Raw genomic sequence first — 72,089 nt, forward strand, 5'->3', positions numbered from 1 at the left:
CTCGTAGCAGTTTTCATCTTGAATCATTTGTAGTGATCAGGGTACAAGAGGCAGATGAGGTTTAATGGTCTCTGGCATTCTTAGAAGTTAAGAGTATTTAACTAGAAAGCAGAGAACTTCAAAATGGACTTGAAATTGCTTTGACATGCTAAAAGCATTGGATAAAAGTAAGGTGTAATTATTATCAGACCAAGCCTAAATAGGTGAGCAATGAGGCAAAGAACAGTGGCTTTTTAAAATTTTGTGGTGATCTCTGCTAAACCATTCCAGAATTTCAATTGCATTGTTCCAATGTCCCATCCTAAGTGCATGACTTTAGAAGAGAAATTAGGTGGCAGGCTAATTAGAGGCAGGAAACTGTTCTCAACAAAATAAAAACTGCCCCTCAACAAAGATCCCAATACAGAGCCTTTTGGGGAGGAGTGTTTGGAAAGCCTTCTTCTGATGGGGTGCTTAGGTGCTTGTGCTTGTACTTGGACCCCAATTCCTTCCAAGTCCCAGAAACACCGTCTCTGACAACCACTCCCCAGCCCAAGGACACTGTGCCTAGCAGTTATTCATGCATGGGCCTCAGCACAACCCTTATCTGGGCTGCTCAGGCCCCAGCCCTCAGATCATGTATCTGGAAGCCTCCCAATTCTCTAGTTGTGAGAAAGCTTTCCTTTGTTGCAGAGCATTCTCTCATCAAGACAGAGGGAGAGGGGTGTCCTTGACCTGCCCAAGGACTCTTCCTCTTGCCAGACTCCAAAGAACCATCCCCCTCCCTGTCCGGTATACTCCCTGTACTTTCCCATCCATAGCCCCCAAAGACACCTGCACCTCTGGATTACCTCATCAGTGTTCCTGGCATTTCTTTCCCAGGCTCTTTTCCATATAAACCATAGCTGCATTCTCAGTCTCTTGCAGGATCCTTTAAGAATCCTTGCCTGCTGAAAAACGTAACAATAAATCTTTGCCTCCTTGAATTAAAGAATGCTTGAGTCTGTGAATTCATTCCGGACTACCCGTCTTGTACTTCAGTCTTTGAGGGTCACAACCTCTCAACCTCTCAGACTGCAACACTTCCACCTATCATTTTCATTTCTTCAGTAACTCAGAACTTTAAGAAAGGTTGGGACAGACACAGAAACCTAAGCTCTAGTCCTGGCTTTGCACTAAATAGCCATGTGACTTAGGGCAAGTTATTTCACCTTTGATCTTCATTTTCCTCAACTGCTCTGATTTTCTTTGCTGTACGAACACCCCATTTAGTGCAGCAAGGGAAGCCAGGGCTGTTGAGCCATGAAGACAGCTAGGCAGTGGCTATAATCAATCGCCGTTTGTTATACATCAGCCTCTCTCCCATGCTCTTTTTACACATATCTAATACATAAAGCCAGGGAGAAACAAGATTTTTCCTGGATTATATGAGACCAGCCCTGATATTATTGCTGAAGCAAAACCACAGTGTTGGAAGGGGAAGAAAGAAGACAGACAGGAGCTTGTTACAGCAGAATAGCACGTCTGCTAAGTTCAGCTGTTCCTGGGAATTTTTCTCTTCATGTCTGTGTGTATGTGAGCCCCAGTGCTGTATATTTTCTCCAAGGGAGGCTTGCATATGGGCTGTGTTGCCAAATGGCCCTAGATCTGAGGCACAGGGAACACCATGGGGATTTTATGGTGAATGAATCTGGCAAGGTCAGTGAGAGCAGCATTTCTGACAGTACTTTTTCCCTAAGGCAGTTCAGTGTCAGGGGTTTGGAGGACCATGATGGTCAGAGGTCACAGAGAGAGGCTGGACCACCCTCTGGATGACCTGTCCTCTAGATTTAGAATTCTATAAAATTCAATGATGGCTAAAAGTTGCTGTCAGAGAGCTAATTATTCCTTTACCGAGGTCTCTCTCCAGACAATAGTCAGTCGACAAGTATTTATTAAGAAATTACAGTGTTGTGCCAGGTATTGTTCTGGGCATTGGGGATACAAAGAGTAGCAAAAACAGTCCTTGCCCTCAAGGAGTTTTTGTTCTAATGGGGGAGACAATATATAAATATTTAGGTAGATATAGGATCTATACAGAGCCAGTGTAAAGTAATCTCAGAGGGAAAGACACTAGGATCTGTAAGACTGAGAAAGGCCTCTTGCAGAGGGTAATATTTGAGCTGAGTCTTGAAGGAATTCTGCCAGGGAAATGGAGAAGTGTAGGTGAGGGGAGCAGTGAATTCTGATTCATCTTCATTCTTGCTGATGATTCCTTTGTTAGTGGTCCTTGATGTTAATCTTCCTTGCTGCTTTCTTGGCAAGCAGTGTGGACCACAGGCTTCGTGTTAACTAAGATTGTGTTAACTTTAGAAAAGCCAGGTGCTACCATATTGCTTATGTATGCCGGGTTCATGTTCTTCATGAGCAAACATAGCCAGAAGAAGGAATAAGGAAAAAGACAAATCTATTTTAATGAAGCTTCCAGGTTAGATTTGCAAGCCCACTAAATTCGCAAAACTACCCAGAGCTCAGAGAACTTCATATCATTAAAAATATTAATACTGTACTGAGTTTTAGGCATAAGCCTACTAGAAACAATTTTTATTAATGTTAATGGCTAGCATTTATGGAGTGCTTTAAGATTTGCAAAGTATTTGACAAATATTATCTTCTCCTGACAGTAGTCCTGGGAAGTAGGTGCTATTATTAGCTGGTGGCACAGTGGATAGAATGTTGGACATGGAGTTAGGAAGACCTGAGTTCAGAATCAGTTGCAGACACTTAGCAGCTGTGTGATGTGGATTAACTCACTTAACTTTGCCTGTATCAGTTTCCTCATCTGTAAAATGGGGATAACAATAGCAACTACCTCACAGGGTTATTGTTGTGAAGATCAAACGAGATGATATTTGTAAAAGTGCTTAGTAGGCTCTACATAAATGCATATTCCCTTCCTTTTATTATCTTTATTTAACAGATGAAGAGATAGAAAAAGGTTAAGTGATTTGTCCACACGGCTAATAAATTACTGAGTCCAGATTTGAACTGAGATCTTCCTTACTCCAAGGCCAGTGAGCGATAGCATTAATATAAATTCAAGCAATGTCCTGCTTGAGTGAGACATGTATATCCTCAGACATGTTCCTAATATAAGACATTTTGAAAAGCAATATTTGTAGGAATCTTGAACAAAGAAAATTTCAAAATATGATGAAACCTAGATACACAGTTTAGGACTGATATTCTATTTCAGCTAATAGAACAATGGTCATTCAATCTTTCCATCTTATGGGAACTCCCTTAGAATTCAATCCCTCTTTGACCACTCCCCACCAAGATTCTATCCCTCAGTTGGTCACTGGGTGATTGGTTGGTGTCCAGAAGTAACCTAGAGACAGCCTCCTTTTGACCCATACCTTACCCTTCAGGGGATGGGGAAATAAGATTTTGCTTTTAAGTAGATCTATCAAGAGTCACTAGCTTTTGTCCTTGGCCCAGTTACTTCAAGGAAGGAATCCTTCCTGATTTGGAAAGAGGGGAGCAGGAAACTGTTTTGGAATTAATAAAGAAAAATTGATAAGATTTCTCTTTTTAAGTGTTCCAAAGACTAGAATAATTTTAAAATTCTTTCCTAATATTTCCAAAAAGGGGAGCAAAGGGCTTTCTCTACTTCTATCGTATCAAAGCCTTTAACATTTCTTTTTATCCATTGCAGTGATCCCAGGAAATGTTCCTTCGCACCTTACATCATCTGAGGTTTGCAGCCTTTACTTCAAATGGAAAAGCTTCAACTTCTGAAAAAGTGACGAATTCAACTTTTCCAGGGACTGTCTAGGGATTGTAATCCAGCTCAGTTTTGAGTAATTTCCAACAGGGCGAGACAATAGAGGGGAAACAGGGAAAATGTAAATTTTTTAAAATTACACAGTCTTGTCCATAAACCTGCCAAATGCTTGGTTTGTTTCTTCCTAGTCATGGAGCCTATTGAATGAAAAGAAATAATGAAGTGGCAGAAAAAATGCTGGATTTAGAATTAAGAAACTTAGATTTAAATCTGGACTCTATTTGCTACTTGTGTGACCTTAGACAATTCACTTAGGTTCTGTTTTCTTACTCACAGCTTACTATTGTATACAGAGTTAATGTGAAGAATGCCCTCTACAAACTCTAAAAATTCCACATAAAAGTAAGTAGTTGTTATGTATGCCTCAGTTTGGTTTCCCCTTTGGGTTGGGGGGTCCTATCCCAACTTAAAAAGTTACAGTTTTGTTATTTATTTATTTTAATGATATATATATTATTAATATATTTATTATTATTATGTAAATCTAAATATATTTAGATTGAACCCTAGCCCCCAAACACAACTTTCACTATCTCAGCTCCTACTCCCATTGGCAGGCTGAGTACCCAGAAGATGGCTGACTATTGTTCATCTTAGGGTTCTAGGAGTAATCCTGATGGGTTGTGTTCTAGAAGGACATAGCACAAGCCCCTATCTGGTGTGGTCCCCATACCAATCACCCAGATGATACCAATTAGCTTTTCCAAAGAGTCATTTACTCTGAATGTATAGTAAAGAGAGAAGTTAGAAAAACATCCTCTAACCCAGAAGCGGTCCTCTGCACACACAATCTCACAGAAGATGGGACTCACACTTGAAGTACAAAGGCATTAGGCACATATAGGGAACATGTGGGGCTAAGGGACACCTCTTGGACTTGGGAGCCTTTAATGGCTCTACTGGATCTTCTAAATCCACTGACCCTCTTTCTTAGAATATTCATTCACCTAAGATCAAGTAAAAAGAAATAAAAGAAACAGAGGCACCGTATGCTTAGGAATAGATGATGGCAGAGTGGAGGATGGGACTACTGATGCCCTTCTGGCACCAACCAGCTTACTGTAGTTCTTGCTTCAGTCATTGTCAGTAGGGACAACACAAAAAGCTGAGAGATAAATGTGTCAGTCTTTTGCATGCAAACTCAATTCCAGCTGTGTGCCTCCTGAGTCATCGGTCCATCTGGCTCTGAAGACAAATAGAAAATTGAGGGTTTTTTTCTTCACCACGCTGACTTCCAGTTTCACATGGCGCATTGGCAATAGCCACAGAACACCTGTGATGCCAAAGTAGTCTGTGCTACCCCATTACAATAAGGCTATCTGTACTCTCAAATGGATATGTACTCTCATTTATGTGAGTATCCCCTCCCATTTGATTGGGGGTAATCAATAGAGCCCGCAATCTCTTAGACTAGGAGTCAGGCATGCACACTTTAACTCTGTGGAGAGAGATATGTGCTCTTACTTAGTTCTGAAGAACTTGTACCATCTCAAGGACCACGTTCCCAAAGGTACCTTTCTTCTGGCCCCTTGCTAAAGAGCATGGGAAACCAGAGGCTCCTGGTTGTTCCATTGGTCCCCAGGAAAAGGGCACAGAAAGAGACTGTAACATAGAAGACTGATGACTGAGCCCACTCTGTAGGCTTAAATGAAGAGGGCAAAGTCTCTGTCCCTCTCTTCCTCTTCTCTGAATATGTGACTTTGGGATTCTAAGAACTCTCCATTGGACTTCCTGTGGCAGTGAGGGATAGCTGTCCTCTCCTACCCCAAAATAGCTAGGGCGGTTACACAAACATGGCAGTTAATATGCGTGCTGACTCAACTGAGCCTAAGGTTAACCCTCAAGTCCCTTAGCTGGCTCTTCTGCTTTGGTTTTTTTTTTCCACCTGAACACAGATGACTAAATAGCAACATTGAAATAGCTTGACTACCTCATGAGCTCAAGAGTTCCAGAGTCCAGATGCTGACTGGCTGTTGAAGGTACACCACTTTTAGGGAAGGAGATAAACCGATAGGATCATTCTGGAATTCCAAAGTCCAAGCCATGACCTGACTGGCCAGAAAACCTGGACTTTCAGTTATTCAGAAGTCCTTGATGGTAGGAAAATATAATGAAAGTGATGGGTTATTAATACTTTTGTATGTGTTTGTCAGCTATTATAAGTCCTCTGAAATGGATTATTGTGTCAAGTTCTAAGTATTTGTCAACTTGTCCTTCTGAGTCTTTTGAATTTTAAATATTCCTTTTGTGGCGGAGAAAATAAATATCTACTGGTATCTACTATTTTGTACATGGAGTAACTTTTCTAAAAGAGACATCTATTAATCTCTTTGGAGAAGACTATAGATATGAATCAAACCTAAACTTTATTTAAGAGATTTCTCCCAGGAATGAAGTGGCATAATGAACCAGAGAATGTGAGAAAAAGCCTGAAATCCCTCTCTTGGGGCCAGGTTCCTCACCGGACTGAAACCAGATCTACTTGAGACCAGGGCCAGGGCCCCTGGGAGAGGGTCCCCACCACTTCCCAGACCACGTGATGCCATAGCTGCCCAACCTATGTAACCTTGTCCATGTCCTCCCATAAGTTCACCAAAGGGATATACCAGGGAAGTGCTAGTAAATGTTTAACAACTAGCTTTCACACACACATACATATGATATACATGATACACACTTTTAAATTTAATCTGTATTACGAGCATTTTCTTCATCACTTTCTTAAGTCTAAACAATCAATAAAACAATAAATAAGCCCTGATGTGCAGCATTCCCTAATTTCCCAGGTGTAAATGCTCACACTGAAAATTCAACAATCAGCTCTTGGGAACTAGTTTGAGCGGGATCCACTCAACATGCTAAAGGCCTATCTCATTTTCTCTTGAAATCACCAGGACATTCTTGGAATACATATTTATCATCCCTCGCTGTTGCCATGTGACCAGCCCATCTTCTTTTCTGCTCATATACCTTTGATGACATTCTTTATGCCCCTGCATGGCCACTCTGAGTGATAACTCATTTTCAACTCTTCAGAGACTGTTGTGTTCCATGACTCAGAACAACATAAAAGAATTTTTTATTTGGATCAGAAGACTTTACTTTTAGGGGTCTCCCTATGAAGAAACTTCTTTTTCTCCTTGCAGATCTGTAACCGCTGTGATTTACATCCTTAGAGAGTTGCCTGAGGTACTGAGAGGTTAAGTAATTTGTTAAGGTCATATAGCTAGCATTGTAAGGGTTGGGTGTTAAGTACGGTCTTTCTGACTCAGAGGCCAGCTTTCTGTTCACTAAATAATGATAAGAATAATAACATCTGTATAGCTCTTACTATGTACTGTGTACCACTGTGCTAAGTGCTTTACAATTATCTCATTTGATCCTTATAACAACCCTGGGAGGGTAGGTATTATTATTACCCCCATTTTACAGATGAGGAAACTGAAGTAAACAGAGATTAAATGACTTACCCAGGGCCACACAGCTAGTAAGTGTCTGAGGCTGGATTTGAATTCAGATCTTCCTAACTCTAGGCCTAGCGCTCTATCCATTGTGTCACCTAGCTGCCCATACTGCCTCTCACCTCTAAAATGCTTCCATTCAAAGGATGGGTCTTTGTTTCAAGGAGAATGGGAATTGTTGTTGTTCAGTTGTTTTTCAGTTGTGTCTGATTCTTAATGACTCTGTATGGGATTTTCTTGGCAAAGATACTGGAGTAGCTTGGCATTTCCTTCTCCAGCTCATTTTACAAAAGAGGAGTTAAGTGACTCGTCCAGGGTCACACAGCTAGTGAGTGTTCGCAGCCAGAGTTGAACTCAGAAGAGGAGTCTTCCTGACTCCAGGCCCAGCACTCTATCCACTGCACCATTTAGTTGCCCCCAGAATGGGAGTGGGGGACATTAAAGAACTTTGAAAATTCCCCAAAGCAATCTATTCTCTTCCTCTTATTTCATTCTGGGCCCAACTCATTGTCCATTTGCTGTATCTCTCTCTCTCATACACACACAGACACACACAAATATATTCACATATATTTATGCTGATGTATATCAGTGTATCATTATACTGATACACGTCAGTATATCCAACTCTATAGTTTCACTGCCCAACTTCACATCAGAGTACAGACAACAGATATTCTTCATTCACTTGACTTTTCCTCTATGGAACAATCGTATCAGTCTGAATTTAGATTACACGGTTTCACCAAATCTAGACTGACACGAAGCCAGAGTGTAGCTTGTAATCCTGCACAGCCAAGGCTTAAGCCCTCATTGGCTTCCCCAGCAGTGACAGCTTTCCAACCAGTCCACACATGGGGTAAAGGGCCCTGTGCCAGATGTCCCCATTGCTGGTGCTGCGAGGTAAGGGAGGCGGATGCCCCCTGCATGTTCAGTGACTGCAAGCTTCCCTGCCTGAACCCCTAAGAGGCAGGGATCTTCCTGCAAAGTCCATCAAATCTTCCTTCCTCCCTCTCAATCTCTAGATTGTGGAGAATATTACAGTGCAAAGTAGATAATGAAGATAATGAGAGGGAGCCCCCTCCCTCCCACGGCTCAAGCTCTGCTTCCCACCTGTCCATGGTTCAAGGATCGTCACCTTTCACCTACATTATTGCAACGGTCTCCTAAATAGTCTCCATGCCTAAAGTCTCTCAGCAGTCCAGTCCATCCTACACACTGTTACCAGAGTTATTTTCCTTAAGCACAAATGTGACCATGTGATTCCCATACTCTACCAACTTCAGTGGCTTCCTCTTGCAGCTAGGATAAAATAGAAGCTCCTCTGTTTAGCTTGTAAAGCCCTTTACAACCTGGCCCCAACCTATCTTTCCAGCCTCCTTGAACATTGCTTCCCTTCTTGCATTCTCCAATCTAGCCAGACTGGCTCCTTGATTCCTCACTCGGGAAACTCCACCTCCTATATCTGTGCCTTTGCAGTGGCAGCCCCCCAACCCTGGGATACAATCTGTCCTCACCTCCACCACCATCTTCTACATGAAACCTTTCATTAGCCCCCCCCAACTACTAATGTCCTCCCTCCTAAACTACCTTGTATTCAACACACATGCATGTGAGTGTATGCATAGACACAATGCATGTTTTATGTGTTTTATGATACATATAACATACACAGCATGCACTTGCACACACATGTGTATACATGCATGTATCGCAACATATAAAGTAATATATGTATGTACAAACGTTGTAGGCAATATGTTGTATTGTATATATAACCGAAGTTACATGTTTGTAGACATACACATATGTACACACATGCGTGTATATATACATACACATGCCAGACACACATAAATAACACAAATGAACATACTAAAATGAAATATATATATGGTATCCCCAAGTCATGTGATATACTCACACATATAATGACATACACACTAGTATATATATTTATAAGGTATAGCAAAAGTCTTTTAAGCTTTAGTAGTTAAAAATGCGCTAAGACTTTTGGAATATCATATATGTATGTGTGTGAGTATGTACATACACAAATTAACTTTATATTTATGCCTGATATATTTTACATATACTTGTGTAGCTCATTAATAATAATAATGATAATAATTATCATAGCCAGCATTTATATAGCACTTTAAGGTTTGCAAAGTGTTTTATAGATGTTAACTCATCTGATTCTCACAACAACCCTGGAAGCTAGGTGCTATTATTATCCCTATTTTGCAGAAGAGGGAATTGAGGCACAGAAAAGTTAAATGACTTGCCCAGGATTCTACAGCTAGTAAGTGTCTCAGGCAAGATTTGAACTTAGGTCTTCCTGACTCCAAGTCCTACACTCTATCCAAATTGACTCTCCTTATTGTCAGCAGGGATTGTTTCATTCTTTGTGTTTTCCCCTGCACCTGACTCATAATAGGCTTTGAAAAAATACTTGTTCCAGTTTTAGTAGATATAAAACCGGGGAGCGTGGGAGTGGGCAGAGGGAGATAGGCATGGCTCTGTGCTGCTGCTCACAACTGAAAATGTGATTCTGTGGAATTTGAGTTGCACAGTGTCACAGAGCAGTTGAAAGAGAGGGGGCAGGAGTATTGATTTATATGGAATAGTGGGATTTCCAAGTGTAAAGTCTGTGGGTGAATGTTGCCCACATGCATTACGAGTCCATAAAGGCTCTTTCTAGATGTGATTCCCAGGAAAACAGGAATCAATAGTCTAGAATCTCCTTAGTACAGAGACTTTGACTCCTGCCAGAAAGGTAAGCAGGTGACTGGAGTCATGAGGTTGGCAATCTGTTCTCCTTAGACATAGGTTACCAGGCTAGAATTAAATCTATTCAGCAAATATTGCTAGTCAAGGGGGAATCATTTTTAGGTTCAAGCTATGCTCCTGGTCACTCTTCCTTTAATGGGGAAGGAGTACTCCAGGCTATATATCTAAAGACTTGACTCCCTTCCCATCAGTTACATAAAGACCACTGCATGTAGTAAGGTACAAATAAACCAGTCTATCCAAGCTGATAGCAAACAGAAATCAAAGAAGACATATAGATTAGAATATACTGAACAATATACAGAGTGAATAAACTTTCTCCCTGGGAACCAGTTGCCTCAGCTTAACTCAGAAGAGAGTCCCTGAATTCCTCAAAGTCTCTAGTGTGGTAACAAGGACTTGCTGGAGATGCTGCCTCCTATACATGTCGCTTCTGTCCAGAGCTTCTCTCTCCCTCCAGGGGCCTCTCCCTGAGTGGTATCTGGAAACTTGTGTGTCTTTTCTTGATACCAGAGGCCAATGCCAGAACATCAAGGATCTCTCCTTGCCCAAGCTCTCATCAGCTCTACCCCTCAAGCAGGCACAGAGCATTGAGAGAAGTAGGAAAGAGGAGGATGGGAAGGAAGTCAAATGAGAATGATGCATCAGTAGTAGGCTCCTCAGCTTTGAAGAGCTGGTTAAAATTCTGGGATTCAAGTACTCTGCTTCAAAAATATAATAGTGGTGGTAACAATGGGGTGTCTGCTAAGACTGTGATGAAAATGGTGGGGTGATTTGGCTAAGACAGATGGAATAATCCTGTGAGACCTTAGAAGGGAGGAGAGGAAAGGGAGGAAGGAGCTATAATAACAATAACAATGATAACAACTAACCCCAATATAGCACTTTACATAACTCATTTGATCCTCATAACAACCCAGTGCCTTTGCAGTGGCAGCCCCCCAACCCTGGGATACAATCTCTCCTCACCTCCACCACCATCTTCTACATGAAACCTTTACATATAGCACTTTACATAACTCATTTGATCCTCATAACAACCTAGTGAGGTAAGAACTATTATTATCCTACCTCAGAGTTAAGCTAACTGAGGGTGAGGAAGTTAAAGTGACTTGCTCAGAGCCACATATATAATAAGGACCTGAGGATTAGAACTCAGGTCATTTAGACCTCAAGTCCAGCACTCAATTCACACTACTGCTGGTGGAAGAAATATTTATTTCACCACTTTATGGGGGGTGGGAGGTGTGGGAGTGGGGTGGAGACTTCTGGGGGAAGGACAGGAGAGTGAATAAAGGAGTGAGAGGAGCTAACAAAGACAGCTGGGAAAATACTTTCTTTCCCAAAGGTTATCTCCTTAGCATACCCAACTCTTGATTTAACAGTTTCTATATTTAATCTAAATGAGCTCGTCCTGGGTAAAGTGTCAGGAGATGTGCTCTATAAGGACAGAATATGCATTGTAGAGTAATGGCCAATAAGCTCCATAAACCTGAAATATTTACTTTTGGAAAAAATGGCAGATTTCTCCCAAACAGGTCAGTATCTTTTAATATGGTAATTTTGTATAATTATTTTCTTATCTTCTATTTCTTTCAAAATGATTTCATTACAGAAATGCAGCCTACATTGGAACTGGCCTACATTTTTGCCATTACAATAAAAGCCTGGTACAATACAGTTGCTCAGAAATAGGGTGATTAGTCCACAGCAGCATTGTGAAGAGGTGGTACTGTATTTCCTATGATGTTCTAAGCTTCTAGCAAAAGCTAGAAAACTTTTCACCTGGGCAAAAAAAAAAAAAGCTAGGGGGAGGCAGACGTGCAAAGGAGTCCCACCAAGGTAGATGCTATGCAATAGATAGTGAAGACCGTCTGTCTGGCCCACCTTCTTCTGCTGAGGTGCGGGTAGAAGCTGGACTGGGAAAGGGGAACTATGGTGATGGTACCCTGAGGGTAGCAGCTCACTCATACTACAAAGGACTGAGCCAAAGCCAAGGGATAGCTATCCCCACAGGGAGAAAGTATTTCTCCCCTGCCAGTACCCAGGGATAAAGCCCTGTTCACTTCATGCTAGTAACTATTCAGGTTACCTATTTATAACAAGCATTTCTGATTTCACTGATGTGAAATTCCCACATATTCTCTTCCCAAACTCACCCAACACTTCTATGACTCAAGAGGAGAATTGCTAAAGTCAGCAAAATTAATCATCCTAGTCATGAGGCTCTTCATATTTATTTTGGCTGGTCCTCAAAGACTAGAAGTATTGGATCATACTTAAGTCTTCTGGCTCCGTAGAACTTTCCCAGAGTTTCCATTTCACTGACAAAGACTTTAGAAATCCAGGATTTGCCCATAATGAAAAAAAAATCAGAATAGGGTTTTAGAGAAGGATCATACTCATACTTTTGTTTCAAACCAAGTCAACAAGTATTTAATTAAGCTTCTACTATGTGCCAGGGACAATGCTAGATGCTAGCGATAAAAAGAAAGGCAAAAACATTCCTTGTTCTCAAGGAGCTCACGACAATATGCAACCAACTATGTGTTATTGTTGTTCAGTCATTTTTCAGTTGTGTCCTACTCTTTGTGACCCCATTTGGGGTTTTCTTGACAAAGATACTGGGGAAGGTTTGCCATTTCGTTCTCCAAAACAACTATGTTCAAACAAGATAAATTGGAGATAATCTTACAAGGAAGACACTAAATTAAGGAGGACCAAGAAATGCTTCTTGTAGAAGTAGGATTTTAGCTGAGTCCCTATGGAATCCAGAGAAGCTATGAGTTTAGAGATGAAGAAGAAGGGATAATACAAAGAAGGAAGAGCAAACTGTGGAATAGGGAGATGGGGTATCTTGTTTAAGGAACAAGTGGATTTGCAAAGTACGCGGAGGATAGTAAAATCTAAGACTGGAAAAGTAGGAGGAGGCTCAGTTATGAAGGGCTTTAAAAGCTCAACAGAGGATTTTATATGGAAGCAATAGGGAGCCATTGGAGTTTATTAATAAGAGAATGATATAGCCAGATCTGTACTTTAGGAAGATCATTTTGATAGGTGAGTAGAAGACAGAGAACCTTGGGTTGGGAAGGCTAATCAGCACATTATTGCAACAGGTCAGTGATGGGGTGATGAAGGCCTGCAGCAGGAGTGGCAGCAGTGTCAAAGAAGAGAGGGCAATATCGGAGAGAAGCTGTAAAAGAACATGGCAAATGATTGAATGGGGGCAAGGGAGAATTAGGAGTCAAGGATAAGGCCTATTTTGTGAGCCTGGTTAACTGGAAAGATGGTGGTACCCTTAACAGGAATGGGGAAATTAGGGAAAGGCTAAGGTTTGGGGAGAAAGACACATTGCAGTGAATTAAGTTTTGAAAGAGTTGACTGTGGGACATCCAGGTAGGGATGTCCAAAAGGTAATTGGATATGTGTAATTGGATTGCCAACAGGCAACTAGATAGAGGTTAGGGCTGGATAAATAGATCTGAGAATCATCATAAAGATGACAATTGAATCCATAGGAGCTGATGAGATCACTAAGTTAAATAGTGTTGAGGGAGAAGAGGACCTAGAACAGGACTTTGGGGGACACCAGTAGTCACAGAGTGTGGCCTGGATGAAACTCCAACAAAGGAGATATTCTTAGGTCTTCAAAGAATAAGCTGAAATAAGCAAAATAAAGCAAAAAATGAAAGCCCAAGTCAGCTCTATGTAAAATGATTTCCTTTGTGGAGGAATATTAGTAGTATTAATAGCTGACATCTAAGTCAGTCTATCAATAAATATTTATTGAGCACCTACTATGTGCCAGGCACTGTTGAGATTACAAAGAAAGGCAAATGACAGTTCCTGTTGTCAAGAAGCTTAGGTCCAGTGGAGGAGATAATGTGCAAACAGCCATGTACAAACATGACATACACAGAATAAATTGGAGATAATCAACTGAGGTAAGGCACTAGAATTAAGGGAGGTTGGGAATGGCTTCTCACAATACCCCTGAGTTCTGTACTATTATTATCTCCATTTTATTTTTGTTGTTTAGTCATTTCACTTGTGTCTGACTTTTTGTGACCTCATTTGGAGTTTTCTTGGCAAAGATACCAGAGTGGTTCACCATTTCCTTCTCCAGCTTATTTTACAGATGAGGAACTGAGGCAAACAGGGTTAAGTGACTGGCCCAGGGTCACACAGCTAATAAGTGTTTGAGGCCAGATTTGAACTCAGGAAGATGAGTCTTTCTGACTCCAGGCGCATCACTCTATCCACTATGCGACCCAGCTGCCCAACAACTCCATTTTATATACTAAGTTAAGTGATTTGCTTAGGATCAGACAATTAATACACGTTTGAGGTGAGACTTGAAATGATGTCCATTCCTCTATCATTCTTCAAATTCTAATTGCTCCCAGACCAAGAAAGAAAATCCTGTTCCTTTTCGCTCATCTTCCAACCCATAAGCATTCCATGATATCTGGGGTTTTGCTGTATTCTTCTCTCTGTTTTCTCTATGTGTCTTCTATAGCTAAGATTAAAGTGATTAGACTGGTTGTCTGTAGGGATCTAAGAAAAGAGAGATGAAAATACCCAGGCTGCGAAAGGGGAGCTCTGTAGAAGCTAGGGATACCATGCCTAACTGGTTCCACAAAGCCAATAATGTTACTGAGGATAGTGAGTGCCATGAGCACAAGGTTATAAATGGGATACACTTTTTCTGGGGAAGGAGTGCTAGGAGATGAATATAGTAGGCTCGAGGAGGGAGAGGCACACAGGAAACACATTAGACCTGCCCTGGGCACAGGTGACAGCATAGGGTTGAATACTTTAGAACCTGGGTGAGGAAAGCTAGAATATAGTGCAGCCTGTCAAGAGTGCCGGGACAGGGTTAGGGTGGAGGGATGGGATCTGGAGAGGGACAGGAAGGGTCAGTGGTATGGGAGGCGATAACGCTGAGAGCAACATTGGGGGTGAGGATGAGGATGAGAGTTTAGCATGGACAGAGTGAGTGAAAGAGTAATTAGATGGGGATCAAGCTGGAGGCTATTGTAGGAACTATCAACCTTGACAACAGGGTTTTGCAACATGAATTAAGCTGGGATTTTGTCACGACATATTAACAGACATCAGGAGACCAATGCCTAAGGACAGGAACTATGGACAGCTCCTTGCACCTGATGAGTGATAAGAGATTTCTTGGTGTAGTGATGATAGCCGACTAGAACTACTTTCTCATGATTTTAGCAGTTTTGGGAAAATGTTGGCATGGACCTAGGATGAAAGGAAAACAAAACAACAATTACAGTGCCAATTTTGTTTTTGGCTATTCATGGACAAAATGGCTTTAGAGGGTGCTGCTGTTGGGTAACATAATGCTGAAGAGGGATTTGGGAGTAAGGGTCATAGTTTTCCTTCTTAAGTCCCGAAGGAAAGAGCTATCATTCTTTGGATGATGTCAATAGACATAGAGATCATAGATTTAGAACCAGAAGGGAACCTTAGAGGTCATCAAGTCCATCAAGTCCACTCTCCTCCACCATGAAACTCAGTAAGGTAAGGAAACTCATTCCTAGAGTCAGTGATTTGCCCAAGGTCCCTCAGAGAGTCAAAGCTGAGATGGCATTTGAATTTGAGCCCTCACACTTATATCCAGTTCTCTTTGTACTCCACCATGATTCCTGGAGATAGGAGTTATTTTTACTGTAGTGAAATACTGTGGCTAAGCTGCCATCCTCAGGTACCAATTTTGAGTTCTCTTGCTTGAGGTACTCTGAACCTGACATCTCAAATTCTGGCCTTATGTAGAAGAACACAGGCATTTTTAAAAAGAATTCTAGGAAAGAATTCTATAATAGCTAGGTATACAGAGGATACAGTGCTGGATCTGGAACCAGGAAGACTTGAATTGAGACTTCAGGCACTTACTAGCATGGTGATCATTGGCAAATCATATAATCTCTCTCAGCCTCAGTTTCCTTATCTATAAAATAGGGATAATATTATCTTCCTCTCAGAGTTGTTGTGAGGAGCAAATATATGCGTAACACAAAACCTTTTACAGAGAAACATTTACTTCCAAACGTATAATCACAAACAAACAACTTACTCCTTCCGACATGTGGGTGGCATAATCCTCTTTTCTTCTTGAATCACTTCAATCTCTGGGGATGGAAAGGAGATTAAGATGTAGTCTAGTTTGGTTCTCATAGAGCTCAGTCCCAGTTCCAAGTTCAAAATCCTCCTTGGGCTCGTGTCCCAGGTTCCCTGGCTTCTCAGGGCTTCCATACTGAGCTGGCTGGCTGCACAAGTCAGCCTGAAATCCTGGCTCTAAGGTCACCATAGCTCCAATTCCCAGTCCCATCAGGATCATTTTTAGGACCTGAAACCAGGAAGGACAAACGATCAAGCCCATTTCTCTGCATCTTTCCCCTCTCACCAATCAGTTCATCATGTCCACAATGGGCGAAGAAGAACACGGTAGAGTGTGGCGGAAAATAGCACCACCAAAAAATATGGTGGAAAAGAGAGTAAATAGCTCAGTCTCACTGGTGTTAAAGACTTAGGGAGCCAATCAAAGGAAGTTACCCCTACCCACATGGTAGAAGATGTAGCAGGCTCCATGTTAGAAGTAGTCATGCCCCCAAAAGTCCAGGTTACATATGGAAATACAATCTGCAAACCTTAAAGCATCATTCATATAGTTCCTATTATTTCTAGTTTCCTAGGTGTTATGGACAAGAACTTAACACTTGGTGCACTAGTTATAGTAATAAGCTGAAATCAATGTTGTATAAATTCTTTGTTGAAGCTGGTTTACAAAACTGTTATGAACTTATAATAATGGAACAAGAAAGTAGTTGAAATCTTGATTTAAAGAACCGAATGAATGTTTGTTGGTGTATATGAAAGTTATCCTCTACAAAATTCTACTCCAATGCCTTATTGTGGTATGGAGGTGACCCTGAGTCCTCAACAACTCTGCCAGGTATACAAGCTCTGGAAAATCCTACTCTACCACTCTATCTCAACTCACTCTCCCAACTCCCAACATTGGAAGTCCCCAGAGGGCAGCTGAGCATTACTCTCCTCAGGATTTTAGGGATAACCTGAATGGTTAGGAATTTTTAGTGCCTTTGCCCACAGGTTCCTATCGACTATTCTCCTCATTATCAATCAGCAAGAGTTGAATTAGTTTTTTAAAAGAGTACTTACTAAGATTTAGTAAAGATACTTGTCACAGAAACATCACCTCAAACCAGGAGTCAAGCTAAATATCCCTAGTTTCTTATTAATCCTCATATGACACAGACTCAAGGCTCCTCACCATCCTGATTTCCCTCCTTTGGATGCTTTTCAGATTATGGATAGCTTTCTTAAACTTTGGTGCCCAGAACAAAATGCAAAACTCCATATGAGGTTTGATAAGGGGAGAGGATGATGGGACAATCAACTGCTAGTTTCTCAAATAGTCACTTGAATGAATAAAAAAGGGAGGAACAAGACATGATGAAGAATGGTGAACCATATCTTGGGGTAACTCTTAAAAGTCAGAGCAAAAGAGTCCAGAAGAGAGATTTAAATAGGAACATGGTTACTGATAGTATGTGGGAAGCTATATGGAACTGGAAGAAAAGCTGTGAAAAGCTACATGGATTTCAGAGATTAGAAGTGTTTTCAGAGGCGACCAACACAACAAGAGGGTCAAGTCTGTCAGAGTGAGGTTGCTTGGGCTTATTAGGCATAAGGCATGTTGGGATAGAAGGTATGTTGCCTAAATCCCTGGACTATAGACCCCAAATAATCCTTTATTTCCTTTGGAGCTTGAAATCTTTTCTTCTGGATATTGGAAGATGATTATTTACCCTCTGTTGTTTTAAAATTTGCTTTGTCTTTAAAACCGAGGGTAAACACTGGTAATTGCTAGTCAGGGTTTTACTTGTTAGAAATGCAGTTGGGAAAAAGCAACTGAGAAGGAAACAGCCCCAGTGAAAATATATCAACAGAGCAAACAATGAAATGTTTTGTCATAAGTACCAAGTCTGGGTATTGGCTTGGAGCTGACAAAAAGATAAACAGAAGTATATATCTTTTGATACCACATTCCAGAATGGAGAAGGAACATTTATACTGAGAAAATCCATCTGGGTTACAAGCCAGTAGTGAGGGATACTATCTCCTTCAACATTGCTATACAGGTAAACCATAGCCACACCATTCACCTCTTCTAGCAATTTTGTCCAAAAAAAGAAAATAAGGTTAGTCTAGCATGACCTATTCTTTGATGAAGCCTTGCTGGCTTTCCATAAACTATGCTTTCCTAGATAGATACTCACCAACCATCTCTTCAACGGTCCATTCTAGAATTTTCCCAAGAATCAAAGGCAAGCTCACTGACCTATAGTTTTCAGAATCTGTTCTCTTCCTTTTTAAAAAATTGGGACCACGTTTGCCCTTCTTTAATCTCCCTTGTCCATAGTCTTTCAAATATCACTAATAGTGGCTCAGCAGCCACACCTGCCAGTATCTTCAAGACCTGCAGATGGGCCAGGTAACTCAAATTCATTGAAGTTAGCTAGGTGCCCTATTACTATCTCCTTACTTATCTTGGTTATCAATGTCCTGTTCATCACTTTCATCCTTTCATTTGCAATGTAAAGAGCATTCTTCTTTTCAGAGAAAAAAGAAACAAAATGAGAATTGAGCAGATCGGCTTTCCCTCTGTTGTCAATTATCTGTGCTCTATCAATAGCAAAGGACTTATTCCTTCTTGTGATCCTCATTTTTCTCCCAATATAGCTAAAAAAAAGAAAAACCAACTTTTTAAAATTGTTCTTAGCTTCTTCTGACAGCTTCAAAAGCTCATTTAGCTTTCCTGACAGTATTTTTTATATGACCATGCCATACTCGTATTCATTCTCTGTTACTTGGCCTTGCTTACGTCTTCTGTACATTTATTTTAAAAAATCTAAGTTGATTGATGAGTTCCCTGTGTATCCATAATGGTCTCTTCACACTAATCCCATTCAGTTTTGGGGCATCTTCAGTATTTTGTTCTTCAGTAGTCCCCATCTGTCTTCCACTGACTCCCCTGAAGCATTTTACTCCATGGCCTATTACCTATCTTTCCTCTGAAGCCTTTAAAATCTGCTTTCCCCAAATCTAGGGCTCATGTTTGACTAGGCTTAAATGACCTCTTCTCTATAACATACTCTAGCTGGAGTGGTTACTTCCCCCACAGGGTTCCCATCATTTTCATCCCCAGGAACTAGTGTTTCTCAGTTAGTGAGAATAAGATTAATAAGAATAAGACAGAATTCCCCCTTATTGGTTCTTCCACCTTTTGAAGGATGAAATCATGGCTCCACTTATGGCAGGAAGAGAAATCCAAAAGATTTCTGGATACTTGAAGTCCGCCATCATTATTATATGATACCTCTGTGTCAGGCTCGTGGTCTGTTTCCCAAATTCCTTATCAATTTTCTCTTTCTCTCTCTTGATGTAAAGGAAACTAGAACTACAAAGGAAGTCACAGCTAAATAGAAGGTGTCATCACAAGTTGTCCTTTGAGAATGAAGGAATTGATGGAGTTGGTTTTATTGCATGCCCAAATCCAACAAGCAATATAATTTCATGGGACATTGGGTCATCTCACATTGTAGTGCTCATATTTAGTATTTTCAAAAAAGATTAATTGTGACTTAGGTACCAATATCTGTTGTAGAGATTGAAGAAGTAGAGAAGTTTTATGAAAACAATAATAACATCAAAATATACTTTCATATTCAGCGACTCCAATGAAAAGGTAGGAAGAGGTGGGGCTGGTGGCAAAGATATTGGAAAACATGAATTAGGAAAGTGGAATGAAAGAGGCCAAAGATTTTTCTAAACTTATCCATTTCCGTTAAGGTAATAATACCAAGGGTGTCCTGGAGCCAGCTCTATAGGCAGGAGAGCCAATTGTTGAATTTTCAGCATGAGCATTTACACCTCAGAAATCAGCAAACATTACACATCATAACTTGGTTTGTTTTGTTGATTGTCTAAGCAGTTAAGTGGTGCAGTGGATGGAGCTCATGCCCTGGAGTCAGGAGGACCTGCGTTCTAATCTGACCTCAGATGCTTACTAGCTGTGTGACCCTGGGCAAGTCACTTAACACTGTTTGCCTCAGTTCTTCATCTGTAAAATGAGCTGCAGAAGAAAATGGCAAAACTACTCCAGTGTCTTTGCCAAGAAAACTCCAAATGGGGTCATGACTGAACCTCAACAACAACTAAGCTTAAGAAACTGATGGAGAAAATTTTAATAATGCAGATTAAATTTAGAAGTGTGTAATGCCTATATATTTTTTTCCAGAGAGCAAGTTGTTAAATATTTACTAGCATGCTCCTGGATACTATCATCCTTCCAGGCGCCGAAGTTCACAAGGCATCCCTACCTTATCATACTCCCTTACTTCACCTATCCAATCAGTTGCCAGATCTTATTTCCACAAAAGCCCTTGCATCTGTCACCTTTTCTCCACTCACACTATACTAGTTAATTCCTCGTAACCTCTCACCTAGACTACGGCAATAACCTCCTAATTGGTTTCCTTGCCTCAATTCTCTCCCCTCTCCAATCAATCCTCACCACAGTTGCCAAAGTGACATTCCTGAGGCACACGTCTATTTCTCCAATGCTCTTCCTATTATTGCCTCTGGGATCAAATACTAACATATTTGGCTCCAATCTACACTTCCAGTCTTACTCCCCTTCACACACTACAATTCAGCCAAACAGGCCAACTCTTCCTATTCCTCATGTACAACATTCTATTTTCCATCTTACTGCCTTTGAACATGCTGTATAATCTATTTTCTCCTCACTTCACACCTTAGAACTCCTAGCTTCAAAGCTCAGCTCAAATGCTGTCTCCTACATCAGGCCTTTTTTGATCCTCTCAGCTGCTAGCACCTCTCTCCTCAGCCCACTGGGGTATATGAACAGTTCAGGAGATGTGGTTTCTGGGTAATTAATCATTTTATTAATCATTGCTAGTGGATAATTAATAAAAGGAGTCAGTGGCACTCTTGACTGCCAAAGACCCCTCATGGAGCCCATTCATTGCTTATATGCCCTTGGAAGAGTTGAGTGTTCCTGAAAGTGGCAATCAACTCTGATTGGTTAACAAGTAATGAGAAAAATAAATATTTTAACGAGGGGCTAAGGATGTGACTCTCATCACTCTTGCTCCCAGACCACTGCCAGCCTGAAGCAATCTAGACAAAGGATGTACCCCCCACTCAAGCCTGAGTAGAACACAATTGGCCAGAATTCACCTCGGATTAAATTTTTTGTAAGGTTCTCTACTTGGGTGGTGTCTCCCACCTAGGTTCAAACGTATGTACCCTGGGGATTTGGGCGATCTCATCCTTCAGTAACGTCCTTCAGAGACTGAAGAACCTAGGGGTTTCTGCAAAAAATCCTGGTCCTAATTCAATAATTGATTATTAATATAAGAGAAATAATCATTTCTGTCACCACAAATTACCTTGGATTCACATGGTAGATACTTTGCATCCATTTGTATTTGTTTCCCCAATAGAATCTGAATTCCTTAAGGAATTTTTGTCATTTTCATCTTAGTATATTCCCAGTGTCTATCAAAATACCTGATACATAGCAGGTACTTAGTGAATGCTTGTTGGTTGGTTAAAATGAAGCCTCATGCTCCTGAATCCTGAATTATTTCTTTGAGGGGATAATTTGTAGGTGCTGGATATGATGAGTATCTAACCAAATCACAAAAAAATTTTTTTGAATTTGATTATATTTTTAACAGACAGGAAATGATTCATTGCCAATGTGGGAGTCATTCCTGAATCAGTTGCCTGTGTGCAATCAGACCTCAAAGTTGTTAGAGTATATATTGAAATTTTATACAAAGCTAAAAGAATAAAAAAATGAAAAAAAAAAGAAATGGCAATATTAATTGAATGTAATTAAAATAGCTCAGTCTTGACCTGTTTAGACAAATTATTGATGAGGAAAAATGGATAAGGATAAGAATAATTGTGATAACAAGGAGACTAAAAGAGCCTAAAAATTATATTAGGCAGCAAACACAACTAACTTGCCAAGCAGAGAGATATTGTAGCCAAAGGCAACACTGCTTTGAAACATAAACACATTTGTAAAATCTTACAGAAAAGGATGATGGAAGACTCTGGACAGTATTACCTCATAAAACAGAGAGAATCATTGGAGGGTAAACCTAGTTTAGAAAGAAAGCTTAGTGACAGACCCAACTAAACAAAGTCATCCTGATGTCATTTAATGGTAAAATCTGGAGGGAGAAAAACAGAAGAAAAATGAAAAATTTCTGCAAAGATTGTTAAACAATTTCCCCCCCCCCACAATCAATACAGTAAAGCAAACATATTTACCATACTTGGACTCACAGTTCCAGATGTGCTTATTATGAAGATAGAAAAAGTACTTATAAAAAGCCCCTTCTCTTCCACTCCATGAAGTCACTCTACCTTGTTCCAAAACATCAAAGGAAATCTGGGAAGAGGAAGGGGGCAAGTAGCCTTTTTCCATCCTCTTATGACTCATTGTTGAGGGCTTTGCACTGTGTGGTGATGAGTTCTCTCACTGGCTGCTGAGCTGGAAAAGCCGATGTTGGAGGTGGTTCCCAAATTGACTGCTGAGCTGAAATTCAGTAGAAGTGCAGAAGGGGTAATCTGCCTCTGTGCTTTTCCAGCTTCAAAGTGCAAAGATGATCCAGAGCATTCAGGAAAGTATGTTGAGGAAAGAGCATCTGCATTATCTCCTGCATGGCTCCATTCAGCCATGAGTACATGTCCTGTCTAGATAGGCCTTTGCTTCTCTTTTGTGTTTTCTTTCTTAAAGAAGGGGACCTGTGAGTTTCAAAAGGTCCTGATAGCTTGCACTTTCAATCATGGTATCATTATCTAGCTTTGTGGTGGTATCAGTATCTATCAGCACAGACAGTAGTTTAACAACAGCAGGTGAAGCTTCTGCATTGGAGAGAAAAGATTCGCTCAGTTTGGCTGCTTGGCTAGAAGGCTTTCACCAGTATTTGCACAGTACAAAAATGAGGTGAAATGTCAAAAGAGCTCATTAGAAGTCCTGAAAACTTTCCTTTCCTAAGGAGACTTGAATAGTAGTCTCCCAGCCAATTGTATTCATTGTTACATGAAGTTATCAAATTCTTTTCCTAATCATTCTGTTGACATGCAATGAGATTCTTTTTATGGTGATCTAAGGTACTGTCATTTTAAATTACCTTTCCTATGCAAAAGTTCAATGCTAAAAGGTACATTTGTAAAGAAAAAAATTAAATTAATTAAAATTAAATCAATTGGTAAAAAACATATTTTCATAGATGTCTGTCATAGGTGGCTAAAAGAAATAAGAAAGAAGAAAAGATATGTATATGACAAAATACAATTTTTAATTGAGATTTGAACATGTTGAACATGAACTATGAACATGAACTATGTCATAAATATAAATACAAATCTCTTTGTGTACATTATAAGGTGATACCTCATTTATATGTGAAACCATTTGATGGTCTAAAGGGGGCAGAGAAAGAAGTTTTATTTGTTAAAAACTGGGGAAAATGTGAGTCTGAAGAAAAATAGTTTCAAGAACACAGAATGAAATGGTAGACCATATTCAGACTTTAACCAGCAGGGCATTGTGGTCCTTCAACTTATTTGTATGTAATTATTTTAATGTCGAAGGGAATAAATCTGAAAAAAAAAATGGAAAAAAGCATAATTACTTGGAGACTGACTAAATTATGGTTTAATAAAAACTGTTAATTTCATAGGAGATATTTGATGAGTTGTGACCTTTTAAGTGAAAGGTGAACCCCTGAGTGCCAAGCTATTGAAATAGATGGAAAGCTGAGACTGAGGGTACATAGTGAAGAACCTGATAAGTGAATATTGAAGTAGCATCAGGGAATCAAAAGCAGTTCTGTCGGAAGAACATGTCAACAAGAAGCTGCTGGAACACTCAGCTGACAGGAAGCTTCAGATACACGATTTCTGATTGGTTGGAGAGAAAATCAACCTCAGTGGATTACTGGAGCTTCCAATTCAGGTATGCCCTTTAGAGCCAGGCAAGGTTAAGAAGTAAAGCCTCTCAAATGTGTCTGTGGCTCTCTGCTGCTCTCTCTGGTTTGAGAGGGAGGAGCAGAAAAGGGGAAAATGGGCTTTGTAGCTATTTTTTTAGGAAGAGAAGCTGAGACTGGACTTTGAAGAATCCTGGTGAGTGATGGATTGGCTAAATTTGCTTGCCTTGCCTAGAGCCAATGCGAACTATTTTCCTGGGAGCTCTGATGGCTACAATTTGATTAGACAATACAACATCCTGATGAGTAAATAACTGGCTAGGTTTGGTTTGTAGTGACTAGACTAGAGATAACCAGTCTGATAAGCTTTACCTTTCTCTGGCTTAAAGGGAATGTCTTTGCAAATTAATAGTGTAACATTTCTCAATGTTCTTTTAAGGGGGATTGTAGATTAAAGAAATTTTTTAAAGTTGTAAAGATGTTTGGTTATAGAAAAGAGGATTTGCTCAGCTGAAAAATGATGAGGACCTGCATATAAGCAGTTCATAGAAAAGTGACTTTGTGTGGCACAGATATTTCTGAATGAATTTATGACATATCAAAGCCTATAGTCCAGAGCTGTGAGTTACCCTGAGAACATGGGTTGATTTTAGTCCACAATACATCTTCCTGTTGTATTTCTTGCTTGACAGTTATTATCAGAGGGTCATTGAATAGGCTTATTTTTGTCATCACATTTTCCAAGGAGTTCTGAATCTCATATATATATATGTATGTGTATGTATGTATGTATGTATATACACAATACACATACATATACATACATTCTTACATATACATGTACATATCTACATATGCATACATATAGATATAGATATAGTTATCCCTTCCACATCACGACTTTCCTCATCATGATTTCAATATATCGTGAGATGACATAAGAAATTAAATGAGAATTTGGGTGGAGTTTTGCAAAAGCTGCAGATGACACATGAAGGCCAGCAGATGACACAGAAAAAGTTTAGGAACTCAGAAATGCATAAAATATACATATAGTATTGTATAAAATCAACATATTTTATCTTTTAATACCTTAATAATTCAGACTTCTTCTCTGGTATAAAGGGAAGGCCAAAAAAGGTGGAGGGTACTGTACCCCTAACCCCCTGGGATATGGAAGGAGTAACAGTGTATATGTGTATATATGTATATGTACATATGTATGTATGTATATCCATCTTGTTCTTGTTATTTTTTAACAACAAAAACCTGTAAGGAGGTATTTGTTCTAAGTGGAATGCTCTGTGCGTGTGTGTGTGTGTGTGTGTGTGTGTGTGTGTGTGTGTATGTTATCAACAAACAATAAACATAATGGGATCTTCCATTCCCTGCATCTTTCAATGAATTGTGAAATGGTAAAGATGTCCTCATCTGTTGGCTATTGCTCATTGAAGCATACTTGTTCTCCATTTGTTTTTTTTTCTTTTTAAAAAAAATTATTTATTTTAGGGGGCAGCTAGGTGGAGCAGTGGATGCAGCACTGGCCCTGGAGTCAGGAGGACCTGAGTTCAAATCCAGCCTCAGACACATAATACTTCCTAGCTGTGTGACTCTGGGCAAGTCACTTTACCCCAATGCCTCACTAAAAAAAAAAAATTATTGATTTTAAACATTTATTAATTTATTTCTTTTTAGTTTTCAACCTTCACTTCCACAAGATTTTGAGTTCCAAATTTTCTCCCCATCTTGTCCCTCCCCCACCCCAAGACAGCATGCATTCTGAATACTCCATCCCCTAATCTGTCCTCCCTTCTATCTCCCCCCTCTTCTCTTATCCCCTTCCCCTTCTATTTTCCTGTAGGGCAGGATAGATTTCTATATCCTATTGCCTGTATATCTTATTTCCCAGTTGCATGTGAGAACAATTTTTAACATTTGTTTTTAAAACTTTGGGTTCCAGATTTTCTCCCTTCCTCCCTCCCCATCCACCCTCATTGAGAAGGCAAGCAATACAGGTCATACATGTGTAGTCATGCAAAAAACTTCCATAGTAGTCATGTTGTAACAAACTAACCGTATTTCCCTTCATCTTATCCCGCCCCCCCCAACTGTTTATTCTATTCTTTCTTTTAACTCTGTCCCTCCTCAAAAGTGTTTGCTTCTGATTACCTCTTCCCCGAATCTGCCCTCCCTTCTATCATCCTCTTGCCCCTTATCCCCTTCCCTCTTATTTTCCTGTAGGGTAAGACAGATTTACATATCCAATTGAGTGTGGATGTTATTCCCCCCTTAAGCCAAATCCAATGAGAATAAGATTCACTCATTCCCTCTCACCTTTCCCTACTTCCTTTCCACTGTGAAAGCTTTTTCTTGTTTCATGTGAGATAATTTACCTTATTCTACCTCTCCCTTTCTCCTTCTCCCACTATAATCCTCTCTCATCCCTTAATTTTATTTTTTAGATATCACCCCTTCATCTTCAACTCACTCTGTGCCATCTCTCTTTCTCTATCTTTCCATATAATTTTCCCCCCTCCAACTACCCTAATACTGACAAAGGTCTCTAGAGTTCCAAATATCATCTTTCTATGTAGGAATGTAAACAGTTCAACTTTGCTGGTGCAGAGGCAGGATTCTCTTGCTTTGCCCGTGCTTGGATCTGGGTCACAGTTCTAGATGGTGGTTCTGGGGCAAAGAGGAGCATTGGTGTGGCAGAGCTTGTGGTGGTGGTGGTGAGAGGGAATCCTCCTCACAATTCCAAGGCAGAAAAGAGTGCTTATGCTCACTTACAGACCAGAGCACAGGCCAGGAAAGGAATGGACACCTCTCCTTTGTACCCTTGTTGAAGATGACCTCAATTATTTGATTATCCTCATAAAGAATTTTTATATCAATAAGGCTTGAAATGTTTTCCATGCTTTTGATATCTTCCTCTCCTTCTGATATGTTATATATTCTCCCAACAATGCCCTCACAATTGTGTCATCTTTACCATGGATCTCCTCTACATATGCTGAATTTCTATTCAGCTGCTTTTCCAATATTTGTTCCCCAAGTGCCATTTTTGCCTCCTCTGTAAGTACCCCAGGAACTGGATGTTACAGTCCAAGTGTGGTGGTTCTACTAGCCTTGATGGAGAAAAAAGCATGTGGTTGAAATGGTTGTTGGCAAATTTTTCCATTTTTCTTCTGTTTGTAGTCTTCTTTCAGTTTTTATCCCTGAATGCCTTGATATGACTTTGCTTAGTTGGTTATCTTGCCAAGCTTTCTTTAAAATGGTTTTATCCTCCATTACTTCTCTCTGCTTTATGAAACGATATTTCTCATAATTGTCCATCATTCTTTTTCATAAGATTTTACAGATGGGTTTATATTATAACCCAGTGTTGCCTTTGGCACGCATCTCTTTCCATTTGGCAAGTAAGTCCAATCTATTCCGACTAAAGTGCTTTCTGGGCTCTTTTAGTCTCCTTGTTGTAGCAATTAATTTACACGGGCATAATTTCTGAATGAAAGAGAACAATAAAAATGGACAGCCCACATTTTTTATGGCTATTTTTGTGATATCAAGAGAAATCGAGGCAGTCCCCTAACACAGTACACCTCCTGTGAGGAAGATCAACAAGGCTGTGATTTACAACCAAAGATATCTCTTTGAAAATGGAAGTTATTTGTGAAGGTGTCTTTTACTGAGTTACCCAATTGCCAGGAAATAGTTCAAGGCCTAGAGAATGACGACAAGGATCATACCCAGATGAGTAAACTACAGGCTTCCCTATTTCCACCTCTGCTCCGAGTTGACAGAGTATCACACCAAACACATAGAAAAGACAACTCCCAACCAAGGACATTATCATAATTCACATTTACTAGCTGTGTGACTCTGGACAAGTCACTTAATCTCTGACTGCCTCAGTTTCCTCATCTGTAAAGTGGGGATAATAATAGTACCTACCTCCCAGGGTTGTTGTGAAGATCAAATGAGATGATATTTGTAAAGTGCTTTGCAAACATTGAAACACTATATAAATGCTGTTATTGTTGTTGTTATTATATTGCAATTTGATTTTTACAAAGTTCTTTTACATACATTATCTCAGTTAAAACTTTTATCTGAGTAAAAACAACCCTGTAAGGTCCCACAAATGTCAACAGCTTCATTTACCAAGAAATAACTGAAGTTCAGAGAATTTAGAGTACTTGCCCATGGTCGCACAGCTAAGCATCAGGTACAAGATTTGAATTCAGTTCTCTCCTAACTCCAAATCCAGCTCTCTTATGTGACTTATGTTGCTTCTCCATTTATACCAAAGATGAAAAAAGGAAGATGTTGGGGCAGTGAGGTGGCACAGTGGATAGAGACCTGGCCCTGGATTCAGGAGGACCTGAGTTCAAATTTGGCCTCAGACACTTAACACTTACTAGCTCTGTGACCCTGGGCAAGTCTCTTAACCCTATTGCCTAGACAAAAAATAAAAAAAAGGAAGATATTCCTCTCCCCCTTCCTCCCTCTCATGAAATCACACCCTTTCCCCTTAAAAAAAGGGTAATCTAAACTTTAAAGAAGGCTGGGAGAGGGAAGGGAGAGATGATTGTGCCAGCTTCAAGCAATACTCACTGACTTTTATTTTTTTTTAAGTAAAAGACTCCTGTGAAAGTGTCAGGTTTTCTGAGGGATAGAAATTCTATTCTCCCTCTCCTTCTCCAAGGTGCCTTTCTTAGTAACTGTGGATTGAGTATGTACCAAGGTTTGTGTGTATGTGAGAATGGCAGTGCGGTTGTTTAAGTCCACATCGTGGAAAGTGCTCTACAAACCATCTATTCTACCTCCTTCATTTTGCAGATAATGAAGCTGAGGACCAGAGACATTAGGGGACTAGCCCAAATTCATCCAGATAGCAAGTTTTAGAGCTGTGATTCAAACACAGATCTTTGGACTTTCAATCCATTGCTCCTTGCACTCCACTGTGAGGACACATTGATTATACTAGATCAGTGAAGATTTACTTTGCCCTTACCTGCTCCCTCCTGTGATCTCATATAATCAGCAGCATTGTTATAATTTGTGGTATTGATTTGGCACAAGTTCTCTTGAGAACTGGGGGAAGTGGAAAGGAGTATTTTCCCTGCAAAGGTGGGAATACAGCCTTGATATAATTAATTTGACAAATATTCATTGAATGCTGATTATATGCTAGGCACTGTATAGGATATGAAGTTACATAAGATTGTTCATTGTCTTCAAGGAACATAAAAATATTCCAAGGATTTGTAGTTTCATTGGTGTGAATATTCCTTCCATTGACTTAAAGTGTAACCCCTCATTAATTTAGTGAGTAGTTTTTTTTCTGGATAAAAAATTCATTGTCCTAATTTCAACCTGAACTTAGCCTCTTTCATAGCTCCATATAAGTATTTGGATTTTTGAGCGATTTTGTTTGTTCTTACTTATTGGGTGCCAACTGGGGAAACAATCCCTCTGGATCTGAAGTAAGAGCTGACTTCTCAAATCTGAGCATTTCTTACCATTAATGAAAGAGAACAGGTATATACTTTGGTTTGTTGTCTTATGGGAACTAAAACACTTTGTTTATTTAATTGGCTTCATATAATGCCTAAGACATTCTTTTCCTCCACACTCCTCCATCCCATACCAACCTTCCCATTCCATCTCAGCCTATCCAGCCATCTGACTTGCTTAGTATATAGGCTACTTTAAGAGATGCTTTTGATAGTGGTCATAATGATGATTTTCCGTGTTTTATAAGCCCCAAGAGAATTTAGCAGCTCACTCTGCTAAAGTCACCTTGTACCAGATTGCTCCCTGGAAATCTGGCTGAGTAGACTGGAGTGAGGCCAATGACTCTTCCACTCCTATTCAACCTTCTTTAATATTTCTTCAGGATCTAGCTCTAATTTTCTTCTGAGTTACTCTAGCCTCAACAGCTCTTAGCAGACTGGGGCAATTTCAGAGCTATCTGCCATTGAGAAATTCTTTTTATGCCTTTTTTGTATACTGCCTTCAACTTATTTTTTATTTTTCCAACTTAAAACTTACTATCAGCACAAACTGTCCTATTTTTGAAGCACCTGCTTGGTTTGGAAGCATCCTACAAGCTGAGGACAGACCCAGACCAGTTTGTGCCAATTCCCTAGGAATCAGCGGAGAAACAAGTTCCTTGAAGGCTCCCCCAACCCTGCTGTTGGTGAGAGAGAATTCCTTTCATTCTTATATATGTCTCTGGTGGTAAAGAGATTTCCCTATTTTAGACCCTCTACAAGTTAGCTAGTTATAATATTACCACAAAGTCTCCTGTCTGACAGATTATCTTTTGGTTTGTATTATTATTTCCTTTAGATATCAGCCAACCCGAAAGGTTCATTGAGGACTGGAAAGCAAAAGGTTATAGAAAGAAATCTTCAAAGGAACTTGGGATATGTTAGGCATCTAAGAAGGAACACACTCAAACCACAAACTAAAAAAAGAAAGAGAGAAAAAAATTATTGATACCTAAAATAGACAAGAGATTGTGGCCTTATTGCTTTTCCCTTATATCCCACTTTCTACAAACAAATATAAGCTTACTAGGAGCTAGCCAGAGTATTCAACAGGGTTGCTGTTGTGGGGGTATTTTTTTTTCTTACTGTAAATTAACCTTCAAAAGTTGGATAACTCGAAGGGCAGTGGAAAGATGTATATGTCTAAGTAGGGAGCAGCACATTTTCAACTTGTGCGTAAGTTATCATGCAGCGATATATGATCTGAAAAGGACATGAAGGGAGAGCATGGACAAGAATTAGAGAGGATCTGTGATCTGAAGAGGTTGGTGGGAAGAGGAAGGTGGGAATGGTTTGTGATCTGCCTCAGTTGGAAATAACCACATTAATAAGGTCTGCTAAAGTCAGGAAGACCACAGTTCTCCATGTTTAGTATATTTGGCTTTTGAGAGTGTGTGAAAATGCCTTTGAGAGAGGAAAGAAGCATGAAAAGAATAAGATTACGGGAAAGAAGAGATCCTCTCTGTTCCTGGGTCAGTCATTCACCAACACCATCAAGCACCTAACGTGTGTACCTCTCAATTCTTTTCTGCAGATGCTCCAGCTGACTCTGGAGAGATACTTCTTTTAGGGAAACAGTTTCAGTGTTGGTTTTGTTTGCCAGGGGCCATATTGTGTGTGTCAGTCTCCCCACAAAATAAACTAACAGTTTGTGCCTAAGAATGACTATGAATGACCACGAGGCAATCAGCTGGTCTATTGTGTAACTTTTATGGAGTACTGGGAACAAGAAGACTGACTTAGAACACAACAGGAATAACTCACATTTACATGGTACTTTCAGGTTTGCAAAGTGCTTTCCTTACAGTACTGAGGTAGATAACCTTAGCATAATTACTCCCATTTTACAGACAAGGAAACTGACTCTCACAGAGATTAAGGGACTGATCTGTAGAAATATAGCTGGCAAATGTAATAGCTAGGAATTGAACCCAAGTCTCCTGATTCTAAGTTTAGCTGCCTCTCCAGAGCTTACCTGCTGCCTCCCACTTAAAGCTTTCTTGGTGTAGTGTATGATATGTATGACATATAGTTGGAATTAAGAAGCCTTGGGTTTGGTTTTCATCTCTAATACTGACTTGCTATGTAACCATGGGCAAGTCATTTAAGCTTTCTGAGCCTTCAGTCTGCCAATAGTACCTTCCCCACTAGTCATTGTGAGGGTTTAATGAGATGATATAAAGTGTTTCGCAAATCACGGAAGATTATGTATGTGTTACTATTATAATTTTTATTTTCTGACCCTTCTATCCCTGCTAGTTTTTAGTCTCCTTCGTCTTCTTAAATTATCTCGTATTTACTTCTTTATGTTCATGTAATCCCCAGCAGAACATGTTTCTTTTAAAAAAATTTAATAATTTATTTTTCCCCAATTATATGTAAAATTAACATGTGTTTAAAAATTTTTTTGAGTTTCAAATTCTCTTCCTTTTTTCCCTTCTCTCACTGAGAAGGCAAGCAGTTTGATACAGGTTATTTATGTGCACACAATATATTTCCAAGAACATAAGCTTCTTGAGGAACAGGATTATTTTATTCTTGTCTTTATATCCCACAGTGCCTAGCACAGTGCCCAGCATATAGAAGGTGCTTAGTAGGTCATATTTGTAAAGTGTTTTGCAAACCATAAGACACTATGTAAATATTATTATTGTTATTGCTATTATATGTCTGAGTTGTTGATCAACAAAAGATCTGACATTAGTTCCTAAGTCAGATGTAACTAAAGTTAGATCAAGCTTTAGATGTTTATTTGATTACAGAAATAACTATCTACCTATTACGCAGAATTATCTCTCCAGAGTCTACTGGGGTATCTGCAGAAAAGAATTAAGAGGTCAGGGGTCAAGTTACTAAGTACAGGAAGCTGGTGTGAGGTTTCACACATTTTCCATATGCAGGTAACATAGGAATCATAACCAACCTTGGTGTAATAACAGAAAAAAATTGATTAGAAGAGAAAGATTGCGTCTGATCAGGTTTTGTACACAACTATGGTGGCAAGTCACCTAGAGTAGGTTTTGACTGTCCTCCAGATACAGGTCCCCCTTCTCCAATTCAGCTATTTCTCAATGTGGTGTTTACAGACTTCCATCTTTCTCCACTTTGTCCTTTTTTCTTCCATTCTCTATTAATGAATTGGGCTTTTCCCCTAGCCAGGTTCAACTGCTGTAAATGTCCCTTTGATCTCATCACCTCCTGTCTTCCCCAACAAACCGTCGCCTTAACCTTCCTTTCTCTAGCTCTAATTTTCAGTCTCTCACTATCAACTGGTTCCTTCCTACCACCCTCAAATATGTCTCAGTTTTCTCCATCCATTAATAAAACCTTTATTAGACCTGATCATCCACATAGACCATTATCCTATGCCTCTTCTTCCTTTTTAAACGAACTCATATAAAAAAAAAACTTTACACTCGTCTCTACTTCCTCATCCTTACTTTCTCTCCAACCTTTGTGAGCTGGCTTTCCACCACATCATTCAACTAAAATGGTTCTTTTGAAAGTTCCCAGTGATCTCTTAATTTTGCCAAGTTAATGGTCTTTTCTCAGTCTTCATCTATCTTGACACATCTGCTGAGTTTCAAATCATCCTATCCTACATTAGACCTGCATAACATATGACCTGTCAAAGGATTTTGGGCATCCATCACCTCACCTGCGGAAACCAACCATGAGAAAGACTGATGATGGTTGTTTGCTGCGGGTCATGTGACAGCCACCCAAAATCATTTGGCAGGCCACAAGTGACCTGCAGGCTGTATGTTAGTCCTAGATACTCTCTCATCTCCTCCTTTGCTGAATCTTCACCTGTATCAGGGCCTCTAGTTATGGGTATAACTCAAGGCTGAGTCCTGGATTGTCTTCTCTTCTCTCTCTCTGGTATCTTGATGACCACGTGAGTACTCATAGGCTTAACTGTCATCACTATGCAGATGATTCACAGATCCATATCCCTGTCTCCCTCCTGACATTCAGTTCTATATCACCAAGTGCCAGTTGAACATTTCAAATTGGATGTCCCAGAAACATCTAAAACACAACATAATCAAAACAGAACTTACCATATTTCCCCCCAAACCCCCCCCTCCCCCTGAACATACCCACTTCTATTGAGGACATCACCATTCTTGCAGTCTCGGGGTTCTTAACCTTCACATCATCCCCAACTCCTCACTGTCCATCATCTTTCACACCCAGTTGGTTGTCAAATCTTGCCATTTCTGCCTCTACAATATCTCCCACATTTGACCCCTTCTTTCTACTCACATAGCTACCACTAAATTTTAGGCCTTCATCACCTTTCCCTTTATATCACTACAATGGCTCTTTAATTGTTTTCTGTGCCTCAAGTCCTCCCTATCTAATCTATTCTCCACCTAGTGGCCAAAGTGATTTTCCTTAAACTCAGCTCTAACCAGGATACTTTCCTACTTAATAAACTACTTATTACCTTTAAGATAAAATATAAATTCCACTGTTTGGCTTTTAAAGCCCTTAACAACTTGGCTGCTTCCTCCCTTTCTAATCTTCCTATCCAATTACTCCCCTTCCTGCATTCTACAGTTCAGTTGACCTGTATTTCCTCTCTGATTCTCACAAACAGTGCTCCAGTTTTCATACCTTCATATTGGCCATACCTCATGCCGGGAAGGCAATTCCTCCTCTACCTCACAGAATTCCCAACTGCCTTTAAGATGTACCTCCAGCACACTTTCTTCTACATGATGCCTTTCCTGATCCTCAAACACCTAGCACCTTCCCTTACTACCTTATATTTAACTTCTTCTATGTTATAATGATATAAATAATTAAATATATTATCATTTATAATTATATAATACAGAATATATATATTGAATGAATGCAAAATATGTGTATATATGTAACATATATATAATATATATGTGTACATATATGTATGTGTGTCTATCTGTCTATCTATGTACCTACGCATCTATCTCTCTCCTTTTCCCTAATATTTTGTGAGCTCCTTGAATGCAGGAATTGTTTGATTTTTGACTATATATCCTGGCTCATAGCACACATAGGTCCTGTTGATTGATTGAAGAAACCAGTGGGCCCCAATACCTGATTTTTATAGCCACTGGCTCCTAGCATTTGAGCCAGGAGATTTCAAAAAATAAATTAATCACACCCATAAAAATTTATGAAACATCTACTCTGTGCCAGAGTACTGTACTGGGTGCTAGAGATATAAAGACAAAAATGAAACTGACCCTGCCCCCAAGGAGTTTACATTCTATCATCCCATCTGGCAAAGGAATACAGTGTAGCAGGCTCACTAGAAATCTGAAAGAGGGTCTGAACAGAAAGAAAGACTCAAAAGAACACTTTTCTGGCAAATAATAATAGCTAATATTTATATATTTATATTTATATAATATTATCTCATTTTATCTTTACAAGATTGTTAAACCCATTTTACATCTAAAGAAAATGATGCTGAGGGAAGCCATATAATTTGCCTAAGATCACAGAGCTAGAAATTGTCCAAGGCAGGATTAATACTCAGGTCTTTTTCAGTGCAAGGTATTATTCTAGCGTTGAATAACCCACTGAGACATCGACTGCCTTTCTAGGCCAATGGGTAATCCAGAAGACATCCCCATGCTCCTTGGTAAGAAAGAAAAATCAAGCATGTTTTCCTAGGCTAAAGTGAAGGTGATTGGGCCAGCTAAGCTTTTTTTTGTTTATTTGGTTTTGTTTTTTTTCAGATAAGGTTTTAAAGAAAAGAAACCTCACTTTGTGCTAACAAGTTAGATTGGTAGATATGTTCAGTTCCATTCAATAAGCATTAAGTGTCTGTTGAGTGCAGAGAGCCCTGGGCAAAAGAGCGAAGGAGATTTATAGTTAAGTCCTTTTCCTAATGGAGTTTAATATGTAAGGAGATCAGATATTTGCACAGGTAATTATAATATAAAATGTTCCCTAAATGTCTAAGCTAAGTATGTTCACGCAGGCTGCCTAAATACGTAGGTGGAGCTTGCACAGATACACTTCCTGAGCAGCACTCAAACGTGACCCAGGGTTTGGACTAACTCTGTGGAATTTACCCCGTTGTTTGGGATGTGGAATGACTACCATTCAAATTGAAAACAGCAAGATTTCACATACTTGCATCGTTTGCGCATATCTTTTACTAACCACTTGCTCTGCTTGTAGAAGGAAAAAGCATGGATATGATTATACCAAGTACGACAGGATAAAACAGCAGTTTTCCAGCTGTGTAATCATCCACCTCATAGCCCGACTCAGGAATAGTTAAGCGGGAAACATTTCTTTTCAAGCGAACGCAATGGCAAACTGAGCCAGGAGAATCCCATTCTAGATTGAGGCTAAGATTGTCCCCCAGTCTTTTCCAGATGCACATCTCCACCTGTAACAGTCTTGTTCCTTCTGAGTAGCTTGTGGCGTTTCTCTCAGATGGTGGGTTATTGACTATTGGTGGATTATAATGATACATCAGACAACTGCACGGTCCCAAGAGCTTTTACCTCAGATGGCAGGTTTCACCAATCACAGCTGGGGGAAAAATTTACCAGGGCTCACATAAGAAATTTAAATTTGTTCTGGTACAAAAGCCAATCGTTAGAGATCATCTCTATACACTTGCAAATTCTCAGCAAGTTCGTTGTTTAGGAACTCCGTAACCCAAACACGCTTCCTTTCCAAACAGCTGATGACCTTGCCCAGTGGTTTCTGGGAAACTTGGCAAGTTCACGAAGTAAAGGGAATTGGCATGGACCTCAGAGAAGGGGCTCCCTCTCCACCTCATCTACCCTGAGAGCTGCTGTGGGCTATGCTTTTTGACTAGCCCTGAGGACTGCTCTGAATGAGAAGTACCAATCTGGATAAGGCTTTCACCTCATCCCCTCCTTTCCACACACAACACTGTAATCAATGACCAATTTTAGGTTTTAGCATTAAAATGGTAACCCCAAATGACTTAATTAACAATCTTACAATTTTAATAAATGATAGCCAAACTGTTTTAGCCTTAACACAAACAATAAACTTCAGATGACATCAATTGCATTCCCAGATCATGTAAAAGTTACTGACGGGAGACTGGGCTTACCAAGTGCAGAGGCTGGCTGGCTTCTTATCTCATATTGCCTTTCAGAGACATGGCCTTAGGGATTTTTGGGGTCCGGGTCCCACCACCCCATCACATAGAAAACTAAATATGTTTATCAACTATATATTACAAGATAGATTATATAGCTATATAATGTATCATATAAAATATAATATTTCCATATATAGCCTGTGTATACTATAGGTATGGAATATAATATACATGGGATTATTGGAGGTACACAGACATATATAACACACACATCTCTCTCCATATATACGTACATACCTACAGATCTTATATATCAGTAAACACAAATTTAAGTTTTCTCGGTCCCCTGCATGCAGGCATACATATAGTACGTATATGTGTATATTTGTGTATATTCCCATATATATGCTATATAGATGTATCCTCAATAATACCATGATAAGATATATATTCAATAATACTATGTATCTCACAGCTACATATATGATATGTATGAGAATATTATGTACACACACACATATCTCTCATTGACCCAGACAACTTTTTTGTGTTTATATATATGTGTGTGATATATAAAGGGATTCTAGGTATTTATATATATGCACACATATACACATGTGAATACACAATACATGGACAAATACACATCTACAATCATTCTTTGTTGGCCCAGCAGATATTTTCCCCCTCTGTTTCCAACTAAAAGCTTCAGTATAAATGGGTGGCTGGTTGGCTGATTTGATAGTTTTTCTTATTTAATTACAACTGCAGCTTTCTTTATTTAGCAGTTCTTTTGCTCACAGCACTATGTCTATATAGATACATAAGCATATATATTATTTCCTTTTGTTTACTTCTCCCAGAATGAAAGTTCATTAGTTTCTCAATATGTTTTACAGAATGACTTGCCTGTTATCAAGGTTGGAAGGATATATGAACCGTTAGCCCAGAAACATTCAAGTTTTAAAAAATATATGGGAAATAGAACAAAGAGAAGGAGTGAGGTGACTCATTCATCTCCGACGTTCAACCAAAACCATTTCAGAGATGCCAACAATGAATTAAAGCTAGGATTCTAGAGGAAAGGATTAAATCATTTTTTTTGTCAGAGACACCCTGCACCATGGTGAGTGAAAGCCCTGCTATGTGCCTGGAATGAAAGTGCTGGAGACAAGTAGCTTAAACTTATCTCCATCTGGTCTGGAAATATTATTTTCTCTCAATGAGCAAGAGCCCTTTTAACAGATAGCAAGAAGAGGTTGCAGAGTTTAATAAAATACTGGCATCTTACAACATGTCAACACTATGGGAGAGAGCTGACTATGATACTTTAAAAGATATGTGATTTCATTGGTAGGGGTCCTGCCTTGACCAACACAGATCACAACCTCTCCAGGTCTTAGTAGAAAGTATTCATAAATTATGGAGGCCAAAAACTTAATCAATTGGTGGCTAACCCAGTGGGAAAGTTGGCTTTGAAAAATGATAGGGGGCACATAATTAAGACCCCAGTGGACAAGTGACCAAAGGACATACATGAACAGATAGGGGTTTTTTTTTTTTCAAACAAAGAAGTGGAAACTATTTATTGACAGCTACAAGAAGAAAGGAAGGAAAGTTTATTAAGCTTTTGCTACATGCCTAGAACTATGCCAAGCCTGGGAATATACAAAGAGAAAAACTGACCTAATCCCACCTTTCAAGGAACACATTTTAACTGAAGAAGATAACATATATGCGAGTCAGCTACGCCATGAATGGGAAAACCTGGAAGTCCTGAAGGTTAGGGGGTAGGGGAGGAAGAAGGGAATATGTGTTTATGAAGTACCTACTGTATGCCAGGCACTGTGCTAAGTGCTTTATAAATATCTCATTTGATCTTCACCACCCTGTAAGATAGAGGTTATTATTATCTTCATTTTATAATTGAAGAAACTGAGGAAAACAGAGGTTGAGAGAACAGATGGGAAGGCCTGGAAGCATTAGAGGTAGCTGATGATGTAATGGATAGAGTGCTAGGACTGAAATCAGGAAGACCTGAGTTCAGATTCTGCCTTAGAAACTAGCTGTGTGAGGGCAACTAAGTGGCACAGTGGAGCGCCGGCCCTAGAGTCAGGAGGACCTGCGTTCAAATCTGGCTTCAGACACTTGACACTTACTAGCTGTGTGACCCTGGGCAAGTCACTTAACCCATTGCCTAGCAAAAAAATAAGAAACTAGTTGTGTGACCCAGAGAAAATCATTTAACTAACTGTCTGCCTCATCTTCCTCAACTGTAAAATGGGGATTATAATAGTATCTACCTCTCAGGTTGTTGTGAGGATCAAATTAGGTCATATTTGTAAAGCTTTTAGCATGGTAGGCACCTAATAAATGCTTGTGTGAGTATATATACATACATACCAGTGTGTGTGTGTGTGTGTGTGTGTGTGTGGTTATATACATTCAACCAAGAACTTCTAAACAAAATTCTCCTAAGTTACTGACAGCTTACCAATCAATCAATAAACATTTTTAATCATTTACTCTGTGACAGGATTAGAGTCAGCTCCTCACATTCCAGATGATGTCCCCAGGGTAACAGCCCTTGCTCCAGGGCTTGCTTCCTTTGGCCTGAGGGAACAGCTAGGACTGATGAGTCTAAGTTAAGTTACTCAGGAGGAGTTGATTCTAACCCTGAGTTCTCAGTCTGGGTTTTTTGGGGAAGTCTCACACATAGTCAAGGTTTGTTTGCTTTCTTTCTGAACTAGGCCTATTTGTCTTATAGTTGGAGGAGTTCAGACCGCCATTTTGAATATCTTTTGGTTTTTCGAAGAATCCATTAGATTGCCCTAGGTGCTGAGGGGACTCATGGGGGAATTTTAGCCCAGAACAGTTTGGTTTCTTACTTGAGGGTAAAAGTCAGTCAATAAATGTTAATTAAGTACTTATTATGCGACAGGCATTGAGCTAAGAGCAAGGGATACAAAAAGAAGCAAAAGACAGTCCCTTGACTCCAGGTTTCTAATTCTTTGGGAGGCTAGCTTCAAGTGCTCTGGAAACTCATTTGGGACTAGACTTTCTAAGGAAGAGAGATTTTTTTCTCCTTTTCTTTTCCTCTTTTTTCCCATTATTCTTAATTTTTTTTGATGTTAATGTTAATTTTTGTGTTTTTCCTAATTGTTCTGGGTTGAGACAGGCTGTTCTAAGTACTATCTATGCAGTAGGAATTGTTTCATTCTTTGTATTTGTATTTTCAGTGACTAACACAGTACCAGTCACACAGTAGGTGATTAATAAATGCTCGTTGATTGACTGATAGGCTGTCACTAACTTACAAGAATTTTGTTTAGAAGTTCTTGGTTGAATCAGTATAACTATCTGAGGGTGATAGTAATCTCTAGGCTTCAAGTACAGTAGGCCTGGGCCCTCAGAGAAGGCCCTGTTAATTAATATAACTGTTAATTTTGTGTGTGTGTGTGTCTCTATACATATATAGAGACACACACTTACATATACACACACATATATGTTTGTATATATGTATGTATATTTATATGTATAGCTATATGTGCATACATGTATACATATATAACTGTTAGCTTTATATAATGTAAGTATTAACTATTAATCTGGAAGTGTCTAAGATTTGTCTGAATATAGCATTTAGGGGCCTTGAAGAACTGTGCCATATGGAATTTGTTGAGACTCTTTAATGAATGGCAGAGGGGGTGGGGAGGCACTTGAAAGCACAATGCTTGTGTCTCCTCCAGTTCCCCAGACAACTTTCCATAATTGGGTATATGGATTAATGTGACAAATATACCCTAGCTGATTTGCCAAGGACAGAAGAGGCTACTTCCATTAAAAAGAAAGAGAGAGCTCCCATTCTCATTCTGGGACTTTATACTCTAAATCTCATTTTTCCTGGGCTTCAAGGCTGTCTGTTTCTCTATTATACCACATTGCTTTTCATGGAGAATAAATTATACCACATATTGGTATTACTAAATTATAGTTATTTGTGTACCATTATCATAACCTGAAGAAAATGGTCCTATAAGGCCAGTTAATTTTCCTTTTCTGTGATTCTAAGTTCACCAAGCACTGTAATGCAGTAAAAATGGCAGATTGGAGTCAGGAGACAACTGAGTTTGAATCTTGCCTTCAGTCCATATTAGTTTTGTGACCATAGACAAGTCACTTAACCTTTTAAAGCCTCATTTTCCTCATCTATATGTTAAGAATGGCATTTTGGTAACTTCTAGTACTTTGATACTTTAATATAGCTTTGTTTGCCTGTTCTTCCCAAAGCACCTGGAGTTTGTGGACTCTGAATGGATAAAGAAGAAAGCAGAGAGTCAGAGAGAGAGACAGAGAGAAACACAGAGAGAGGACCACTAAAGACTGCTTGAAGCTAGAAGACTGTAGCTGGACAACATTAAGGAAAATTCTTTTCTCTCCTTAAGGCACCTGAATGAAGAGGTTGCCTAGTCTGTCTATCCAGTTGCAGCTTTCCCACCCAGAGGAAAACCTTTTCCTACTTTCCCTAGCAAGAGCAATAGCCTCTGATTTCTGAACTTTAAACTTTCAGCAGATGACAGGGAATAAATCCAGACCTCCCTCAGCAGTCTGAGTGGACCAACACAGCCGCCCAGACATTAGGATGAAACCCCTATTTTGTATTCACTCGTGGCAAGTTTTACCCCACCTTCTCCACTCTCCACCCCCGTCTGTGCCAGCTGTGTGTGGCCAAGAATTAGATGAATGGAAGGGTGAAGGCCTGGGATAATGACCCAGTGCTGAGCTCCCAGTGCTTCAAACATTCTGTGCTAACCTGCTTCTGCAATTGGAAATTACCACGTTTTTCCCAGCGACTCTGTTTGCTCTTCTGGGCTATGCAATCTAAGTGGTTTGTTAACAGCAAACAGATCCAGGAAGAAGGAGGTGTCCTTGGGTGGAGGTTGGGGGGTTCGGGGAAATGAGTCAATAGAGAGTACAATGGAGTCACATTTCACATAGGAGTTACATACTAAACTTTTAAAGTGAAAATCACATATTGCCAAATTACCTTGCCTCTTAAATTCCTTAAATTTCCCATAAAATATACCATGTTGGCAAGTCAGATCCGCAACTTTGGGATAAAGTAAGGCAGTAAGGGCTGTGTAGGGGAAAGCCAACATGGGAGTCTGGGAGGCCAGCAGCCAATGAAAAGCGACTCTGACCCTGAAATTGGCTTCCTGTTACCATTATTTCTCTCTCTCTCTCTCTCTCTCTCTCTCTCTCTCTCTCTCTCTCTCTCTCTCTCTCTCTCTCTTTTTCTTCCCCCCATCCCTTCCTCTCTTCTCTTTCCCTCTCTCTCTCCTTTTCTCTCCCCCACCCCCGTTTTGCTATTTTTCTAAACAAGTTGAGCTGAATTTCCATAATTTAAATGCACTTACAATGTAATTTCACAGTAACTTGAATCTAGACCCTGAGTCCAGATTCAAGAGGGTCATTTGGGAAGGGGCTTGAATCAGGCCTGCGGGCAACAGCTGTCACCACGCTAAGGTCTCTGTGGGTGCTGGAGCCTCTTTTTCCTCAGAGATACCCCACTTTCCCCACTCCCCCTCTTTTGGGAGGGGAGGGAAGTAGTAAATGGGGAGACTTACCATATGCTGGTTACCACATAAAATGAACATGGTATTTAATTACCTGCCTTAGAAGGTTATGAGGAAAGCGCTATGCAAAACTTAAAATATTACATAAGTATGAATTGTTATTAAGTTTCTTCAGCACCTTGATAATGGGAAGGGGATGTCCTGCTTGGCTGATATAAACATTCATAAAACATAGGCTCTACATTTGGATAAGACCTTATAGATGATCCTTTTGAAAAAAATATATCCTCTCACTAGAAAATAATAAATTGGATTTTGGGCAAGGATCAGTCTCATGTTAGTATGTATATAATAAATTGGTTTTCCTGTTTATTATATCTCAGAGGCTCAAGTCTATGCCTCAGAACTAGAAAAGAACTTAGAACTCAGTACAAACCTCTCATTTTATAGCGAAGAAATAAAATTCACAGAGGTTGACCAAATAAACTTTACCAAGGTCACATTGTTCATAAAGGACAGGGCTGAAAAATCTCAAACCCATGTTTCCTGACTGCCAATGCTGTGCTCTTTCTATAGTTCTATAAATAGATTATAATAAGCCAACAAATATTCAATGAATACATATTATATGCCTAGCACTGCCCTGAGTTTTACAGAAGAACATGACTGCACCATAAAAAAAAACCCTGCCCTTAAATGGCCAACAACTTGTGTGGTGAAATTGATGGGGATCATAGGCTAAGCTAGAAGGGACTTTAATGGTGGGCTAATCCAGTCTCCCATTTCACAGATGCAGAAGCTGAAGTCTAGAGAAGTTAAATGACTTGCCAGAGGCACACAGGCAGAGTCGGAGTTTGAACACAGGTCTGCTATACTATGTATAGCACCTAAGAGAACAAAGTGGCAAAGAAATCCTAAAACCTAGCTCTACCACAGCAGACTTCTGTAGCCTCTGAGAAACCTCTTAGGCTAATTATTTCCCTGTGTTTTTCTCAGTAAGTTTCCTCTGGGATTCTACTTTTGCAAAATAGGAAGCCTGCTTTCTCTACTGAAGCTAAAGTAGGGAGTGATGAGAAGAATGAGAGTAGCCAATTTTTGGTACTCTTAAGAATCTTAAGAATTGGAAACAGCAAATGGAGAAATACTGAATGCCGTGGATAAGTTCACTTACCTTGACAGTATCCTTTCTAGGGATGTACACATAGACAGTGAGGTTGATGCACACATTGCCAGAGCTAGCTCAGTGTTTGGGAGGCTCCAAAGGAAAGTGTGGGAGAGAAGAGGTATTAGGCTGCCTACCAAACTGAAGGTCTACAAAGCCCTTGTGCTGACCTCATTGTTATATGCCTATGAAACCTGGACAGCATGCCAGTGCCACACCAGGAAACTGGATCACTTCCATTTCAATTGTCTTGGAAGATTCTGAAGATCACCTGGCAGGATAAGGTACCAGACACCAATGTTCTTTCTTGATCTAACCTGCCAAGCCCTCAAACCACTGCAGAGAGCACAGCTGTAACGGGCTGGGCTGGCCTCATTGCCCTACTGCCAAACGTAACATTTGCGTAAAAGACTGTTTTTATGGAGAACTCATACAAGGCAAGCACTCACATGGACGTCACAAGAAGCAATAAAAGGACACTGTCAAGGTCTCTCTGATGATCCAGTGATGAACTTTGGAAATGATTGTGAGACATAGCACATCATAGCACAGGACCACCCAGCTTGGCATACCCACGTCATGGAAGGCACTAAACTCTATGAGCAAAGCAGAATTGCAGTAGCTCAAAAGAAACACAAGATATACACATTTAGATGCACAAATTTCCCAAAAGATCATGCAGACTATTTGTGGCCAACCTGTAGGAGAACCTTCTGAGCTCGTATTGTTCTGATCAGCCACAGTTGGACACACTGCCCCTTGACCCCTGCATAGTGACATAGGACAACAACTCTTTTTTTTGTTTGTTTTAGGCAATGGGGTTAAGTGACTTGTCCAGGGTCACACAGCTAGTAAGTGTTACATGTCTGAGGCTGGATTTGAACTCAGGTCCTCCTGAATCCAGGGCCAGTGCTCTATCCACCGTGCCACCTAGCTGCCCCCAACAACTAACTCTTAAGACAAGGTGCTATCCACTCGGAAATAAGTATCAGTTTGGCTATTTATTTCACCTACAGCCGGTTCACAGCAAGAGAATGAGACTCTTTAGCCCAAAATCCTGCCACTGAGATTTGGAATAACAGCTGTAGCTCGTCTCCTTGAATGAAGCTCTGTCAGACACTGCTTTACAGGACACCTTCCTCCAGCCTAAAACAATTCTTTGGAGACTGATGTTTTGCAGAGATTCACAAACATGACAACAAACTCCCGACCAACCCATCTGCTTTTCATTTCCTGGAGGATGCTAAAATGATCCCTTTTAAATTGCTTAAAATATGTGCATCTATTTCTTCCTCCCTCAACACCACACATATACACACACACACACACACACACACACACACACACACACACACACACACACACCCCTACACACCTCTTCCTCATTCTTTACTTCATGTCCTCAGCCTGCTTTAGCTCCTTCCTCTCATCAGCTCAGTCTCTCCAGATTGCTTCAAACAAGAATTACAATTATGATTTGTGATAAGCGTTTTTGAGCTCATTGTATAATTAGTAATAGCTTTTTCTTCTAGAAATCAGAAAACAATGTCTTCAGCCCCTAAGCTTGTTTCTTTTCTTCTCTTGAAAACAGAAAATGATCTGATACTTGCTATTTGTGCAGCCTCCCTGAAATTCAGTTTCCTCATCTGCAAAATGAGAGATTTAGAATTAGTGGTTTCTGAGGTGCTTTCTAGCAATGGCTGATGTAGGTGGCACAGCGGATAGAGTGTTGGGTCTGAAATCAAGAAGACTCATCTTCCTGAGTTCAAATCTGGCCTCAGATACTTTCTAGCTGTGTGACCCTGAGTGAGTCACTTAACCCTGTATGCTTTAGTTTTCTTATCTGTAAAATGAGCTGGAAAAGAAAATGGTGAACCACTGTAGTGTCTTTGCCAAGAAAATCCCCTAAAGGGTCACAAAACTCAGACACGACTGAAAAATGCCTGAACAAAATAATCTCATCCCTCATTTGACCAGTTCAGTTGAGAATGAGGTTCAAGTGTCAGCTGTCTGGATGATCCTATGACGTTTTTAATGACCTATTAATAAACAAAAACAGATAAGGAAAACTATGTAATCATAATGACCAAGTTTGACCTTGAAGAAAAGAGATGAAAATGCACCTTTCTGTCTGTGGAACATTCCATATGCTGTCACCCATTTAATAGATTTGTCAGTTTTGCTGAACATGATTTTCCCCTCCTTTCTATTTTATTTTATTCTTTTCTTTTAAATCTTTATTCTATTCTATTCTGTTTTATTTTTCTTCTATTCTATTTTATTCTTTGTTACAAGAGATGCTTTGTTAGGCAGAGAAGAGGGTGGGATATAGTCAGAATGAATAGAAATTTTAAAAATAAAAAATCAAAGTGACCTGATCTCCTACAATCTGGCAAATGGACTTGCTGCCAGAATTGATAAGGAGAGCTATAGGACCAGGGCTGTGAGCCTGGAAAGAGCCATTTTCCTGTTCTATTTAGGTCCCCACAGCATCTTTTGGTTGGTCTTAGGGTGGTCTTAGAAAGCCCCTGTAGGGCAGCTAGGTGGCATAGTGGATAGAATACCAAGCCTGGAATTAGGAAGACTCATCTTCCTGAGTTCAAATCTGGCCTCTGATACTTACTAGCTATGTGACCCTAGGCAAGTCACTTAACCCTGTTTCCCTCAGTTTCCTCATCTGTAAAATGAGCTGGAGAAGGAAATGGCAAGCCACTCTATTATCTTTGCCAAGAAAATCCCAAAAGGGGTTCACAAAGAGTTGGACACAACTGAAATGAATGAAGCAACAAGGAAGACCCTGGAATAAAACAGGTTTCTATTTTAACCTTCAGCAACAAATCCTCATACCTTGGGGAGGTGGGGTGAGGGGTGGAACAAGTCCTTTTTCCAAGCACTACTTCTCTATTCACAGTCTGAGAAATAACCACTTTTGTTCACAACCAACTAATGATAAAGAGATCCTATATGAGCACAGAACTGTTAGATTAAAGACATAATGGAAGCTGGGAAGGGCCGACTCTAGCCCAATGGTGAATAAGCAAAGGTTATTTTCTGTGATCTTTTACCCCTTTCTGGCAAGCCCTGCCCTTTTTCAGAACCACTGAAAAGAACCTGCCTCCTACCCTGATGCCAACAATAGCTACCATTTATATAGTGCTTACTATGTGCCAGGCACTGTTCTAAATGCTTTACTATTATTATCTCATTTGATCTTCACAACAACCTTGTGAGGTAGGTGGTACCATTTATCCCCATTTTACATATGAGGAAACTAAAACAAATAGAGGTTAAGTGACTTGCCCAGGGTCCCATAGGTAGTAAATATCTGAGGCCACATTTGAACTCAGGTCTGCCTAACTGCAGGCCTGGCACTCTATCCACTGTGCCTCCTAGTTGCCCCAAATGCTACCTACCCTTCTTCTGATTGATGCAGAGGGCATTTATGGGCCCAATCCCACTGCTGATTGGAAGGGGAGCTTTGACCCTCTCAATTTCTGAAATGGGCTGGTTTTCCCCTCTTTAGATAGTCTTGTAGATGCCACTCCGCTGCCCACCCATCATACCTGGGACTGGACTCGTTGTAGATTTTAGCCTTACTGCAGCTCAGAACCGATCAAGAGATCTACTAGCCTTAGATTCCCCAGTAATAGGGATTTCCAAGACTACACCACCATACCTGGCCCTTCTCTTCTTTGAAGTCACAGCTCACCTGGCCTCTCTCTTCTTTTAGACCTGACTCAGGGGTCACCCCTTCCTTGGACGCTTAAGTGACTCTCAGATTTCCATATGGCAGTTTGTCTCTGCCTCTCCTTTGTCTTTTAACACATTCTATTTTGTATCACAGTTATTTGTATACATATCATATTCTCTCTCCCCCCATCCCCAGTGGATTATAGGGTCCCTGAAGGCAAGGGCTTTGCTATTTTTTTCATCTTTATATTCTCAGAACCTAGTACAGTGTCTTGCTCAATGTAAGCCCTTAATAAATGTGGAATTTGAATTGAACTGAAGTTTGTTAGACTCTCCTTCACCATCTTAGACCTGAAGGAAATTCCCTGGAGCATTTCCATAGACCAAAGTGGATAGCGCAAGGGATTCCAAATACTCCTCAATCTGTCTAAGTGGGAGACTCAAGGGGTTGGGGAAAGCTGACAGTTTTAACTTTTTGGCACTGTGCCTGAACCTTCCAATCCCTTGAAGGGAAGGAGGCAATTATACAACTGAGAAGCAGCATAGGATAGAACAAGAGTGATGGCTTTATAGCCAGAAGACCCAGGTTATTCTTCTAGTAATTACCTACACAAGTCACTTAAACCTCTCTGGACCTCAGTTTCCCCATCTATAAACTGAAGGAGTTGAACTAGATGACTTCTAAGGTACCTCCCAGTAAGAGCCTTGTTTTTTCAGATGGGAAAATCAAGGCACACAAAGTAGAAAATATCTTTCTCTAGGTCAGTGGTCTACAAAATGGGGGCTGGGAAATCACCTCATTCAGTGGGCAATCAACCAATTCCCCCTTTTCTGAACTTCCCTCTTTCTGTTGAGGATGCTGCCATCCTTCTAGTGACCTAGGTTCACAATCTTTCTGGCTGATTTCCTTGACTCTTCACTTTCCCTTACCCCACATATTCAACCAGTTGCCAAATTTTGTCATTTCTACCTCTACAACATTTCCTGTATCTGTCCTATTTTTTCTGCTAACATAACCACTATCCCAGTTCAGGCCCATATCATCTTTCACCTGGACTACTGCAATAGCCTTTCAATCGCTCTCCTGTCTCAGGTCCCTCTCCTCACCAATCTATCCTCCATAGAGCCACCAAAGTGATTTTCTTAAAGCGTAGATCTGACCGCCTCACTCCCCTACTCAGTAAACTCTAGTGACTCCTAATTGACCTTGGGATCAAATATCATTTCACTTTTATTATATCCTTATAAAAACTTTCTACTTTTGCAATGTTTCATAATGAACTTTGTTATCAATATAGTAGTACATATACAATTTATAAATAAGTAAATATACACACAGGAATGTATACTCAAAAAAATTTTTTAGCAGTTGGAATACACAGTCAAAAGAGTTTGGACACCATTGCTTTAGGTAGCCATGGGCAGAGGCAAGAATAGTATTCTGGGCTCCAGAGTCCTGGATTGTGGCAGGAATGTTTAAAACACATTTTGCTCTTGTGGCTTCTTCAAAGACAGAGTTCAAGGGTTTCAACTTTTCCTTCTGGCCTTGGTGGTCAAGAGAACACTAGGCAGAGACAGCACGGCCAACTATATTGTATACTCCCTGTGGGGAATGACTGGATTCTAATTATGCCCAAGCTCAGGGACAGTGGATACTGACCTGGGCTTTAGAGGCTAGCAGCTAGGAATGGGAAGTCCTTTTTCCCCTAAGTACTCACCGTGCCCTTAGTATACCACCCAAGAACCTCTAAATTGACACAGAAAAGCTGCTCCCTCTTTTCTGTATGCTTATCTGAGTTGGCAAAGTGGTTTTGGAGCAGGAAAGTGGGAACCGCAGGCCATCACATGATGGAATTGCACCTGATGAGATAAACAAAGGCGGCAACTCCCTGGTGTAAATATTCTTGAAAACCTGCTTGGCAAACCTGGACTTTAAACCAGCTGCTAAAGGTTATGGTGAGAAGTGAAGGATTGTGTTTATCTGAATTGGAGTGCTTACCCTTTCTTGGTGTCCTGATCTCCTTTGGAAGTCTAATGAAATTTATGGGCCACTTCTCAGAATAATGTTTGTGAATGCGTAAAATGAAAAAAAATAGGATTTCAAAAGAAACAAATTATATGTATATATTGAAATACATACACATGTATGTGTATACATACATATCGATTTATATTTAATATTATATATAATATAAATCCATATATATGTATTATAGTTCATGGACTCCAGATTGAGAACTACTGTTAAATATGTCTTTTACTAACTGTCAAATGAAAAGAGGCCTAACAGTGATTAAGAGCCAGGGAGGTGAAATTGATTTCTTTGTGCTAAAATGAGGGGATCCTCTTTTAAAATGTTCCTGAGAAGACACTTCATGCCCTCAAGGAGTTCACAGTCTAATGGAGCAGACACCATGCAAACAAACATACACAAAGCAAGCTATATAAAGAATGAATAAAATATAATTAAAAGAGGGAAAGCACTGGAATTAAGAAGGGTTAAGGAAGGCTTCCTACAGAAAGTGGGAGTTTAGTTAAGACTTAAAAGAAGCCAGGGAGGTCAGTGGAGGCAGTTGGGTGACTCAGTGAATACAGTGGCACAGCTGGAGTCAGGAAAACCCTTCCTCTTGAGTTCAAATCCAACCTCAGATATTTAGTAGCTGTGCAACCCTGGGCAAGTCACTTCACTCTGTTTATCTCAGTTTCTTCATCTGTAAAATGAACTGAGAAGGAAATGACAAACCACTCCAGCATCTTTTCCAAGAAAACCTCAAACAGGGTCACAACGTGTCTGCCATGACTGAAATGGCTGAACACCAACAAGGGAGTTTATAGTTGGAGTAGAAGAGGGAGAGCATTCCAGGTACGGGAACAGCCAGAGAAAACGTCCAGAGCTTCAGGTTGGAACCTCTTGTTTGTAGAGCAGCACAAGGTCAATGTCACTGGATCAAAGAGTGTAGGCTGGAGAGTAAGGTCTAAGAAGACTGGAAAGGCAAGAGGGGACTAGGTTATGAGGGACTTTGAATGCCAAACAGGCCACTTTGCATTTGATTCTGGAGACAATAGGGAGCCACTGGAATTTATTGAGTAACGGGGGTGATGTGATCAGACCTGCATTTTAGGAAAATCACTGTATGCAGGATGGATTGGAGTCGGGAGAGAGTTGAGGCAGGCAGACCCCCCAGGAGGTTATTGCAATAATCAAAAGTGTGATGAGGGCCTGCACCAGAGAGGTGGCAGTGTCAGAGGAGAAAAGAGGGCATGTGGGAGAGATGTTGCAAAGGGGAAGTGGACAGGCCTTGGCAACAGCTACTATATTTCCCTTTATTTCACAGACCTGGGACAGGCTCTTAGGTCTATCAGCTTTGAAATGGAGGTAATAGGATCATAGTATTTAACAGCTGGGAGTGACTTCAGGGATCCTTTAATTCAGTCCCCTCATTTTGCAGATATACTACACACAAAATTGAGAATTCATGAGATAAGAGCTATAAAAGACCTGGATCTACTCATGGGAATAGAATACTTAGGTAATAGCGGTTTTTAATTTTTTTCCTTAAAAAAAAAAAGGACATTAAAGCTGGGGAGATAAAAAGTGTGGTTAACACAGGATCCCTCCCCTCAAAAAGTTTTGTGTGTGGGGTGTTTGCCCCATCATTCTAGACAAATGAAGTAATTTCTGTCTTCTCAAGAGGGTCAAGCAGTCAGGAACAATTAGGCCACACAGCAAGTATCGCTTATGTGGTCTAATATGAAACATAGCTCCCTTACATTTCATAGTGCCTGAAATTTTCATCATTGAATTTACCTCTTCCAGACTTCACCAAACCTGGAAATAAATCTAAGTTACTTAACCCATTAACAGAGATTCGTTTTTCTGATTAACCTACTACTGCCCATTTTCAGATAACAGAAGAGGCCCCATCTGGACCAAGGGAACAGGACCAAGCTCTGTTAAGTTTTAGAAAGGAGAGAGAAATAGAGAAAGATCTAGAGAAAGGGTGACAAATCCCTGAATAGCCAGGTGCCTGGCAGAGGGTTTGGGATGTCAGAGCCTGAAGTGCTTTGCTTCCATCACAATTTTCCCTCAAGAAAGTGCTGTATGGGGCATTCTGGGATCCAAGATAATGGAGTAAGAAGTAAGTCACTCTCACTCTCCCTTACTGACCTCTGAAAGCCCAGAAAATATCACCCCAGGAAAAACTGTGTAACAGTTGAGCCAGCAGAAAAACAGAGTGCAGCAGTCTTGTAGCCCAGGAAGCTTGGGAGATTAATGGGAAAGACCCCTCTTGCTCTGGGGGAGGAGGAGCAGTTTAGGAAGGGAGGCATCTCAGCAAGTCAGCAGCAAACCCCACTTAAGCCAACCATGGGGAGATCCTGAGCCCCAGGTGGTGGAACAGGCATGCACCAATACCAGGACCACCCCTGAGTGCCTCAGCACAGTAAACACCAGCTCAGAAAGCTATCACATAGGCCAATGTTCTCCAGCAGCCAAACATTTAAGTGCTTTAAAGAAGCCTGGGTGAGCAGGCATCCTCCAGGGGCCAGACTGCCCACCCCCACCCTGAGAGCTCCAGTGCTGCTCACCCCAGCTCAGCACCAGGTAAACTGCCAGACTCCTACAAACTCCAGCTGCCAGCACCTGAGACCCCAGCACACAAAGCCAGTGACCAGCTCCCGGGTCCCTATCACAAGAAGTTTGGGTCAGTGCCCCCTGTGCTTTAGCAGGAGAGTTCAACTTTAAAAGTCAGAAAATAGGCAAACACCATGAGCAAAAAGCAGAAATGGACAATGACCATAGCTTCTTATTATGGGGACAGGGAAGATCAAAGCACAAATTCAGAAAAGGTCAACATTGTCAATATACCCACATCTGAAACCTCAAAGGGGAATATGAACTGGTCTCAAGCCCAAAAAGCCTTCTTGGAAGAGCTCAAGAAGGATTTTAAAAGTCAAGTAAGAGAGACAGAAGAAAAATTGGGGAAAGAAATGAGAGGTATGCAAGAGAGAGTCAATAGCTTAGAAAAGAAAGGACAAAAATTGACTGCAGAAATCAAGTCCTTCATTAGGGACATGCAACCACTCTGGCCACTGCTGCCATTAAGCTTCTTTTTTTTTTTTAAGGCACTGGGGTTAAGTGACTTGCCCAGGGTCACACAGCTAGTAAGTGTCAAGTGTTTGGTCTGAGGCTGTATTTGAACTCAGGTCCTCCTGACTTCAGGACTGGTGGTCTATCCACTGCACCACCTAGCTGCCTCCCCACTAAGCTTCTTTTTAAAGCACACTAGTATGCCTGTCACTTTTTATTTAAATGGCTCTATTTATTTTTCCCATTATGACGATTTCTATGTCACGTGCCATACTTGTATAGAGCATGGAGGAGGGTTTGGTTTGTAAATGGAAAATTGCAAATGTTTATATTCAACATAATAGTCAGTTGCAAAAGAGCAGATTCCTAATTAAAGACTCTTTCAACACACACACACACAAGTCCTTAAAAACTACAATTGGCCAAATGGAAAAAAAGTACGCTGAAGAAATCAAATCCTTAAAAAGCAGAATTGGCCAAATAGAAAAGGAGGTACAAAAACTCACTGAAAAGAACTACTTAAAAAGTAAAATGGACCAAATGGAAAAGGAGGTACAAAATCTAATAGAAGGAAACAATTTGTTAAAAATTAGAATTGGGCATGTGGAAGCTAACGACTCTATGAGAGATCAAAAGTTAGTCAAACAGAAACAAAAGAGTGAAAAAAATAGAAGAAAATGTAAAATACGTCATTGGTAAAACAACTGACCTGGAAAATAGAACCAGGAGAGATAATTTAAAAATTATTGGTCTACCTGAAAGCCATGATAAAAAAAAGAGCCTGGACAGCATCTTTCAGGAAATCATCAAGGAAATTTGCCATGAGGTCCTAGAACCAGAAGGTAAGATAGTCATAGAAATGATCCACAGATCATCGCCTGAAAGGGATCCCAAATTGAAAATGCCAAGGAATATTGTAGCCAAATTCCAAAATTGCCAGGTCAAAGAGGAAATGCTGCAAGCAGCCAGGAAGAAACAATTTAAATATCATGGAACCATAGTCAGGATTATGCAGGCTTTTGCAGCTTCTACATTAAAAGAATGGAAGTTGTGGAATATGATATTCCATAAGGCAAAGCAGCCTGGATTACAACCAAGGATCAACTACCCAGCAAAATTGACCATAATCTTGGGGAAGACATGGACATTCAACAAAATAGGGGCCTTCCAAATCTTCTTGATGAAAAGACCAAAGCTCAACAGAAAATCTGATCTTCAAATACAAGACTCAAGGGAGGCAAAAAAAGGTAAACTATTTCCCTACAAGGGAAGATGACACTTCTAACTCTTGAGAACTGCATCATTATGACATTTAGAAGGGATATACATAGACAGAGGGTGTGGGTATCAGCTGACTTTGATATGATGATAAAAAATAGAAGTCAGTGGTGAAATTGGGAGAAGAGGAAAGGAGGAGGCAGAGAAGGGTAAATTATATCACATGAAAAGGCACAGAAACCTATTACAGTAGAGGGAAGGAAGGGCAGGAGATGAGCATTATTTGAACCTTATTCTCATTAGATTTGGCTCAAAGAGGGAATAACATAACCAGTTAGGTATAGAAATCTAACTTAACCTATAGGAAGTAGAAAGGGAAAGGGAAAAGAAGAGGGAGGGGGTAGATAGAAGGAAGGGAAGAAGTAGTAAGGGTAAAGGGAAAGAAAAGGGAGGGGCTGATAGAAGGAAGGGCAGATTGAGGGAGGTGGTGGCAAAACTCTAGTGAGGAGGGAAAGGGAAAAAGGAGAGAGAAAAGCATAAACAAGGGGTGGGATGGGAAACAAGATGGAGAGAAAGACACAGATAGTAATCATAACTGTGAATGTGAACGGGATGAACTCTTCCACAAAACAGAAGTGGGTAACAGAGTGTATTAAGAATGATAATCCTATAATATGTTGTTTAAAAACCTGGAAAGACTTAAAACAAATTGATGCTGAGTGAAATGAGCAGAACCAGGAGAACATTGTACATAGTAATAGCCATATTGTGCAATGACTGATTTTGATAGACTTTGCTCTATTCAGCAATGCAAGGATCTTAGACAACTCCAAAAGACTCGCCATGGAAAATGCTAGCCACATCCAGAGAAAGAACTATGGGGTCTGAATGCAGATGGAAGCATACTATTTGCTCTCCTTTTCATTTGTTGTTTTGTTTTGTTTCTTCTTTCTCCTGGTTCTTCTAATTATTTTTCATGATTAATATCTAATTTTTCATGACTAAAACATATTTAACTTGAATGCGTAAGTAGAGCCTATATGCTATCTATTTTGGGAAGGGGGAGGAGAGGGAGAAGAAGATTTAAAACTCAAAAATCTTATGGAAGTGAATGTTGAAAACTAAAAATAAATTAATTATTTACCCAAAAACACACACACACACACACACCACACACACACACACACACAAACGTGTGTGTGTATATATGTGTGTGTGTATACATATGTGTGTATATGTGTGTGTGTATGTTTGTGTATATATATGTGTGTGTATATATGTGTGTGTATATATGTGTGTGTATACACACACACACACACACACACACACACACACACACACACACAGAGTCCTGCATGCAGCCTCTGTAAACACAAAAACCTTGACCAGCTCCAGCTTTTCCCCTTTCCACCCACCCATTTCTCTCCCTTTAACTTTAAAATCCATCCCTCAAAACCATCCCACTCCCCTTTTCTCCCTTTTCTTCTGAACAAAATTCCAATATAAAATTTCAATATATTTATTCTTTTCACTTTCTGGAGCACAGAAGTCAGGAAAATCAGGGGTTCAAGTCCTGTAGTGTGAGTTGTATATCCCTGGCCAAGTCACTTGCTCTAGGCAACTCAATAAAACTATATGTTGTCAAGAAAGTGCCAACCTGCTTTGGTTAAGAGAGTTTCCTCACTTGGGAATTCTCTATTCCAACGAAATCAGAAGACTAGTCTCCATCCCAGTCTGGAGAAAACTGATATGATTCTCATCAAAAGATCTGAGGACTGCTCAAAGCAAACACCTTTACTCAGCTTGGTTGGTAATACTGGTCACAATGCCCAGCAGAGAAATTTTTAAAAAAATCCTTAAACTACTTGTAATGTCTATTTAGGTCCAGAGGCCCACTTTAACATGAGCCAAATAAATTTGGAATCTCATTAAGCTTGGCCACCACACTTCTTGGGCTAATTTATTCAAGGCCTTTATTGAAAGACTGCAAGTTAATATAATATCTAATCTAAACCTAATAAATCACAACCTGCGTTCTAGACATTCACTCAGAAAAATGATGTCAGTGGCTGCATGGGGTAGTGCAAGAACACTGAACTTGGAATGAGGAGATGCGAGTTTGAATCCTGACCCCAGACCTTTTTAACTTATAGTAGATCAGCTAACCCCTCTGAGCCTCAGTTTACTTATCTATAAAAGAAGTACAGTTATCCCTTCCATGTCTCAAGGGCTAGGGGCTCAGTGCCCAGCAAATCTGGAAAATTCATGTAAAATTTTTTGGTCCTCCTTTTGTATCAGAGAAGAAGTCTAAATTTTTTTTTTTATTTTATGGAGTATTTATAGCACCTTATTGTAAAATCTGTGTTAAGTATTTGGTCACGCGTTATATGTTGGTCAGTGTTAAGTAAAAATACTTTTTCTGCGTCATCTGCTGGCCTTCAAGTGATATCTGTGGCTTCTGCAGAACTCCCCCAAAATTCCCATTTAATTTCTTATGCAAATCTGAGCTGTGTCGAAACCACAATGGGGAAAGTCTCAATGTGGAAGGGATAACTGTATAATAATAGAATCATTTAGCCCTGTTTGCCTCAGTTTCCTCATCTGTAATATGAGCTGGAGAAGGAAACGACAAATCACTCCAGCATCTCTGCCAAGAAAACACCAAATGGGTTCACAAAGTGTCAGACACAACTGAAATGACCAAACAGCAAATAACAAAATAGAGTGACTAACCACCTTATAGGATATTGTCATAAAAATGCTTGTTAAATCTTGTAGAACTTATGCTTACCAAATGGTTCCAGCTGAATGCCACATAATAATCAGATTATAAACCAAACTTATTTTCCTTCCCTAGCAAAAATACCAAACCAAAAAACCTTAAGGGAGCTCTAGAGCCCCTGGGTATTTGCTTAAATCCCTGCTCTGCTTCTCTAAGGCAGTGCAAGGCTCAATCTTGGTCAATCTGAACAGCTGTTTTAATGCCTTCCTTTGCACAAATACTTGTTGCAACACATTGTATTTCCACAGCCCTTCAGTCTGCCAAAGGAGCTCTGGTCCTGCCAATTTGATTACTTTAAAGCACTCTGTCTAATTCATTTCTGGTGTCTGCCACTAGTTTGGTCACCGTTGCTGAGAACACCAAAGAGCCATTTCCGGGCCCTGTAATATTCTGCTGTACTTTAACATTTGATTACAATCTTTTAAGCTTCACTTTCTTCCTAGGTCCTCATCTATATCCTTATCAAGTTTGTGCCAGCTTCTCTCTTCAACTGTGAAGCCCACTTTTCTCAGCAGGTGCCTGAGGAGTGTCATTTCCAAAGGAATATGAAAAAGAAAGGCCTGGGGACCATTTAGCTATGAATTTTCTATGATTCTATGCTCACATTCCTTTGGTGTTGCCAGTAAGCAGGACTGGACTGAGTATGTATGATAAATATGAGCTAGTTTAGAAACAGCACAGGACAAGTAGTTAGACTGCTTAGATTTGATCCCAATTTTTCCATGTGATATTACAGAAGTAAATGAATCTCTGTGCCTCAGTTTCCTTATCTGTGAAACCTAAATGATAATAATGCCCCCCTTTTTTAAACAACTTGCAATAACTTAACAGGGTTATTGAGAAAATGAAATAAAACAATAGTCTCTAATAAAAGTAAAATGAGACAAATATAAAATTGCTTTGAAAAGTATACAGTGTAATATACACATATATGTTAGGGCTGTGTTATCCTTTTCAGAATCCTGTCTTAACTGAGTTACTCACTGACTTCCCTAACCCAGAATATTAGAACTGGAAGGGACCTCAGATCATCTAATCATCTAATTCAAAGATCATCTAATTCAACTTCTGACTGATCAAATGTAGGATGTTAGGGCTAGAAAGATCTTAAAGATCATCTAATCCAACTGTTTTGTTTTACAGATAAGGGTAATATGGCCAAGAGAAGTAGACTACAGAGATGTAACCAGGGCAGGGCAATCGGAACTTTGTCCAGGGCACCAATATTTAGAGGGCACTGACTATACTTACACTTTTTCAGCAGGCAGAAATAACTAAGTTCAGCACTGAATAATTTAAGTAGAAAGCTATCAGATGACCCTGCTTTCATGCCAGATAGGCTATTTCCTGGCCTAGTCCTCCCTGGTTCTCTCTTTTTTCAGTGTCAGCTTCCCCAGCAACAGCTTTCTGGGGATCTTCTCCTGTAAGGCCCTGTATCCCAAGGTTTTAGGTCTTACCTCAACTGACATTATCTAAGAGGCTGATTTGGGTACTTTTCAAGGTGCTTCCCCCGGCACATTTTATAGTATTTGTCCTAGATGTGAGATTTGCTAGCTATAACCCTGAGGATGTGACTTGCCCAGGTTAGCTAATGTACAACAGAACTGAAACTCTAACTTGGGTTTTCTGAATCTATTTTTTTTTCTATAAGCCAGTGTTCTTTATTTAAAAAGTTTTGAGAGCTGATTGACTGAAGGGAAGAAAGGCTCAAGGTGGGGGTATCACTTTTGTGTGGAACAGAGACCACTTACTCAAAAATAAAAACAAAGACTTAGATACCTTGAAAGTAGAAAGGAGTTTATTGCTTTCTCATGAGAAAGGGTACCGCTCCTAGTTGCCATTGTGGGCCAGGAGAGTATGAATTCCTTAAAGAAGTAAAGGCTTATTTATACCCTAATGCAAGCTCCTCCTCCCTAACCTCCTTCCCCTTATCCCATCGGCTGGGCTTTCAGGGGGCACAATCTATTCAAGAGACACAAGTTTGCCCAGAGACAAGAAAAGTTAGGAAGCTTTTCAAGGGCAAGCAGTTCAGGTTGGGCGCAGGGCTATTCCTTCTGCTGAGTACTTAAAAACAGGGTCTGAGAGGGGGAGGGCTTTGAAAGCAACACTCAAGAACTACTAACAAGAACCATTGACCCCCTGAGGAGGCTTCACTTCTGAGAGATCATCTCTCACGCTTTCCAGATACTTGACTACAAAAACACCCACAAAGAGTTCCAGGTACACTGTGATGCCTGGTTCATTTAACTTCCCTTTCACTCCTGTGGCCTTCTCAATCTAAAGGCTCCTTCAGTCCCTGGAGCCCCTTCCCCCCATGAGTGAGTTCCTCCTGGAACCTTCCTTTTGAGAAAAGGCCCAGTCCAGATCTCCTTCATCCCTCTCATGTGTCAGCTTCTGGCTCTCTGGGCTTCACCACAATGTTCCCGCACAGGTACTTTCTCCTACCTGCTTCCTACCTCCCTTTTATAGTTTGTCCCCTTTAGAATGTAAGCTTTTTGAAGGCAAAGAATGTCTTTCTTTTTGCTTGTATTTGAACTTAGGTCTTCCTGATTCCAGGACTGGAGCTCTATTCACTACCCCACTTAGCTGCCCATCATATTAGGGTATCCTCAAACTACATCCTTGTTGAATATTCTGGCACTTTTGATCAGAGTGGGTACTATGGCCCCTCTGAAGCCACTGCTCTGGTACCGCCCTCAGACTAATGCCAATGGATGCTGTGTACCTGCACCGTTCCTCATTGTTCTCTGTTCTCATAGCAATAGAGTCACGATAAAATTTCATTAGCTGCTCTCTGGGTGTGGTATTATTTATTGCTCTTCATCCAGACCACTTACTTCCCTTTTGCACTGAAGCCTCGGTTTCCTCATTTGGAAAATTGAGAGGGTTAACTAAAAAGAGATTTTTAAAAAATCTTACACATAAAAAAATATAAGTCATCATAACCTACCAGGAATACCAAAATATAGCACAGGGGAAAAGTGCACTAAATTTGTAGTCAAGAGGACTTGAATTCACATCTCTACCCTGTCATTATCTGTGTGACCATGGGCAAGTCACATATTAGGAAGACCAGTATAAGCTAGAGTGTCTGTAGGAGGGTAATTAAGGTTGGGAAGTGACCAGGAATCCTAATAGTAACAAAAACAACACAAAATGTAATGATGTAATTATATAACAGTAATAATAATATAAAAAACAAATAGACGAGTAAGATTGTGAAATGCCTAGGGAAAATAATAATTGTTATAATTATTATAGCTAGCTTTTATATAGTGCTTTAGGGTTTGGAAAGTACTTTATAAATATCATTCTATCCTCACAACAACCCCGAGAGGTTGTGTTTTTTTGTGTTTTCCCACAAAACTGGAGGAGGAAACTGAAGTAGACCGAGACTTAGCCAGGGTCAAAGAAGACTCAAGTCTTCCTGACCCCAAGTCTAATGCTTTCTTCAGAGTCACTTGTTTCTATCGTGCTATATGAGACCGAGTTAAAGGAACTAGAGTTGTTTAGCTTGTAGAAGAGAAAATTGGTGATGGATATGATAACTTAGCACAAAGCCTAGCACACAATAGGTTCTTAATACATGTCTACTAACTGACTGTAAGTGCTTAATAAATGTTTATTGACTGATAGCTGTTTCCAAGTATTTAACAGATTGTCACATGCAAGAGGGATTAGATTGTTCTGCTTGCCTCCAGGAGATAGAATTAGAAGCAATACAGGGTAGTCGCTGAGAAACAGATCTTAGCTTGAGGTAATGAAAGCCTTCCTAGAATTAATTTTTTTTGGGGGGGCTGGGCAATAGGGTTAAGTGACTTGCCCAGGGTCACACAGCTAGTAAGTGTTATGTGTCTGAGGCGGGATTTGAACTCAGGTCCTCCTGAATCCAGGGCCGGTGCTCTATCCACTGCGCCACCTAGCTGCCCTAGAATTTTTAAAATATAGAATGAGCTACCATGAATGTTAGTGCATTCCCTTTCCTCTCCCCTCAAAAGGGGGCCTGAAGCAATGACAGGACGACCATTTGTGAAGGATGTCATAGAGAGGATTATTGTTGAGGCTTGGGTGGACGAGGTTGCTGGTGAGGCAGCTATTGGAACATCAGATAGAGTGCTGGGCCTCAAGTCAGAAGAGAACTGAGTTCAAATCCAGCCTCATATACTAGCTGGTTGACTGTGACCAAGTAACTTAACTTCTGTTTGCCTCAGTTTCTTCAACTCTTAAATGGAGATAATAATAGCACCCACCACACAGGGTGGAGACAATATTTGTAGCACAGTTCCTGGCACTTAGTAAGTGATTTATAAATGCTTATTCCCTTCCCTCCTCCTAGCTTCTGAGGTTCCTTCCAAATCTGTGATTCTATAAAAGACCTTCTTCTTCAGGCCTTTCTAAAGTGTATGAACTGGGACAGCTGGGTGGCGCAGTAGATAGAGCACCAGCCCTGAAGTCAGGAGGACCTGAGTTCAAATCCAGCATCAGACACTTGTCACTAGCTGTGTGACCCTGGGCAAGTCACTTAACCTTGATTGCCAAAGCAAAAAAAAAATGTATGGACTGCTTAAGGAGAATTTATAGTCGTGGTTTTGTGAATAAATTAGCTCAAGTAGGTTTGGCCCTTGGGGTGCTTTGTGTGAAAGATCCTGGATAAAGCCTTGTTGGTTGGTTTTCCTTTCATGAAAACCAAGGAGTGCCCAGCAGGCTCCAATTTTATTCTATTGATTCTGATAAAAAGTATTCTAGCCTTTCACACGTAGTGTTTGAAATAATTTTGCTCACAGTAAGATCATAGAATAGGAATATTTACAAGTGTAGTGTTTCATGTAATCCTGGGCTTTGCAAGCTCGGAGTGGGGGCAATCAACTTTGATGATAGCAGATTTCATGGTTCATTGGGTTTATTGCCTGAAAGCAAGAGTTTTTGGGCTGAGCTAATTATTCCCTGACCAAAAGAGGTAATAGGGTCCCAGGTAAACAACTACACTAAGTAATTAATTATTGTACAAAGGTGAAAGGCATACTAAGGATTGTGGCTGTGGACCTTTTTCCCTGGTCTGAACTCTGTTCCTCATAGAGTCGCTAAGTTCACCTTCTGACATAAATCTGATTTATTTCTAATAAAGCCAGAATACTTTAAAAAGATTTTATTTATTTGTGTGAACATATGGAATGAAGAGAAGAGAACCAGGAGAACAATATGTGCAATGACCACAATAACTAAAACAAAAACAATACTAACAGGCAACTAAATGAAGAGTAATTTGTAGTGAACCATCTTTGGTCATGGTCTACAGATGATGAAGGATATCCCCCTCCTCTGGGTAGAGGGATGGGGTCCTTTGGCTATGGAATGTTGCATATACTATCAGACACAGTAATTGGATTCATTTTGCTTTTTTTTTTTCTTTTTTTCTTACAAGTGGAATTGTGTGCCTCAAAGCCTCTCTTTGGGGCTTTGGGCTGGACGTTGGTTGACATCACTATGCTAGAGTCAAGTTTTAGTGTGTCTGACTGTGGCTGATCACACCAATACGAGCTTGGAATGTTCTACCACAGGTTGGGCACACATAGTCTGTGTGAACCTTTGGGGCGAATTCTCCAAGTTTGCATTTATCATGTTTCTCTTGAGTTATTTCAATTCTTCTTTGCTCGTAGAGCACAGCACCTTTCCTGAGGTTGGCACGCCACGCTAGGTGGTCCCGTGCCAGTGTCTCCCATGTCACACAATCGATTCCAAAGTTCTTAAGAGAGACCTTCAGAGTGTCCTTGTATCACTTCTTCTGACTGCCATGTGAATGCTTGCCCTGTGTGAATTCTCCATAAAATAGTCTTTTTGGCAAGCATGAGTTCTGCATTCGCACGATGTGGCCAGCCCATCGGAGTTGCGCTCTCTGCAGTAGAGTTTGAATGCTTGGCAGTTTAGCTCAAGAAAGGACCTCAGTGTCTGGTACCTTATCCTGCCAGGTGATCTTCAGAATCTTCCTAAGACAATGGAAGCGATTCAGTTTCCTGGCATGGTGCTGGTATATTGTCCAGGTTTCACAGGCACACAACCGTGAGGTCAGCACAATGGCTCTGTAGACTTTCAGTTTCAGTCCTCCTATACAAAGAGCCTGGAATCAAACCAAGTAGAAAAAAGTGACAATGACCTCAGCCTTGGGGGTAGCTTTTCCCCTGTATTTGTAAGGCCCTCTCATCTACATGGGACAACAGAAGAGGCTTAGGGTTGAAAAACTGGAGATCATAAACCTCAGACTCTTTAATAGTTACTGGGCAAATAACCATTACCTGCTTAGTCTAGCCTTCAGATTAAAACTTCCATATACATGGAACTCTCCCCGTGAACTAGAGTTAGGTCATCCACGGACATTCCAAGCTCAGAGAGTAGGAGAGGGAAATGAAGGAGGGAAACAAGCATTTATTAAGTGCCTACTGTGTGCCAGTCACTGTGCTAAGGATTTTACAAATATTATCTTGTTTGATCTTCACAACAACTCTGGGAGGTAAATAGCACCTACCTCTCAGGAAAAAAAACAATGAAAGATAATTAGTTCTCTTTTGGACATGATGAGTTTGATGATGAGAATTTCCCTAATTATTAGTTTCAAATGTCTAGGCAGTTGGTGAGTCAGGACTAGCACTTAGGAGAGAGACTAGGGCTAGATATCTAGATCTGGAAGTCATCTACATAAATGATAACTGAACCCATGGAAACTAGTGAGATTATCAAATGAAAGAGAGAGAAACAGAAGACGAGCCAAGACTGAGCCATGGGAAACACTCACAATTAGTAGCTTCAGTGACATGAATAATGATCTAGCAAAAGACATTAAAGAGTAGTCAGATAGGTAGAAGAAGAGAGAATAATGACATAAAAAACTTAGATAGGAGAGAATATCCAGGCAAAGAAAGTGGTCAATAGTGTTGAATGCTGGCAAACAGTCAAGAAGGATGAAGATCAAGAAAAGGTCATTCGATTTTCTCATTAAGAGTTAACTTTAGAGAAAGCAATTTGTGTATAATGATGATGTTGGAAGTGAGAGGAAAAGGAAGTGGAGACATCAATTGCAGATAGCTTTTTCAAGGAGTTTAGCTCAGACAGAAGCCTAGAGTCAGGAAGAAGCCCATCTTCATTGAGTTCAAATCTGGCCTCAGATACTTCCAAGCTGTGTGACCCTGGGCAAGTCACTTAACCTTGTTTGCCTCGATTTCCTCATCTGTAAAATGAACTGTAAAAGGAAATGTTGAACCATTCCAGTATCTTTGCCAAGCAACCCCCAAAAAGAGTCACAAAGAATTGGATACCACTGAAAAACAACTGAAAAACAACAAGCTCAGACAGGAGAAAAATAGAATGAGAGCAGGTGAACATGGTAGGCTCTACTGAGGCTTTATCAAAGATGAGAGACTTGGGTGCATTTTTTGGCAGCACAGAGGCAACTAATAATTAGGAAAATGTTGAAGATTAAAGAGGGTAGGATGGTAATGGAGGTAATCTGCTGGAGGAAACAAAAAGGAATAGAATCAAGATTACATGGAGAAGATTTGGCTTTGCTTTAAAAAAAAGCCACGTCTTTATCAGAGATTGGAATGAAGGGGGAGATAGTGGAAATGATTTTTAGGGGGATGTAAGTTGGAGAGAAAGAGAGAAGAGGGAGTTCTGGGTCAATGCCCTCAATTTTTTTTGGTGAAGTGTGAGGAAAGCTCCTCAGCACAGAGGTCAGGGGGCAGGAGTATTGTGGGAGGCGTGAGGAAAGAGAAGAAGGTTTGGAATAACTGTGGTGGTGAGTGGGATTGTGACTCAATTAGGGAGAAAGATTGCCTTGCTGCACTGAGAATCCACCTGAGATTAGATAAAATATATTTGCCATCAAGATTTTCTGGCTTCCTCCAGTTCGGTTCAGCATCACATGAGTGGAAGCAAAGGGGCAAGATGAGGGCAGTAATTCAGAGTGAGATTTGACAAAGCATGGTTGTTATTAGGCCAAGGAAACAAGGGATTCAAGAATAGAGCATTGTGTAGAACTGAACTGGTTCAATAAACATAGATAGGGAAGGGGGTTGAATGTAGCCACAGCACAGATCTAGTGAAGTACTAAAGAATTGGAAATAACAGAGAAGATAAATAATAGGATTAGGGGAAGTAAGGCACAGGGAAAGATGAAATCATAAAAGGTTTTGATCATATAATAATATTTTGGAGTTGATGAACATGGAAGTGGAAAGGAAATACAAGGACCAGTCCCCACCTTGAATTTAGCTAAGGCAGAGTGGAGGAGTAGGCCCTAGGAGCTGAACATATTGAGGAACTAGCTAAAGGACTTGGTGCTTTGATATGATGCAACAAACCTTCATTGGTTCCTTGGTCCTTCTTGCAATCCCATGACAGTGGCAAGAAGTTAAGGTGCTGTGCCAATTCAAAGGAGAGACTGCTTCCAGATCACTCTCTTCCTTGGACTGTATGTCAATTAGCTCTCCTTCAAAAGACTTCTTGTGAGGGAGTGGGTAGTATGTTTGATGTAGACCACATCACAGCTAGACTGAGGACTCAGCTAGGCAGATTTGAGCCTGGGCTGCCTTTTCTGCTTTCTGTTTTTTTGCATTATAGTAGATAATTGAATAGTGACACTGAGATGGACCTGTTCAGTCTCTGAATTAGTTTTGACAGTAGAAAGAATCTGGAAATCCTGGGTCCCTTGTGTAAGTTGACTAGAGAGGACATTTCTACATCAGAAAATGTAACCACCAATAGGGAAAGGAGCTCAGCTCCTTACCTGGATTGCCAGAAGACAAGGACCTATAGAAAATTGGGTAGTACAGAACCAAAATAAAACATAAAACACTTATTTTTATGGATAGTCCTTCCCTATTCTGTTCTGATCAGATGACACCTCAGTTCTGGGGACCACATTTTAGGAAGAAGACTAGAATGTATCCAGTTGAAAGTGACCAAGTCAGTGAGAAGACTGGAAGACATACCATACTAAGCTAAGTTAAAGGAAAAGGGAATGTTTAGCTTGGAGAAGAAAAGATTTGGGGGAGGGAGAGAGTAAGAATAATAGCTCTCTTTAAGCATTTGGAAGGCTGTCATGTGGAGCAAAAGATATATTAGACTTATTCTGCTTAGCTGCAGAGGGTGGAGCTAGGTAGGCATAAAGGGTAGTAGATGCAGAGGACCAGATTTTGCTTCAGTAATGAAGACTCCAGAATAAATGGAGCTGTCCAAAAGCTGAAAGTCATGAGATGGAGAGTTCTCTGTCCCTGAAGATCTTCAAGGGAAGGCTGGGTGACCAGAGTGATGATTTGAGGTAATTCCTATTCAGGTACAGGTCAGAAGAGATGACCTTTACGTATATATCCAACTCTGAGATTCTATAACAAAGGCATATGCTTTGAAGTTTTTGCTATTAGGGAACCAGGAAAAGTCTGGCTGTTTTAGATTTTTTTATGTTCATTTTTATCGTTTTGATATCTCAACCTGGTGATAAGTGGCCAGTTAATCACTTTTATGTAATAATAAAAGGCACATAAAATGTAACTGCTTGTGCTGAGTGAACTGCCTGATAGAGAGCTTAAGGGCTATTGGTACGAATTTCATTCGGATGAGTTGGTCATTCTACCAGAGCAGAATGGACAGCAAAAAAAGCTATGCTAGCCAAGGGACCTAGTCTACTCAGCCTGTTATTATAGGCAGCATACATACTCCCTGAGGAAATACCTCAGCTGATTCAGCTGAGTGGGTTAACAAGAACAATCCTGTCTGCAGAGACTCCCTGCATATATCCCTGAGGAAGTGGAGTTTTCAATGAGTCTGAAGCAATCCTGCTCATGAGGATGATGTTTTTCATTGGAGAACAGGCCTACCTTCCAGCCTCGTGGTTTTATCTCCATACGTGGCATATGGAAAATCAGCCGAGAAAGGAATTCTGAGAAGAAACAAGAAACTGCAGTATGAACTGGAAATGGGACTCAGTGCCTTGAGTTTTGAAGGCAGATTACTAGTACATATAATGAAATGGGCACACTAGTAAATCTAGATGTGTGGCTTCTAGATTGGGGTATAGAAAGTGACTTTGAAATCTCTTTAGATGTAGTTAGGTAGTATGGTAGACAGAGCCCTCGACCTTGAGTCAAAAAAGGCTGAGTTTACATTTAGCCTCAGACATTTGTTAGCTGTGTGACCTTGGGCAAGTCATTTAACCATTGTGTACCTCAGTTTCCTCATTTGTAAAAAGAGGATAATATTAGCACTTACCTCTCAGAGTTGCTAAGAGGATAGAATAAGGTAATATTTGTAAAGCACTTTGAAAACCATAAACAACCATATAAATACTATTACTATTATTATTAAAATATTAAATGGGGGTAAGGAAAGGAAAATCACTAGCTGTGCTGAACATTATAGTAATTAGAGCTAATCCTAATTCCTGAGGGATGTTTCAATGTGACGAATTTCTTTGGTATCGTCTTGGTTTTGTAAAAGTCAACGGTATCTCCAATGACCTTGAAGTGTATTTCAAAATCCTCAGAATTAAATTATTTATATTCATCCATAAATAAAGTAAATTTATAATAATCTTTCCCTTTAGGAAGAGGTGCGTGCATGTTGTGATAGTGTGCTTCAGCTCCAAATAGATTGGAAATCACTGGCTTAGAAAAAAAAAAGATGAAGATGTGAGATACCTTTTTTTTATATTGGTTATGATGTCATAGCCTGAGCCATGACTTTGCAGAGAGCTGTCTAAAAGCTAGAGAAAAGGAGGTAAAGGCAGAAGGATTAAGGGAGGAGGGAAAGCAGTCTTAGATGTGACAGTTCCATTGGACCATAAGTTAGGCTAATTATTAGTATCAGCTGTTCTTTATTTCTGTGATGCTGCCATATGATTCTACAACTCTATCATTAAGTTGGCAAAATATTTTGTGGCATATTTGCCTGAGTGATCCTATATGAAATTATTATTGTTGTTATTACAGATTAAGAGGTCATCCTGGCTGGTACTATCATGAAAAAAAAAGGTATGTATACAGCCTAGAAACAGGTTATGAAAAAACTGGCAATTTTTCTTTTTTCCAGCATCCAGTTTACAGAAATAGGGGACAGCAGTAAATAAAGAGTGTACGATCAAATAAGACAAGCCCTGAGGAGAACATCAGAAGACTTGATTGCTCTTCCTAGGTATGTCACCAACTTAACCCTAAAATAGAGGCAGCTTTTGCTGTTATTTTTATTTATCTTCTATTTATGTTCTATTATTTTTATAATATTTGCTTTCTATTCAGATTGGAGATGGGGCGTTTCTGCACCCTAGGCCTGGTGTGATATTGGCTTATCCATGTCCCCTACATTTGAAAATCACAACCTTCTGTGTTATCATCCCTTGAAGGGAGGCTTTGAGCCTTTCTATGAACCCATGATACCTGGGCCCAAGAGGGTCTCACTTATTAGACTACATATCTGGGAAGCCTGTGTGTAAAATCTGCATCATGTCAGATATGGTAAGAAAAGCTATGGGATGTCTTGCACGTAGCAGTTGGGAAGACAGGTTTTCTTGAGGATAACTGCTTAGAATAGCTTCGTGGAGAAAGTGTTAGCCTGAAGATCTAAAGGTCCTTGACTCAATCCCCAGTTTAGGCAATAAACTTGTGAGTGGCTTTTGGGACAGTCAGGTCAGTTAATAAACATTTATTAAGTGTCTACTATGTGTAAGGCACTATACAGGAGAGCGGTGGATTGAGCTGCAGACTTGGAGTTAAGAAGACCTGAGTTCAAATTTGGCCTCAGACATTAGCTAACTGTGTGACATTGGGCAAGTCACTTAACCTCTTTCTGCCTCAGTTTCCTCATCTGTAAAATAGGTATGATAATAGCTCCTATCTCCCAGGGTTGTTGTGAGGATAAAATGAGATAATATTTGTAAAGTGCTTCGCAAACCTTAAAGTGCTATCTAAATACTAGCTTTTACGCTAGCTATTAAGTGGGATAGAGAGATGAGGGAGAGAAGAAAAGGCAGCTACATCTAGATTTTGTGAAGCTTGGTGATCACGTATCACAGGAATAAATCTACACCACATAGACTAACATAGTTTTTTTTCCCTTAAGAGGTGAATGGCTAGCATGGCTTCCTGGTTGCCTAAGTACTAAAGCACAGAAGAGAAGTCAGCTCCATCCTTAGGACTGATATGTGCTCCTGACTAGTGCACCACCATGACAAAAGCAGGGGCAGGGAAAACGTACTCAGCTAAATCAGTGCTGTATCTCTGCTGAAAATCCTTTCCATGTAATCATTATGTAAGTTTCTTCTTGGATGCTAATCTATGTTAGTCTCATTTAGTTCCAACTTCAACTAGACCTAGCCTGTGTCAGGCCTGCCCTAGAACATTTGGCAGACCCGTCTTGGAAAACTCCCTATTGTATGGATGGATTGGGTCAATCAACAAAGCATTTATTAAGTGCATGTTATATGCTAGCCACTGTACTAACCACTGGGCATACAAAGAAAAGAGAAAAAGCAGTCCCTGCCCTCAAGGAACCCATATTCTAATGGTAGAGGCATTATATGCAAAAATTAGTATATACGAGATAAATGCAGAGAAGATGGAAGCCTGCCATAGAGTAAGGAATCAGCTTATGGACCCCTTGTCAAAATAATGTTTTTAAATGCATAAAATAAAATAGGTGGGATTACAAAGGAAAGCAATTATTCTGAAATATATGTAGTTATCAAAACATTTTTTGAAGCAATATTATGGGCTCCGGGTTAAGAATCCCTGTCGGGGTAGCTAGCTGGTGCAGTGGATAGAGCACCGGCCCTGAAGTCAGGAGGACCTGAGTTCAAATCTGGCCTCAGACCGAACACTTGACACTTACTAGCTGTGTGATCCTAGACAAGTCACTTAACCCCAATCGCCTAAAAAAAAAAAAAAGAATCCCTGTCTTAGAAGGAAAGGCACTACAAGTAAGGGGACTGGGAAAGGCCTTCTGGATGGAAGAAGTAGCGCTTGAGCCCAGCTTAAAGGAAGCCAAGGTTTAGGATTAGGAGGGGCAGCTAATGCAAAAGCACAGAAATTGGAGATGAAACATTATGTGTGAGAAACATCAGGTGGGATTGTAACTGATGTATTTAAAAAAAAAAGACTTGGAAAAATAGGAAAGGGCTAGGTTTGGGAGACTTTTAAATCCTAAGCAGAAGCATTTATATTTGCCCCTAGAGTTAATAAGGAGTCATTATAGATTACTGAGTTTGGGGAGGGAGTAGTGCCATGATTAGATCTATACTTTAGGAAAATAACTTGGGAACTTGTATGGAGGCTGGATGGGAATTTGGAGAGACTGTAGGCAGAAAATCCAAATGGAAGGCTGTTACAATATTATAGGTGAAAGGTGACAGGGGGCTAAACCGGGGTGGTTGTGGGACAGATATTGTACAAGGGGAAAATGACAAGGTTTGGCAACTTATTGAATATGTGGGAAGAGTGAGACAGCAGGTCCTGGCTATCCTCCTTGACCCTGAAGGAAATGGCAACTGTTCACAAGTCAGCTAATATTTTCTGGTGTAAATGAATCTCTGGCTACCTTCTGCTCTGTGTCTTTTTGTGTGAGTTTAGATGAGCAAACAGTGATCCTGAGATGGACATACCTAGCTCTTATAGCAACTTGGGAGTTTGAAAGGTCAAGAGGTCCTGGGTTCCCCAGTTGGAGCTGATTGGTAACAGGAAGTTTTATGTTTGTTTGCATCTGAGAAGATGAACACTAACTGGAAAATAGGTCTTGCCTTGGCAAACCAGAATGCCTTAAACTTGCCTGAGCCTGTGACCTTTCCTGACCACACCCAATGTGGTCAACTAGTAAGGCGGGTAATGACACCTTGGCCTAAAGGCACTGGCAGAAAGAAGCATGACTCCGATATGGTGGTGGTGGTGCAGGTGGCAAGAGAGTACTTAGCCTGCATTGAGGGGGCATCACCAGGTTACAAAATCTCAGTATTAACTCCAGCACCAGGGTTTCATGCAAGAGGATAACGACCTCTTAGCTACCTTACTAATGACCCAGGATGAGGACTGTTGAGCGTGCTAGAAATGTCATCTTCTACTCTGTGATCCTGATAGTCTTGTCCTGTTCCAGATCAGCATTAGAATTTTACATTTCACAACCCACTATGATCTGCAAAGATCTTGTATTACCAACTACACTGATCAGATTGTTAACGTTAAGATCCATAAATTGGTCCTTCCAAAGTGAGGAGGTAAAGACTGAGATTTTGGGTCTTCATTCTCTATATTCTATAACTTCCTCAGGGAGCTAATCTTTTGCTATCTTTTTTTCCAGTCTTTCCATTTTTGTCTTTATTTTACCTGCTTTAGACACCTCTTCTAGTATTGCCTTTGCCTGGCTGCTTAAGGCCATTTAAGTGGTGGAAGATTCTCTAGTACCTTGACACAAAGGGTTGTTATGTCATAGGAACAACATCTACCAGGCCAGGCGAGGTTAATTGATCCTTCTTGTTGTTCAGTCATGTCTGACTCTTTGTGACCCCATTGACCATAGCATACCAAACCATTCTATCTTCCATTATTTCCCTAAATCTGTCCAATCTCATGTTTGTTGTTTCCATGACACTATCTATCCATCTCATCCTCTGCCACCTCCTTCTCCTTTCACCTTCAATCTTTCCCAACATCAGGGTCTTTTCCAATGAGTCCCATCTTCTCATTATGTTGCTACAGCATTTAAACTTCAGCTTCAGTATTTGTCCTTCCAATGATTCCTGTGAATTAATTTCTTTAAGCATTGACTGATTTGATCTCTTTGCTGTCCAAGGGACTCTCAAAAGTCTGCTCTAGCACCACAGTTCAAGAGAGTCGATTCTGAGACAATCAGCTTTCTGTATAGTCAAGATTTTACAGCCATATGTTAACTACTGGAAAAGCTTTAACTATACAGACCTTTGTCGGCAAGGTGATGTCTCTACTTTTTAGTAGCTGTCCAGATTTGCTTTCCTTCCAAGGAATAAGCATCTTTTATTTTCACGGCTGCAGTCATCATCTGCAGTGATCTTTGAGCCTAAGAATATAAAATCTGATACTTCTACCAGTTCTTCTCCCTCTATTTGCCAGGAAGCGATGGGACCAGTTGCCATAATCTTAGTTTTTTTTGTATTCCTTAAAAGGTAAGGGAAATTGTCTTCATGATTTAATTAGCCCAATAAACTAAGGCTCAAACCATTGACAGCTTCCCAATCATTTCTCAAGGTTGATGCATGATCTGACTGATGTGTCACTAGGGCAAAAATAGAATTAGGAAAGCTGTACCTAATTGAATCAATGCTATATCCTGATTGAATGTCCTTTCCATATTACATTAAATAAATTTCTTTTTTTGCTGCATGTTAGATGGTCTACAAACAATGGTTTTTATATTAATCCTGAATGTGGCCCACCAGACCTGCCTGAGTCAAGTATGGCTCAGAACTGCAAGAATGGTAAGACAGACAGTGACTACATCCCTGGGCACCAAGGATATAGTGGTGGCTGGACACTATGGACAGAACATTAGGACCTTAGATAATCAATGCTCTCTGCCCTGCTGGGGAGAGAAGTAGAAGAAGCTGAATAGGCAGAGCACCTTCCTGATCTAGCACTGTGAGTTAAACTATCTGTGTCCTTTCTCCCACTATGTTTGAGGCACAGGAGGAATGGAATGGACAGCTGATTCATGGTTTCCTTTGGAGGTGTGAGAGGTAGCCAACTGGGTATAGGTGCCCAAAAGTGCTATTTGA

The 72,089-nt window shown here is 40.2% G+C and overlaps 1 long non-coding RNA gene across 1 annotated transcript; it reads left to right on the forward strand.

Annotated features, from left to right (window-relative positions):
- Window positions 1-24,193: 24,193 nt before the first annotated feature.
- LOC144456362 (uncharacterized) lies at window positions 24,194-47,537 on the forward strand. Its single transcript, XR_013485462.1, has 3 exons — window positions 24,194-24,336; window positions 37,691-37,917; window positions 41,085-47,537. It is a non-coding gene; the product is annotated as an uncharacterized LOC144456362 (long non-coding RNA).
- Window positions 47,538-72,089: the final 24,552 nt, after the last annotated feature.

Source organism: Phascolarctos cinereus, unplaced genomic scaffold (genome assembly GCF_003287225.1).
Source record: "Phascolarctos cinereus isolate Bilbo 61053 unplaced genomic scaffold, phaCin_HiC Scaffold_3;HRSCAF=262, whole genome shotgun sequence".
In the NCBI taxonomy this organism is placed as follows: Eukaryota; Metazoa; Chordata; class Mammalia; order Diprotodontia; family Phascolarctidae; genus Phascolarctos; species Phascolarctos cinereus.